The 72089-nt window shown below is 38.5% G+C and overlaps 1 non-coding gene and 2 pseudogenes across 1 annotated transcript; 1 reads left to right on the forward strand and 2 right to left on the reverse strand.

The window, feature by feature from the left end:
• Positions 20118-20945, forward strand: Gm11896 (predicted gene 11896; annotated as a pseudogene).
• Gm11893 lies at positions 22943-23827 on the reverse strand (annotated as a pseudogene).
• A 24112-nt stretch (positions 23828-47939) lies between these two features.
• Positions 47940-48102, reverse strand: Gm24977. Its single transcript, XR_003955529.1, has one exon. It is a non-coding gene; the product is annotated as a U1 spliceosomal RNA (small nuclear RNA).
• Positions 48103-72089: the final 23987 nt, after the last annotated feature.

The raw sequence follows: 72089 nt of genomic DNA on the forward strand, positions 1-72089 counted from the left end.
AAAGAACATGATTTAAATAAATTTCTGGTGCATATAACTCCTCCATCTTTATTTTATGAAGGTAGTTCCACAATACCTGTTTCTCAATACTTTGTCCCTGAGGATTATAAGGAATCCCAGTAATATGGGTAATATTAAATTGTCAACAAAACATCTCAAGTGCTTGACTGTAATAGCCAGTTCCATTATCCGTTTTAATCTGATTTGGAACACTAAGTATAGAGAAACAATATAGGCAATGACTAATTACAATTTTAGTTGCTTCTCCTGTTAAAGCAGTTGAAACTAGAAAGCCTAAAAAGGTGTCAATAGTCACATGTACATACTTTAATTTTCCAAAATAAAAATATGAGTAACATCAATTTGCCATAATTGATTAGGTAAAGGCCCTAAAGCATTAACTCCATTATGTGATACAGGTAGAAATTAAGGACATTCAGGACAAGTCTTTACAATTTGCCATGCACATTCTTTTGAAGATGTAAAGAATGAGATTGTTTGGCTAGTTATTCCTATGTAAGGCCTATAATCTTCCTGGTAAACAAATCTGCTGTGGCATTGCCCTAAGAGGTCTTGTCCAGGCAATCCAGAATGAACTCTTAAATGTCCAAGGTCAGTCCTTTAAAGGAACAGTATTTTCTCTTAACTTGAGTTGTATTTGCATAAATAATTGTGAAATTTGAGAATTAGAGTATCTTTAAAAAACAAGAGAGAGAGAGAACAATTTCAAGCAATTGTAAACCGTGAGCTATATATTGGCTATCAGTATACAAATTAAAAGCTTGATTTTTCAGAATTTTAAAAACAGCAGCTACAGCACATAGTTCAGTTATTTGTGCTGAAGCACGGGGAAACTCAAGAGAATGAACATGTGATCTAACCTCATATGCTGCCTTCCCATTAGATGAGCCATCTCTAAATATAGTAAGCACACTCTCTATGCGTAAATTTACAAGGAATACAAAAGCATGAATAGAGGCAAATTTAACAACTTGTCTTTTGGATAATGATTATCAAGTTTGTCTAAAAAATTTGCACATGCAATAGGCCAAATATGAGTATTTTGCAATTACCAATTTAATTGCTGTTTGGAATAAGGAACAAATATTTTATCAGGTTTTTACCCAAAATATTTCTGTGATTCTATCCTACAATTCTGTATTAACACAGCAGCAGCTTCATAATAAGGTGTTAAAACTTTCTTTGGAGATGAAGAAAGATGAATCCATATTAATGTCCCCTTTTGCCAAAGGACTGTTGTGGGTGCATGAGTTGTAGCAATGATGCAAGCAGCCAAAAATTGACCATAGTCTTTATAATGTATCTGTTGTTGGATAATAGCTTCCTCCACTTTCTGCAAAGCTATTCATCCCTTATTAGTTAATTGTCAAGGAGAATTAGCATTTGCATCCCTGCTGAGGGTATCAAACAGAAGTTTAAGTTCTCCTGTAGTAAGGTAGTAAGCTTAAGATGAGGTCTCAGCCAATTAAAATCTCCTAGCAACTTTTGAAAATCAGTTAGAGTAAACAAATTATCTTTTCTTATTTGAATTTTCTGTGCTATAATTTGTTTAGCCTATAACTGATGTCCCAAATATTGTAAAAGTTTTAAAGCTCATTGTATAAGAGCAAAGACTTGTAGTAAAACTCCTTCCGAGGAATCAGATAATAAAATATCCATATAATTAATAATATATACTGAAAGATTCAAAGTCCTAACCTCTTGTATTGAAGCAGCAACAATTTTTTTTTTTTTTTTTTTTTTTTTTTTTTTTTTTTTTTTTACATAATGTAGGGCTACTAGCCATTCCTTGAGGCAAAACTTTCCAAAGATATTGCTTCACGGGCTCTTTAAAATGACAAGGAAGCTCACTAATACCAATCCCTTTACATTCACCAGGATGCAAAGGCATAAAGAACAATCCTCCAAATACATTATAATTCTATATGGAGTAGGCAGGTCAGATTATAATGCCTCTAAAAGTTCCATAGCCTCATTAACCTTTCATAAATCTTAAGGTTGAACTTTGTTTTGAACAACACCTTGATAGATCTGTAATAATGCTGTTTTGGCCTAAGAGTAATTCCCAGGTCCTCAGAGGCAAGGCAAGGGCCCAAAAAACTTAGGCAGGGTTTGCAAAACAAAAGCAGTGCCACACAAACCGCACTGAGACTTCTCTGAGTTTTGCATTAACTCAAATGTAAATATTTCTTTTTTTAAAGATTTTTTTGTTAGATATTTTCTTTATTTACATTTCAAATGCTATCTGGAAATCAATATTTCTTAATCTGAACCTATTGCCTGAGGCCTGGCCCAATGACTACCCCTCCTGCAGTGAGGACAGATTCCAGGGGAGTGATTCGACTGTCTGTATATGCCTCTAATTTTGGACAGTCTTTCCTAAAATGACTTATACCCCCATACATAAAACATCCCTTATCACCTCAGCACTGTGAAAGCATTACTTGTACTGTAGTCCACTATAAGGCAGTAGTCCTAGCCAGACCCTGATTGTATGAGGGTCCAATTTCTGCACAAAGACAAATGTATCCAGATAAGTCTGTCTTTGCTTTGTATGGCCAGAGGGCCACATGGCAGATTAACATTCTCATTAAGACAATTGTGTAACAAAAGGAATTCCTGCTCATGGGTCTCCTTTTAGCATCCTATCCACAAATTCCTGAAACAGTTCATAAGGAGCTTGTTTGATATTAGATAAATTCCCACTGAGATCTCCTTTCCAATCTTGAGAGGGTTAAATTTGCTTCTATCATTATATCCAATAAAGCTTATGTAAAAAGGGGCAGCAGGCTTTTTCTGGCCACAGCTGTTTTTAACTTTTATTTCCCTAGCAATCATCTTAATTTCAAATATGTGTGAGTTAAAAATCCTGAGCCTGTGATCAAACTACAAACTGCAGCCAATGGAACACTGGCAGCTCAACTATAATTTTTAAGTTTCTCTTATAGGACCAGAGCACAACCACAACTTTGAAAAGCAAAACTCAACCTCCAACAAACAATCCAGTCTCTCAAAAAAAACCCCAGGTACCATGCTACAAAGTTTGGCTGCCAGTTCCTGCACATGAACACATGATGGATGGTGCAGCTTCTAATACCTTACCAAAGAGAAACTATTTTAAATCTTATCTCTTATAAGTCTAGTTTCTAGGATAAGAATTATGTAAAATATTATTCCAATTTAGAAGTATCTTTAGAGACCTGTTTCCCTGGGTTGGCTCATGCCACATAGTGTAGTTCTGAATTACTCCAACCCGGATTTAAGTCAACTTTCTGTTACCAATGTTACAACTTTTTAATCATACCCAATAACTTATAAGCCAATATCTTATAACCAAGACATGCAGGACATATTTATACTTTTTAAACCAATCAGAAACAAAAATGAAATAGCTGCATACATTTACTTATTTAAACCAGACAAAATTCTTAATTTTTCCAGCTGTAATTTCAAGAGAGGAGCTCCTTGTTACCTGCTGAACCCAATAATCACAGTCACAGAGGTTTTCATAGAAGAAACAGCCATCAGTTCCCTTACCATAGAACTTGAGAAGCTGCTGGTCCCTTTAAGAGTGGCTTTTACAGAAAAGCTCCTGGCAGGGCTTCTTCAACTGTGCTAGACTCCTAACTACAGGTGCAGGCCTCCAAAGGCCAACTGAGACTGTTTCTTTAATTTATTTTCTTTTCCTCTTTTTTTTTTAATGAGTTAAAACTAAATCAAGGACTGAACAACAGGCAGATAAAATTTTAACCGTTTATTCTTTTAAACATGAAACACAGAACAGCAATCAATCAAACTGCAAAAGGGAAAACACAGATTTATCATAAACAGGTCAGTTTTGACGGACATGGACAGATTGGAGCACCCAGGACAGACAACAGACAGAGAGGGAAGAATTAGATATCCCAAAGGGACCCAGATATTCTACGTAAGGAACTCAGAACCAAGCATTCCTCCAGTAGGAGCCAAAGAAGAGGCAGGACATCTCCCAACCTCCTCCTGTCCCTAGGGGAGCTCTGAAACAGCTTACGTTCATTTTACTTCTCTTTCGTCAAAGCATCCCCAGATCGTCGGAGATGACTTTCTTTTCTCAAACGCATTCTCTCATGTCTCCAGTGTAAACTATCTCTAGTCAGGGCCCAAAGACTAAATTTAAGCACCTATGAGAATTACCTTCCCTTCTCTAGATTTTAGCATAGCTCTAACATACACTAAACATATTTTACCATTGCCTTGTCCCTCTACAAGGTATATTCACCACTGGCCCAAATCATCTTTACTTTCCTTTGCACATGTTGCTACATGCCTGTGTTCTCCCACCCCCACCCTCACTTTCTGGAGTCTGATGTTGATGTGCCATTTGACCAAGCCTGCTCAGTCAGTCAACAGGTTCTCCAGTGCAGGAATGAGGATTAAAAAGAAAAAAGACAATTAGACAACACTGTAGCATGACCTCAGTGAATTCTGAGACTGAACTTGGGTTTAATTTTTCCCAATCTTCTTTTATGCCATTTTAATTACATGCAAGTATTACGGGTGAGCAATACAATAAGGAACTAGCAAGGCAATAAGCAAAGTCCTGTGATTACTCCCATGACAGCAGTTTCCAAGGGCTCCCCAGAATGGCTAAAATACCTGAGCCCACTTCCTTGTCCTAGCCCCAAATCTTGCCTGAAGCCTATTTCTTGTGTTCCACCCTAAGATCAAAATTCCTGCCTTAACTTACTTCCCTACTATAAGCCTAAAGTTAGGTTCTTCCCAAGTGGCACCCCAAAAGGTGCTCCACAGGAGGACGTGGTGTATCTGAAGGAGAGAGAAGGAACAGGGGAGTGGGGGAGACTGCGGGAGGGGAGGCATGGAAATTGTGGTTGAGATGTACTATATGAGAGAAGAATAAAAAAAAATTAAAAAGACCAAAGAATAGCAGAGACACACAAGAGTAAATGCATTGTTTATGACTAGATTGTATCTCCAGATATGATGCATACCACTGATGTAGCTAAAATGATTAAGTGAATTCTAAGGATTCCATTAATGTATCAGTATTATTGTGCTGGTTACTCTTTTTCATCTTGATATACCTTCGAGTCATCTGGGAAGAGGGAAACACAGTTGAGAACATGCTTCTATCAAACTGCCTGTAAGCAAGACTGTGGGTCATTTTCTTGTTTACTGAGTGATGAGACAGAATCTGTCATCTTATATTTTTTAGACCCTTGCCAAAGCACTCAGATACCTTCTCAGTAGAGTTCTGTGACAAATGTAATGCATGCTCTAATTTCTACCCTCAGGAACTCCTCCACTGGAATGTTTTAGTGGGTTTTCTCCATATCTTCTTAACCATATTAATATCTAAAATATGTGCTGTTTTCTTGGAAAGTTTAATATTTCTACTCTACAATGTCCTGAGTTTTTAATAATCATCCATTTCAGATCTATATAAATATTTTTATGTTGACATATTTACTAAAGTAGTTTTAAGGTATATAATATAAATACAAATATAGTATTCATGATGCAGTTATTCTTTTCATTAATAGTGTAATTCTCTCATTTTGTACTTCAATTCAGGCTACTAGACATCGATGTTTTGGTTACTAAAGTGACTTGTTCTTTAATTAAGCTTTAAATTTTAGTATTTATAAGTCATGATTATAAACAGAGTTAAAATGTAAGTCTCTGATTTTATAACACTTACAAATGGTTTATTCAGATGGTTAAGCTTTGTTCTTTTAGGTTATCACTAAACGTCCAATCTGTAATATGATGAACTCTGGTTGAGAAACAAGGCAAGAACAAAGTCGTTCCATGCTCTTTTAAATAAAGAATTTCTATGATCCTAGTAGCATGAGATGTTTCTTCATAATTAATCCTATATGCGGTTGAAGATAATCTGGTGTTGACAAAATCAAATTGGTCCTTTAAACACTGGACCTATTTCCTTTTTTTGGTTACATTGTTCTAAGGTCCAAGTTTTAAAAGAGTTCTTGACCTCCATTGTTAATGTCTTTAGAATGTTTCTAGGGTGTATCCTTCCAAGTCCCAAATTTGAAGAAGTCCATAGGAAGGAAGGAAAAGGAAAAAGGGTATAAACTCATGGTCCTGGAAAGCTGCTTATTGAAAAATTCTGCTTTCCAATGCAGTGGCACAGAATGGGATCTCACTAAGCACACCAAAGTCTGCTGAGAATGCACCTTCCTCTACCAAGTTCTTCAGACTCTCATAGCATTTCAAGTGTTGAGGTCTCACAGGCACAAGATGGGTAGAAAAATGCTGAATAGGTCTTAGCAAATTAGTCAGGATTGAAAAGAATTCCATGAGGACTGCAGGCCGACATATTTGGTAAGAATATATATGTAAGTGTATTTATAAGTATATACATGAGTAGCAAAGATAACACTGAATGATCTCAACTCAGAATTTCAGCTACTCAAAAACCTACTCAAAACAGTAGGAAATCAAATTTTCTTACATCAACATTATTTGAGATTTCTGAGTTCAAAGTCCTGGGCTTTGCTTTAAAGTACAGCCTCCATTTGTTTGTCATCTGCATTTTAGAACTGATATATAATTCATAACCATGCTAAACAGAATGCAGTAACAGTCTTCACAGTGTTAATGGAAAAATAGCATTCTTTTCTGATATATTGATTCCAAGATCTTGAAAATGCTGAGAGAGAGAGAGAGAGAGAGAGAGAGAGAGAGAGAGAGAGAGAGAGAGAGAGAGAGGGAGAGAGAGGGAGAGAGAGGGAGAGAGAGAGAGAGACTAATATCACCACCATCAAGCACACAGAAAAATGACTTCTAGTTTCTCCTAGAAACTTGGTAGCTAGTTTTTTCTGAATGGAAAATGTGGACCTTATTTTTATTTATTTTTTTGTTTTATTTCTACTTGAAATTAAATTGCATTTGTATGTTCAAAGAAGAAATGGTTTTAAACAGAGCTTACAGAGTTTAGCATTTGACTCATATTCTTGCTAAAATGACAATTAAGGAATGTTTAGCTCAATGTGGAAACAGAAAATTTATATAATAATTATCACAGTACTCCTCAGCATTCAAGATAATACTCATGTTAATCTCATTCAAAACAGAACTCATAGTTGATTTAAAATTCACTTGGATCAATACTGGGGGAGTTTAAGGAGCTAAGTGATTCATGAAGTAAGGAAGTCATCATTGTCATTAGCCATCACGTGAACTCAATTCATTACAGCAAACTTTAGGCTGATTTGAGTTAGAGTATTTTGTATATAAATTAATATTCATTATTATATACATTTCCAAACATTGTCTGTGTGTCATATTTACAGTATTAGAACCACAAGAGAAAAGTATGCTGATTAGCAGTTGTGGAAGTGAAGTCAGTATCTTCAAGCTGATAGCTAAAAATAACTGAGTGGCATAGAGCCACCAATCAAAGGAAAACAACAGTTAGTGCTGTTCTCATTTTCTCTTGGTAATTGCTTTTTTTCTCTTTATGCATTTGGAATTGAAGACTTGACAGTGGAAGAAAATAGGCACACAGAAATGAGTCCACAGGGGAGCCTCAGGATTAATGCTCTGACCTTTCCAGATCTGTTCATGAGAGATATGGTCACAATGCTCCAGACTCTGGGGAGTTGCCTTCCCTGGCCACCCACCTTTCCTCTTCCTTCTGTTGGCCCAGATCATGTATCTGTCTTGCTTTGCTCATTTGCATTTTCCTTCCCATGTTAGTGTGAAATATTGGTGTTGGATTGCAAATGATGAAATAAACATTGTTAATGTAGATACTGTCCTCCCATTAGATTAGCTTTTAAACGTGGTAAAACTGAAAATGAGGGTAGAATTGTGTCCTTAACATGAAGCTCGGCATGTTTTTCTCGTGTTTTCGTTCAGTCAAGAATGTCTTAATTGTCACAGGGGACATGCTCCTTATAAGACCCTCAGTGAATGAATTCATTGAGCCACAGATAGCACCTAACTCTACATATACTGTATTGGCTCACATTCATAATACTTTAAAAAATTTAACTTAAATATTATGTACAATAAAATATTAAAAACAATAACATTATAAAAAGAAAAATATAGCAATATAAACCAACATGAAGTTATGTGACTGTTGTCTTGCTTTTTTTAAAGAATTGGAAAACATTAACATTTTTCAGATGATGGTTAACTGGGTACTAAAACCACAGAAAACTATAAATAAGGTAAGGGTGCTTGTATTCTATAATAGAACCCAACAGACAAAGCTCCTAAAGGAAAATATTAGGCCTCAAGCATGTAAGTGAGGAATGTGTGCCTCACAGGTGTGGCTAAGATGCTTCAATTTAGTTTAAAGCTACCTTCTTCGTTGTTCCTAGATAACTGTCAACCCATCACCCATATATCCCACTAGAAATATGATAGTTCTTGAAAACTTTGTAATTGAGATTTATTGCATTTTATTCTAAAATTAAATATTTATTATTACTGTGTTATAACTATACTGGATTATCAAAGTAAATATTTTTTGGAGAACATATGTGTGTGTGTGTGTATGATATAACACAGGCAACAAGAAACTCTCTCTCTCTCTCTCTCTCTCTCTCTCTCTCTCTCTCTCTCTCTCATCCATATTTCCACTTGTGGAGATATATTATATCCATTTCTACACTGACAAACACTTAGTATATAAATATTAGCTATTGTGGAACTGAGAAATATATTTTGTTTACAATATCACTGGACAAGACAATTCATTGTGAAATTGCTTTTTAAACACAGCATATAATAGCTTCCATAGTGTGCCTGATTTTCTATTCTTATATGTTTTAATTTTATTATGAATACCATTACAGGAACTAGTATACTACAATTTGTGGATGTAACAAATTATTACCAGTTGAATTCTGTAAATGTACTTTAAGTTAAGAGCATGCCCCTGTGTTCTTTCTCATGCTGCAAAATGGGTTAACAAATATAAAGTAAGCAACTCATTCTTCCTAACAAGCAGCAAATATTATTTGCCTATTTTCTAAGCCAATAGCTTAAGTGCAAAATATTGCTGGTGTTCACACTATGATTTTAAACTATATTTTTTTACCAATATAACAGATAAAATTTAAATTTAATTTAAAAAATTTTAATATCATTGATGATAAGACTAAACATATTCATATTTAATACATACAAGCATTTCATCTGTTAGATGCTTTGGTACTGTGTTTTTCTCTGTTGCCATATTTGGAAAAATTTTTCCTTTTTCATAAATTCTTCATATCTATCTCATATTCATGTATTAATTTTCACTTACTTTACATATTGATTGTGTAAGTAGCATAATTATGACAAATATTCATTTATTATAGTTAGACTATCAGTATTTTTATTAGTTATTTATATATTTTACATCAAGGTTATACACATTCATATTGGGAACTGAGAATAAAATTAATTGTGAAATGTGTTATTTACTCAAGGTAGCAACTTATAAAACCTGGATGAAATGGACAAATTTCTAGATCGATACCAGGTATCAAAGATTAATGTTTAGATGAATGATCTAAACAGTCCCATATCCCCTAAACAAATAGAAGCAGTCATTAGCAGTCTCCCAACCATAAAAGCCGAGGACCAGATGGGTTTAGTGCAGAGTTCTATCAGAATTTCAAAGAAGACCTAATTCCAATTCTCAAGATATTCCACAAAATAGAAACAGAAGGTACTCTACCCAATTCATTCTATGATGCCACAATTACTCTGATACCTAAACCACATAAAGACCCAACAAAGAAAGAGAACTTCAGACCAATTTCCCTTATGAATATCGATGCAAAATTACTCAATAAAATTTTCGCTAACTGAATCCAAAAACACATCAAAATGATCATCCTGACCAAGTAGGTTTCATCCCAGGGATGCAGTGATGGTTCAATATATGGAAATCAATCAACGTAATACAGTACAGAAACTCAAAGACAAAAACCACATGATCATCTCATTAGATGCTGAGAAAGCATTTGACAAATCCAACACCCATTCATGATAAAAGACTTGGAAAGATCTGGAATTCAAGGCCCATACCTAAACATGATAAAAAGCAATCTACAGCAATCCAGTAGCCAACATCAAAGTAAATGGTGAGAACCTGGAAGCAATACCACTAAAATCAGGGACTACATAAGGGTGCCCACTCTCTCCCTACCTATTCAACATTGTACTTGAAGTCCTAGCCAGAGCAATTTGACAACAAAAGGAGATAAAGGGGATAAAAAATGGCAAGGAAGAAGACAAAATATCACTTTTTGCACATGATATGATAGTATATATAAGTGACCCAAAAAATTCCCCCAGAGAACTCCTAAACCCGATAAACAGGTTCAATGAAGTAGCTGGATATAAAATTAACTCAAATAAGTCAATGGCCTTTCTCTACACAAAGGATAAACAGGCTGAAAAAAAATTAGGGAAACAACACCCTTCTCAATAGTCACAAATAATATAAAATACCTTGGTGTGACTCTAACTAAGGAAGTGAAACTTCTGTATGATAAGAACTTCAAGTCTCTGAAGAAAGAAATTAAAGAAGATCTCAGAAGATGGAAAGATCTCCCATGCTCATGGATTGGCAGGATTGATAGAGTCAAAATAATAGCTATCTTGCCAAAGGCAATCTACAGATTAAATGCAATCCCCATCAAAATTCCAACTCAATTCTTCAATGCATTAGAAAGGGCAATCTCCAAATTCATCTGGAATAACAAAAAATCTAGGATTTAAAAAACTCTTCTCAAGGATGAAAGTACCTCTGGTGGAATCATCATGCCTGACCTAAAGCTGAACTACAGAGCAATTGTGATAAAAACTGCATGGTACTGGTATAGTGACAGACAAGTAGACCAATGGAATAGAATTGAAGACACAGAAATGAACCCACACACTTATGGTCACTTGATCTTCGACAAGGGAGCGAAAACCATCCAGTGGAAAAAAGACAGCATTTTCAACAAGTGGTGCTGGCACAACTGGTGGTTATCATGTAGAAGAATGTGAATCGATCCATTCCTATCTCCTTGTACTAAGGTCAAGTCTAAGTGGATCAAGGAACTCCACATAAAACCAGAGACACTCAAACTTATAGAGGAGAAAGTGGGGAAAAGCCTCGAAGATATGGGCACAGGGGAAAAATTCCTGAATAGAACAGCAATGGCTTGTGCTGTAAGATCAAGAATCGATAAATGGGACCTCATAAGACTGCAAAGCTTCTGTAAGGCAAAAGACACTGTCAATAAGACAAAAAGGCCACCAACAGATTGGGAAAGTATCTTTACCTATCCTAAATCAGATAGGGGACTAATATCCAATATATATATATATAAAGAACTCAAGAAGGTGGACTCCAGAAAATCAAATATCCCCAATAAAAACGGGGCTCAGAGCTAAACAAACAATTCTCATCTGAGGAATACCGAATGGCTAAGAAGCATCTGAAAAAATGTTCAGCGTCCTTAATCATCAGGGAAATGCAAATCAAAACAACTCTGAGATTCCATCTCATACCAGTCAGAATGGCTAAGATCAAAAATTCAGGTGACAGCAGATGCTGGCGAGGATGTGGAGGAAGAACAACACTCTTCCATTGGTGGGATTGTAACCTTGTACAACCACTCTGGAAATTAGTCTGGCGGTTCCTCAGAAAATTGGACATAGTACTACCGGAGGATCCTGCAATACCTCTCCTGGGCATATATCCAGAAGATGTTCCAACCAGGAAGAAGGACACATGTTCCACTATGTTCAAAGCAGCCTTATTTATAATATCCAGAAGCTGGAAATCACCCAGATGCCCCTCAACAGAGGAATGGATACAGAAAATGTGGTACATTTACACAATGGAGTACTACTCAGCTATGAAAAATAATGAATTTATGAAGTTCTTAGGCAAATGGATAGATCTGGAGGCTATCATCCTGAGTGAGATAACCCAATCACAAAAGAACACACATGATATGCACTCACTGATAAGTGGATATTAGACCAGAAACTTAGAATACCCAAGATACAATTTGCAAATCACATGAAACTGAAGAAGGAAGACCAACGTGTAGATACTTTCCTTCTTAGAATGGGGAACAAAATACCCATGGAAGGATTTACAAAGACAAAGTTTAGAGCTGAGATGGAACGAAGGACCATACAGAGACTGCCCCACTCGGGGATCCATCCCATATACAATCACCAAACCCAGACATTATGCCAAAAAGAGTTTTGTGACAGGACCCTCATATAGCTGTTCTTGTGAGGCTATGCAGTGCCTGGCAAATACAGAAGTGGATGCTCACAGTCATTTATTGGATGGAATACAGGCCCCTAATGAAGGAGATAGAGAAAATACCCAAGGAGCTAAAGGGGTCTGCAACCCTATAGGAGGAACAACAATATGAACTAACCAGTACTCCCCAGAGCTTGTGTCTCTAGTTGCATATATAACAGAGGATGGCCTAGTCGACTATCAAGGGGAAGAGAGACCCTTGGTCTTGCGAAGATCATATGCCCCAGTACAGGGGAATGCCAGGGCCAGGAAGCAGGAGTGGGTGGTTTGGGCAGCCAGGCTGGGGGAGGGTATAGTGGACTTTTGGGATAGCATTTGAAATGTAAATGAAGAAACTAATAAAAAAAGGGGAAAAAGAAAGTATTAATCATCTGTATTTGTTGATTATGACAATCTTCACAAAATTTCCATTGTAACTTGTTTGTCAAAATGCTCCAGTACTGCTTTTAGGACCATAATTCACTAATTTGTTTTGTTTTTTGTTTTTTTTGGCTGTTTGTTTGTTTGTTTGTTTGTTTTTCTAGACAGGTTTTCTCTGTGTAGCCTTGACTGTCTGGAACTCACTCTGTAGACGAGGCTGGCCTCGAACTCAGAAACCCACCTGCCTTTTCCTCCCAAGTGCTGGGATTAAAGGCGTGTGCCACCACACCTGGCTTAGTTCAATAATTTTGAGTCAGTTTATTTTCATTTATTTTGCTAAACTTTAGTAATTTCTTAATTGATTCCCAATATTATCTTTTCATTAAATATTATCTTTTCATTTGTTATATTTTCTATTTGCATGACTTAATTATATTGGCTTGCTAGCTTGCCAAATTATTCAAGCTTTTATTTCCTTAATTCACACGACTGTCTCCAATTTTTATGTTCTCTGGCTGGAATTGACATCTTGGATCGTGGAGTTTCAGAGAAACAGGGGATACTTTCCCTCACTCTTTATAATACTTCTCATTTCAGCTTCAACTCAGTACAAAACAGTTGATGCTTAAAGACATTTATTAACTGAGTTACTGAATGACTTTACTGAATAGAAATAGAAGTCACAATTCGGCAAGGAGGGTAACAGTACCGAATGATATTACAAGGAAGGATGCAAGGAAAATGAATGAGGGGAAATGTGAGACAATCATACATAACACCACACCCAGCACATCCACCTTAGTGATTGCAGGTTGTCTTTGTCTAAAGTGAAATGTAGGGTAGTGTTCTCAGCCTGTATGTGAGGAGCAAGATCCCAGCTTCTGCTGACACACAGGTTACTCTTATCCTATGCTATGGAGGTTAGAATGTGTTTGGGATTTTTTTATTAATTCTCTCACTTTAGGGAGCAATAGAATCTCAGGGGATGGTTTCAAGAAGTCAAATACAATCAACTTAAGGTAAAGAGGGACAGAACTCTTTAAACTGAGTTTTATAGAAGAAAATTTATAAATCTGTTAAAATCTCCCTTCTTTCTCTCCCTTTTACTCTTTTACCTTCCTTCTTTTTCTTCCTTCCTTGATCCCTCCCTCCCTTCCTTCCTTCCTTCCTTCCTTCCTTCCTTCCTTCCTTCCTTCCTTCCTTCCTTCCTTCCTCCCTCCCTCCCTCCCTCCCTCCCTCCCTCCCTCCCTCCCTCCCTCTCTCTCTCTCTCTCTCTCTCTCTCTCTCTCTCTCTCTTTCTTTCTTCTTCCTTTTTGTTTATTTTTGAGACAGGGTCTCTCTACATAGCCAACACTGTTCAAGAACTCACTATGTAGACCAAGTTGGCCTTAGGCTCACACCAAGGTCCTCCTGCCTCCGCATGCCAAGTGCTAGCTAGTATTAACAGCTGTATCACCATGCCTGGCTCTTAAAGTATTTCTTATGTGTTCTCAAGAGGTTAATCCCATTCTCCTTTCTTCTTTGAGTCATCATATTCCTGTACAGCACAGTAACTTCACCAGAGGAAGAGCTTGTGACCAGGGTTTTGTTTTGTTTGCTTTCCCTTTGCTTTAGGTCTTTTCTTAAGCTGCTTGCTTTATGTATTCAGTCAGAGAAGACTGCAGAGCATCCCATCAGTTTCTTATTCTGAAGCATCCATCTGCACTGCCTTAGAATATAGTTCTAAACTGGTGGTGACTTTTCTCAAGGTAAACTGATTTCTGAGATGCCGTAGACAGCACTCCTTGATGTCATGGTTGATTTACAAGAAAATTTCTTTTCAAACAAGGGCATGATTTTGAAACATGAAAGAAATACTATGAAATAAGTTTTCTTTACAAACTCTCTTAAGCCAATTTTTATTACAGTTTTAAGGCCAGGAACATTTAAATTTACATGGTTGCAAAACGTTACAATTTTGGAAAAAAGTTTGTGATTAATTTTCTTCCATTGTACTTTGCTTAATATAAATTCTAGATCACACAGTCTGTGCCAGATGCTAATGTTCCAAAATAAAGGACATGCACTTTATGTTAGAAGAGATAACAGTGTACTGGGGAGGTTAACAATAAGCCAGTTTTTAAAATGAGGTACACATGCATATTTCAATTAATAAAAAAATAAATACAAAGGGCTGTGAAAAGTCAAAGGCAGAAAAAGAACTTAAATTTGCTTATTTAAGTCAACATAACTTCTTTCTATTTTATTTGTTTATTTCTTTATTTTGAGTCAAGATCTTACTAGGTGGCCCTGGCTGGCCTGGAATTTACAAAGAGCAGGCTGGACTTGAACTCTACCCAGATTCTGGGCTTAAAAGAGTACACCACCGTGCCCATCCCTCAATCTCTATCATTTTAGATGTAACTTTTCTGGTCCATTTGATGTTTGTGGCCTTTAAAAGATTGCTGTCTTTGCACTGCACCTCTCCAAGATGCTGCTTGTTCAGAAGGCAACCTCCAGACTAGCAGAACATGCCTTCCTGCCTTGTCCTCCGCTTTGATGAGCGCTATTTTTTATTTCTTTTTGTTGGTTTTAAATCAGAAGACATTAGGTAAAAAAAATCCAATGTGGTTCATTATGGCATTTTCTTCCATGTGTGTAATAAATGGTGATCATGTTTCCCCCCATAACCACCTCTTGTTTTCTCCCACTGGTTACCTTTAGTGTACCATCTTGTCTCCCTTGATTTCCTCTCAACTTCATGAACTTGTCTTCTTTGTCACACACTCACACAGAGACACACACACACACACATACAAACACACACACACACACACACACACACACACACACCACTGTTTATGTTGCTCATATGTTTATGGATGAGCACTTGGAACTGGACAACCTATCATAAGCACATGCCTAAAGAAGAGAAGAAAGACTCTCTCTTTTTAAGAAGTAATTAATTACCTCTACCACTTCATGTAAGAGTGGACCCTTATGAGGCTTTCTATATCCATGCTGGGCTGCCAACTGGTGCTACTGTATATGTGTTGTTTAGGTATCCATATTGCTAATATTTCATGTATCACATATATAGTATACTATCTTATAGCAGACAATCTGGCTCTTAGGCTCTTGCAATCTCCTGTTCTGTAATTTCTCTGATCTCATCCTTAATAGATCTTGATTCCTCTATAATAGCACTTTTTTGAAAACAATTTTGTAGGCACAATTATGCATTTAGAAAACAATAGCTATAGCTTCCCTCTCTGTCCTATAATCTCTGCAGTTGCAACCATTTGCATAGATTTACTATATCAGACCTGATTTCCCTCATGTGAAGTAGGACTCATTTCCAACAGACTTGCCACTATTACACCAGTGGATACATCAGGTCTTACTACTTTGCAGCGTAGCACACAGTTCCTGATGACAACTGTCTTCCTGCAGTCTGGAAAACTTTCATCTCAGTTCCTGTTTGATTTCTGTATGTCCTGTTACCAGATCAATAGAGTTACTCTGCTGAGCAATCAAATACAGTGGCAGTTGCTGGTATTGCTTTGGGGCTTTGTGCATAGGAAGATAGTCTACTTTGAACACTGAGATTTTAATTTAATAATTTGTGGTTTCTAGATGCAATGTTATCCACTTATACAAGATACCTCAACTTAAACTCTTTTGACAATTTTACTTTTTATTTGGCTTACCAAGCATCAAGTTTTCTATCTTTCCACCCTAATCCCTTCTCAGTTCAATCTCTCTTTCCTTAACCTCCTTTGGCTTTTATACCCCTCACATTTACTCTTCTTCTCTCACATCATGTATATTCTAACCTCCAATGCACCTTAAATCATCTTTCAGGGGTTCCTCACCTGTTTCCAGGTCTCTGTACATACGTCTACATAAATGAACATATGTAAACCCAAATATAGTAGAGAACAGACCCTGTGCATGCTGCTTAAGTCTCTGTGAATTCATATAAGCTTTCTTCACACTGATTTAGAGGCCCTTGATTTATTGGTATCCTCCAACCTCTCTGGCTCTTGCACTCTTTCTGCATCCTCTTCCAAAAGGTTCCCTCAGCTATCAAGAGAGGAATTTGTTGAAGACATCCGGTGTCTTAGAATATTGGTTGCTGTGAAGCACCACAAACATGGCATCTTTTATAGAGGATAGAATTTAATTGAGTGCTGATTTACAATTCAGAGTTGTAGTTCATTATTATCATGGTGAAGAGCATGGCAGCATATAGGCAGACATAGGGAAAAGGTCTTTGTAGGCACCAGCTTGAGTTTGTCATAGTCAATGAGTTATGTAGACGTTGTATTCAGCTATAGGGCCTTGCTGACAGTTTGTGGAAAGCAACAAATAGTCTTAGCAACAGACTGGTTTATTTGAGAATTGCCATGGGACCCTTGTGGCCAATAATTCTATTAGACGTCACTCAGTCTTAGAACTGGATATTTCATTTGTGACAAGATATAGTCAACTGGAACTCTGTCTCCCTCATCATTTGGTGATTTTGTTTAGATTGCCTTCATATATACATATATATTTAGTATGATTCGACTGTATTAGGATTCCATAATATTCCTCAACTACAACTTAATTTTAGCTGTTTCTTCCCATATTTGCCCCCTTGTTTCCCTCTCCCCTTCCTTTCTACACTTAACCTTTCTCATTCCATTATAAGCATCCATGTATAACAACTACCCTTTTTCTATTTCCATGGGAAATTGATCTATCCTACCTAATAACTTACTGTATACATTGAATCTGAGGTTCTACAAATTATGGCTTGGTTATCACTGATTTAAAGTTAGTAACCTAATATGAGTAAACATAATACATAATTTGTCTTTCTGGGTTCGAGATCCCTTACTATAATGTGTTTCCAGTCAAGAAAGGAGATGAGAGGCAAGCATCAGGATAGCTAAAGAAGTCCTCATGGGCTTGAGAGGCTTGCATACTTTGTAAATGGAGGGAGGACAGTTCATTCAGAAAACAAAACAAAACAAAATGTCTGATATCTGGTCACGAATATTATCTAGTCATACACATAACATTCAGAAGAAGAACAAGTCATCACTTGTCAGAGTTAGAATTGGAATTAGGGGAAATGGTTTTAGAGAAGATTATTTTGGATGTGATTCTGTAACATGTAAACTATTTTGGTTGTTTCAGTGAGCTTTTTCTTCTGATTTGACCCAGTGTTACATTTTGCTGTCATGATGACTAACAAAGTCTAGTTTTATAATAGGTGGTTAGCATCTAATTATGCTCTACTCACCAATGTCAGCTGAACCCATTAGCTGAACTCTTCCTTTTTCCCAATTTTTTTAAAAAACCAACCATCTATATAACAGCCAAAGCAACTGCTTTAAAAGGTCAACCAGATCATGTATCCTTTTTTTATGTTCAAGTCTATGAATATTTTGCTCAGAAAAAATTACCCTTTTTGTGATAGCCTTCACTGAGTGCCCTTCTGATTTTCCCCCTATTTGTTTGTTGTTTCTAGTCTCTCTTACTTGGTTGCTAGGAAATTGGCTGCTCTGAGGGCTGGCACTCACACAAGTCACCATTCAAATGCAGTAAGAAGATAACTTTATTTTCAAAACAAAAATCGAAAGTCACTTATATCTCTAGTGTGCTCCCTCCTTTTTCTCAGGAATAGTCCAATTTATTTCTTCAATTTAATGAAGGCTTCTCTGTTCTCTACAGTGTGCAATTGGGTCTCTTAAATTATTTTTTATTAGATATTTTCTTCATTTCCATTTCAAATGCTATCTCAAATGTCCCCTATACCCTCCCCCTGCCCTGCTCCCCAACCCGCCCACTCCTGTTTCCTGGCCCTGGCATTCCCCTGTATTGGGGCATATAATCTTTGCAAGTCCAAGGGCCTCTCCTCCCATTGATGGCCGACTAAGCCATCCTCTGCTAAATATGCAACTAGAGACACAAGCTCTGGGGGGTACTAGTTAGTTCATATTGTTGTTCCTCCTATAGGGTTGCAGACTCCTTTTGCTCCCTGGGTAATTTCTCTAGCTCCTTCAATGGGAGTTCCGTGTTCCATCCAATACATGACTGTGAGCATCCACTTCTGTATTTCCAGGCATTGGCATAGCCTCACAAGAGAGAGCTATATCAGGTTCCTGTCAGCAAAATCTTTCTGGCATATGCAATAGTGTCTGGGTTTAGTGGTTGTTTATTGGATAGATCCCCAGGTGGGTCAGTCTCTGGATGGTCCTTCTTTCCATCTCAGCTCTGAATTTTGATGCTGTAGCTTCTTCCATGGGTATTTTGTTCCCCATTCTAAGAAGGAATGAAGTATCCACACCTTGGTCTTCCATCTTCTTGAGTTTCATGTGTTTTGCAAATTGTATCTTGGGTATTCTAAGTTTCCAGTCTAATATCCACTTATCAGTGAGTACACATCATATGTGTTCTTCTGTGATTAGGTTACATCACTCAGGATGATATCCTCCAGATACAACCATTTGCCTAAGAATTTCATAAATTCATTGTTTTTCATAGCTGAGTAGTATACAATTGTGTAAATGTATCACATTTTCTGTATCCATTCCTCTGTTAAGGGACATCTGGGTTCTTTCCAGCTTCTGGCTATTATAAATAAGGCTACTATGAACATAGTGGAGCATGTGTCCTTATTACCAGTTGGAACATCTTCTGGGTATATGCCCAAGAGAGGAATTGCTGGATCTTCCAGTAGTACTATGTCCAATTTTCTGAGGAACTGCCAAACTGATTTCCAGAGTGCTTGTACAAGCTTGCAATCCCACCAACAATGGGGGAGTGTTCCTCTTTCTCCACATCCTTGCCAGCATCTGCTGTCACCTGAATTTTTGATCTTAGCCATTCTGACTGGTGTGAGGTAGAATCTCAGGGTTGTTTTGATTTGCATTTCCCTGATGATTAAGGATGTTGAACATTTTTTTGAGGTGCTTCTCAGCCATTTTGTATTCCTTAGTTGAGAATTCTTTGTTTAGCTCTGTACCCCATTTTTAATGGGGTTATTTGATTTTCTGGAGTCCAGCTTCTTGAGTTCTGTGTATATATTAGATGTTACTTAGTCCCCTATCAGATTTAGGATTGGTAAAGATCATTTCCCAATCTGTTGATGTCCTTTTTGTCTTATTAACAGTGTCTTTTGCCTTGCAGAAGCTTTGCAATTTTATGAGGTCCCATTTGTTGATTCTCTATCTTACAGCACAAGCCATTGCTGTTCTATTCAGGAATTTTCCCCTGTGCCCATATCTTTGAGGCTTTTCCCCACTTTCTCCTCTATAAGTTTCAGTGTCTCTGGTTTTATGTGGAGTTCTTTGATCCACTTAGTCTTGAGCTTTGTATAAAAAGATAAGAATGGATCAATTGACATTCTTCTACATGTAAACTGCCAGTTGAACCAGCACCATTTGTTGAAAATGCTGTCTTGAGTTTTGTGATCGCAACTTTCATGGACACACCTGTCAAAGAAGCTTGAAAACATGACTCAGAACCAAGATGAGGCAGTGCTACTCACTGTTTCTGATGGTTGGAAGGAACCAGCTTTTTTCAAAGAGGACAATTCCAGAGGACTCTTGAAGGAAAGCAGCTTTACAACCTTGTTCCCGAAATACCAAAAGGCTTACCTGAAAGAGTACTGACCACGGGTGCAGAAAGTCATGGATGAACATCATGTTAAAGCAACACTGGACTTCATAAAGGGTAGCATGACTGTTTGTACAACAAATAAGACATTTGACCCTCAGATCATCATCAGGGCCTGAGACCTAATAAAGCATTTCCTTTGAATAGGCAGTATGGATACTTCAGGACGATGTTGCCTGTGACATCATTAAAATTGGCTCACTAGTGAGAAAGAGAGATTTGTGAAGAGAAGACAGCAGCTTATTGGTCCCAAAGGATCTATCTTGAAGGCACTGGAACTCCTGATAAACTGTTACGTTATAGTTTAGGGGAACATGGTCTCAGCAATCGGACCTTTCAGTGACCTCAAAGAGGTTCAAAAAGTAGTCCTTGATACCATGAAGATTATCCATCCAATTTATAACATTAAAACCTTGATGATTAAATGGAAGTTGGCAAAAGATTGTGAGTTATGATTACAAAGTTGGGAAAGGTTTTTGCCACAGTTCAAGCACAAAAAATGTGAATAAACACAAGGAACCAAAGAAGAAGAGTGTCAAGAAGAAGTACACGCCCTTCCCTCCCCTATAGCCAGAAAGTCAGATTGATAAAGAATTGGCCAGGGGTGGTTCCTCAAAAAATGGACATAGTACTACTGCTAGATCCAGCAATACCTCTCCTGGGCATATACCCAGAAGATGTTCCAACTGGTAATAATGACACATGCTCCACTATGTTCATAGCAGCCTTATTTATAATAGCCAGAAGCTGGAAAGAACCCAGATGCCCCTCAACAGAGGAATGGATACAGAAAATGTGTTACATTTACACAATGGAGTACTACTCAGCTATTAAAAACAATGAATTTATGAAATTCTTAGGCAAATGGATGTATCTGGAGGATATCATCCTGAGTAAGGTAACCCAATCACAAAAGAACTCAAATGATATGTACTCACTGATAAGTGGATATTAGCCCAGAAACTTAGAATATCCAAGATATAAGTTGCAATTTGCAAAACACATGAAACTCAAGAAGAATGAAGACCAAAGTGTGGACACTTGCTCCTTCCTAGAATTGGGAACAAAACACCCATGGAAGGAGTTACAGAGACAAAGTTTGGAGCTGAGACAAAAGGAAGGACCATCTAGAGATTGCTATATCCAGGGATCCATCCCATAATCAGCCTCCAAATGCTGACATCATTGCATACAGTAGCAAGATTTTGCTGAAAGGACCCTGATATAGCTGTCTCTTGTGAGACTACGCCCAGGCCTAGCAAACACATAAGTGGATGCTCACAGTCATCTATTGGATGGATCACAGGGCCCCCAGTGGAGGAGCTAGAGAAAATACCCAAGGAGCTGAAGGGATCTCCAACCTTATGGGTGGACCAACGTCATGAACTAACCAGTACCTCGGAGCTCTTGACTTTAGCTGCATATGTATCAAAAGATGGCCTAGTCGGCCGTCACTGGAAAGAGAGGCTCATTGGATTTGCAAACTTTATATGCCCCAGTACAGGGGATCACCAGGGCCAAAAAGTGGGAATTGGTGGGTAGGGGTGTGTGGGGGGGAGGGTATGGGGGACTTTTGGGATAGTATTGGAAATGTAAATGAGGAAAATACCTAATAAAAAAAGAAAATAAAAGGAAACAAAAAGAAAATTGCAAAGCTTCTGTAAGGCAAAGGACACTGTCAATAAGACAAAAAGTTCACAGCAGCCTTATTTATAATAGCCAGAAGCTGGAAAGAACCCAGATGCCCCTAAGCAGAGGAATGGATGCAAAAAATGTGGTACATTTACACAATGGAGTACTACCCAGCTATTATAAAGAATGAATTTATGAAATTCCTAGGCAAATGGATGGACCTGGAGGGCATCATCCTTAGTGAGGATATCAAACACAAAAGAACTCACATGATATGTACTCACTGATAAGTGGATATTAGCCCAGAAACTTAGAATACCCAAGATATAAGATACAATTTGCAAAACACATGAAGCTTGGAAGAACGAAGACCAAGGTGTGGATACTTTGTCCCTTCTTGTAATTGCTAAGAAATGTAAAAGCTTAAGGACCAAACAATATCAAATGTATAGGCTTCAAAAACCATCTAAGTTAGGGCATCCACTAGTTTTTGCTAAAATACACCTGAACACTGACAAGTGATCAATCACATACAATGATGTAAAGTACATTTCTTTTTGAAAAACAAACTTTAGTGGAATAATTCTGAAAGGTATCCTGGAAGAATGGCAGGGTATCAGTTTAAGGTATTAGCCAATTTGTTTCTGCCTCCTTTAAATCCATGGTCTAGGATCTAAAACTTTCATCTTTCCCTAAGCTGAGAGCTTTCCTAATGTGTAAGTAATTGTGTTATGATGAAAGACGTAGATGAAATGCAATTATTTGTCCAAGCTGCTGGAGCAGTTGCCTAGGATCAACTGCCTTATGGAATCCTGGGAAATGTTCATGCATAAGGATACTGCCTTAGCTGACTTAAATCGCCCCATACAATGGTACATAATCAACCCTTAGTGAAGCCTTTCCAAAAAAAAAAAAAAAAAGAAAGAAAGAAAGAAAGAAAGAAAGAAAGAAAGAAAGAAAGAAGAAAAAAAGAGGTTGACAACTGGGTTAGAGGAGGAAAGTACAGCATATCTGCCTTTAGAGCTATCAACTCAGGGGTTTTCTCAATTGTGAAATCTTGCAGAAGTTATTTTCCTTTCTCAAAATCCAGGAGATGACAGCAGCCCTTACTCCAGATCTGGCATCTTTTCATCATCACTGTCTTGTGAATCATCATCTGCTCCATCTACTTCTGGTAAATCTACATCCTCATCACCACCCATGTGATCCATCATCTCAGAGAAATGGTCAAAATTCGACATGTCTTCATCTGAGTCATCCTCCCAGTCTTTCCAATTATTGAAGTTCACACTGAGCCAATTAAGCTTTGCCCTTTCCTTTGTTAACCTACGCCATGACTGGCCGGATCCTTTTCGCAAAAAAATAAATAAATAAAATAAAATCGATCTGTCCGTTCTTTTATGCTTGGAATCATTTGGATTAATACAATGAATAAGATCAATTTAATTTAAATGCTTAAAATTATCGCTTCCTCCAAGACAACTGAAAGTAAGTTTGGATTTTTCAAAGTTTACATTAACATGTTTACTGTCTTCAACACAAAATTCAATGATTCATAGTCCCTTCGATCGTACCACTTTGCAGAAGCAGGCTGCATGGTGAATGGGGCAGAGGGCCAGACAAACGGGTGGGCGGGCCTCTCTGAAGGCAGCTGGTGAGTCGACTCCTCTCCAGCAGCGACTCCAGCTGTCTCTCAACAGTCGCGGCCTCTCCTCGATCCTCTTAGGAGATGGTGGAGGCAGGCTCGGCCTTGATGCCCAGAGTGCACCATGCAGAGAGTGGCTCCCTCAACCCAGGAGAGAAGGAAAGTGTAGGAAAAGGGACACTAGGACGGAGAAGGAGTGTGCTTCTCCGGGAGGGGTGGCGTGCCTGGATGTTTTAAGTTAGGATCTTTTTGCATTTTTTATTTTCTTTGATTGTTGTGCCAATGTTCTCTATGGAATCTTCTGCACCTGAGATTCTCTCTTCCATCTCTTGTATTGTTGCTGATACTCACATCGATGGTTCCAGAATTCTTTCCTAGGGTTTCTATCTCCAGCATTGCCTATATTTGGATTTTCTTTATTGTGTCTACTTCCCTTTTTAGGTCTTGGATGGTTTTATTCAATTCCATCACCTGTTTGGTCGTGTTTTCCTGAAATTCTTTAAGGGATTTTTGTGCTTCCTCTTTAAGGTCTTCTACCTGTTTAGCAGTGTTCTCCTGTATTTCTTTAAGTGAGTTATTAAAGTCCTTCTTGATGTCCTCTACTATCATCATGAGATATGCTTTTAAATCAGGGACTATTCTTTCAGGTGTGTTGGGGTGCCCAGGACTGGGTGGGGTGGGAGTGCTGCGTTCTGATGATGGTGAGTAGTCTTGGTTTCTGTTAGTAAGATTCTTACGTTTGCCTTTTGCCATCTGGTAATCTCTGGAGTTAGTTATTGTAGTTGTCTCTTGTTAGATCTTGTTCCTCAGGTATTTATGTTAGCCTCTATCAGCAGGCCTGGGAGACTAGCTCTCTCCTGAGTTTCAGTGTTCAGAGTACTCTCTGCAGACAAGCTCTCCTCTTGCAGGGAAGGTACCCAGATATCTGGTGTTCGAACCTGCCTCCTGGCAGAAGTTTTGATCCACTCACAGAGGTCTTAAGATCCCATGGCGGGTCCTGTGTATACCTTGCGAGTGTCCTCAGACTCCACACCCAAGGTACCCCGGTGCTGGTGGGGACCAGAAGGGACCTGTGCCCCTGATCAAGCCAGGTTTTCTGCTTCCCTAATTAATGCAGTCTCAGGTCCCACGTGATTGGATTGGAGCAGCAGCTGTATTCCAGTCAACAGAGGTCTTAATATCCCATGGCGGATCGTGTGGGTAGCTTGCGGGTGTCAATAGACTCTGCTCCCAAGCCATCCCGGTGCTGGCAGGGACTGGAACGGACTTGTGCCCCTAATCGGGCTGGGTTTTCTGCTTCCCTAATTAATGCAGTCTCACTTTGCAATTTTATGAGGTACCATTTGTTGATTCTCTATCTTACAGCACAAGCCATTGCTGTTCTATTCAGGAATTTTCCCCTGTGCCCATATCTTCGAGGCTTTTCCCCACTTTCTCCTCTATAAGTTTTAGTGTCTCTGGGTTTATATGGAGTTCCTTGATCCACTTAGACTTGACCTTAGTACAAGGAGATAGGAATGGATCGATTCGCATTCTTCTACATGATAACCACCAGTTGTGCCAGCACCACTTGTTGAAAATGCTGTCTTTTTCCCACTGGATGGTTTTAGCTCCCTTTTCAAAGATCAAGTGACCATAAGTGTGTGAGTTCATTTCTGGGTCTTCAATTCTATTCCATTGGTCTACTTGTCTTTCACTATACCAGTACCATGCAGTTTTTACCACAATTGCTCTGTAGTACAGCTTTAGATCAGGCATGGTGATTCTACCAGAGGTACTTTTATCCTTGAGAAGAGTTTTTTATATTCTAGATTTTTTGTTATTCCAGATGAATTTGGAGATTGCCCTTTCTAATGCGTTGAAGAATTGAGTTGGAGTTTTGTTGGGGGTTGCATTGAATCTGTAGATTGCTTTTGGCAAGATAGCTATTATTTTGACTATATCAATCCTGCCAATCCATGAGCATGGGAGATCTTTCCATCTTCTGAGATCTTCTTTAATTTCTTTCTTCAGAGACTTGAAGTTCTTATCATACAGAAGTTTCACTTCCTTAGTTAGAGTCACACCAAGGTATTTTATATTATTTGTGACTATTGAGAAGGGTGTTGTTTCCCTAATTTTTTTTCAGCCTGTTTATCCTTTGTGTAGAGAAAGGCCATTGACTTATTTGAGTTAATTTTATATCCAGCTACTTCATTGAACCTGTTTATCAGGTTTAGGAGTTCTCTGGGGGAATTTTTTGGGTCACTTATATATACTATCATATCATGTGCAAAAAGTGATATTTTGTCTTCTTCCTTGCCATTTTTTATCCCCTTTATCTCCTTTTGTTGTCAAATTGCTCTGGCTAGGACTTCAAGTACAATGTTGATTAGGTAGAGAGAGAGTGGGCACCCTTGTGTAGTCCCTGATTTTAGTGGTATTGCTTCCAGGTTCTCACCATTTACTTTGATGTTGGCTACTGGATTGCTGTAGATTGCTTTTATCATGTTTAGGTATGGGCCTTGAATTCCAGATCTTTCCAAGTCTTTTATCATGAATGGGTGTTGGATTTGGCAAATGCTTTCTCAGCATATAATGACATGATCATGTGGATTTTGTCTTTGAATTTGTTTATGTAATGGATTACGTTGATGGATTTTTGTATATTAAACCATCCCTGGAATGAAACTTATTTGGTCAGGATGGATGATTGTTTTGATGTGTTCTTGGATTCATTTATCGAAAATTTTATTGAAGATTTTTGCATCGATATTCATAAGGGAAATTGGTCTGAAGTTCTCTATCTTTGTTGGGTCTTTCTGTGGTTTAGGTATCATAGTAATTGTGACTTCATAGAATGAGGTGGGTAGAGTAACTTCTGCTTCCATTTTGTGGAATAGTTTGTGAAGAAATGGAATTAGATCTTCTTTGAACTCTGCACTCAACCCATCTGGTCCTGGGCTTGTTTTTGGTTGGGAGACTATTAATGACTGCTTCTATTTCTTTAGAGGATATAGGACTGTTTAAATCATTAACCTGATCTTGACTTAACTCTGGTACCTGCTATCTGTCTAGAAATTTGTCCACTTCATCCAGGTTCTCCAGTTTTACTGAGTATAGCCTTTTGTAGGGATCTGACGGTGTTTTGGATTTCTTCAGGATCTGTTGTTATGTCTCCCTTTTCATTTCTGATTTTGTTAATTAGGATGCTGTCCCTGTGCCCTTTAATGAATCTGGCTAAGGGTTTTTCTATCTTGTTGATTTTCTCAAAGAACCAGTTCCTCCTTTGGTTCATTCTTTGAATAGTTCTTCTGTTTTCCACTTGGTTGATTTTGCCCCTGAGTTTGATTATCTGCTGTCTACTCCTCTTTGGTGAGGTTGCTTCCCTTTGTTCTAGAGCTTTTAGGTATGTTGTAAAGCTGCTATTGTGTGCTCTCTCTAGTTTCTTTTTAGAGGCACTCAGAGCTATGAGTTTCCCTCTTAGAAATGCTTTCATAGTGTCCCATAAGTTTGGGTATTTTGTGGCTTCATTTTCATTAAACTCTAAAAAGTCCTTAATTTCTTTCTTTATTCTTTCCTTGACCAAGGTATCTTTGAGAAGAGTATTGTTCAGTTTCCACTTGAATGTTGGGTTTTTATTATTTATGGTGGTATTGAAGATCAGTCTTAGTCCATGATGATCTGATATAATGCATGGGACAATTTCAATATTTTTGTATCTGTTGAGGCCTGTTTTGTGACCAATTATATGGTCAATTTTGTAGAAGTTAACATCAGGTGCTGAGAAGAAGGTATATCCTTTTGTTTTAGGATAAAATGTTCTGTAGATATCTGTCAAATTCATTTGTTTCCTAACTTCTGTTAATTTCACTCTGTCTCTGTTTAGTTTCTGTTTCCAGCATCTGTCCATTGATGAAAGTGGTATGTTAAAGTCTCCCACTATTATTGTGTGAGGTGCAATGTGTGCTTTGAGCTTTACTAAAGTTTCTTTAATGAATGTGGCTGCCCATGCATTTGGAGCTTTTCAGGTGTGTTGGGGTACCCAGGACTGGCTGAGGTGGGAGTGCTGGGTTCTGATGATGGTGAGTGGTTCTGGTTTCTGTTAGTAAGATTCTTATGTCTGCCTTTTGCCATCTTGTAATCTCTGGGGTCAGTTGTTATAGTTGTCTCTGGCTAGAGCTTGTTCCTTTCATGATTCTGTTAGCCTCTACCAGCAGACCTGGGAGACTAGCTCTCTCCTGAGTTTCAGTGGTTAGAGCACTCTCTGCAGGCAAGCTCTCCTCTTGCAGAGAAGGTGCACAGATATCTGTTGTTTGGCCTTGCCTCCTGGCAGAAATTGAAGGCCTGAAACTCTTAGCTTCTGTTGTCCACACTCTCACCTGTGCAGACTAGTCTTGGCAGAATCCGGCAACCAAGATGGCTCCCGCAGATGCTCCAGCAAAGCCCTCCAAGGCAGGGTGGACACCTCTCCTCTGGCAGGGAAGGTGCCTGGATGTCTGGAGCCTGAAATGGGGCCTGCCTTAGAAGCTCTGTGGCTTCCACCTGTCCCAGAAGTTGTTAGCTTCTGTAGTCCACACTCTCACCTGTGCAGACTTCTTGGGGGGATCCGGGAACGAAGATGGCTTCCACAGCTGCTCTGGCAAAGCCCACCCGGGTGGGGTGAACACCTCTTCTCTGTCAGGGAAGGTGTCCGGATGTCTGGAGCCTGTGCAGACTAGTCTTCGCAGGATCTGGGAACCAAGATGTCTCAGGCAAATGCTCTGGCAACCTAAAGTTATAATTTTAACAGGAAAAAAATATTGAATTCTTTTTCAGAGTACTTTGTGCCACTATAAGAGACTCTTGAAAATATATAATTCAAAATGTTCTGATCTTCATGTGCTTTGATTGACAAAAGCAAATGCAGATATACCACCTCTACATGTATCTGCAAGTATACCTAATAATAACCATTACATTTTCTGAAATGAAGAAATACCTATGCTTCAGATGCATTATCTGTCTATCAAAAATATTTGAATTTAGATTTTAAATAGAACAAAATATTTTATTTTATAAGATCTGACTAACATTCAGAATGGCAAAATTTTACTCGCTCAATATTATAAGTATCTATATTGGTGGATTACACTGAAACAATATATCATGATTTAGTAGATGTTGTGAGATAATTTTTCTATTTGAATCATTCTTTCAGTTACAGTTGCTTATTTTAACACAAGCATTACTTAAAGTTTCACACTGTAACATATTTCATACCTCAGTAACAGAAGTGAGTAACAACATAAGAGGGTTATTAAGTAGTTATAACAAACGTGCTTTGTGTGACTTATTGTTTAGGACAAAATTAACAGTTATGGAAAGCCTCTAAATGATAAGAATCTCTAAGGTTTTTGTGGCACATTTTTCCAGCTATGCATGACATTCAATCAGGTATGAAAATAAAATGAAGGCATAAAGCAGACATTGGCATTAGTATACCCCAGTATGCCAGGGACCAGTCCCCATAGCATCAGGTACTGAGGTGGGACACAGTGTCAGATAAAGGCAAAGGCTGATAGACCTCTGGCCTTTAGCTATCTCTTACTGTTTTGGGGGCCAGAAACTTCTGGCATCTGGTAATTTAACTTACTGTTCTGGGACCAACACCTGATGACTTTTGTCAGTTTCACAAAGAAAAACAACACATACTCTGGCCAGTCCTGATCACCTGTTTCATCATCAATTTCACAAGTGTACATGCATATATTCCTACTTATGCATATATGCACATACATATATATATAGACATATACATATACACACATATACACACATTTTGTGGTAGGATGAGAGCCCAACAGGAATACTTTATTTCTTCTCTCTGGCAATTCATACCTCCTTAGACAAAAGTTCTTTACAAAATTACCTCATAGATAAAATGTTACAAAGAATAGGAATTACAGAAAGATGTTGATAGTAAGTTCAAAGTAGTGTTTCATTCTGTAAGCTCATTGTAAGTTCAAAGCATTGTCATTTAAAGATGTAAAGTACCACATGTTTGAGTATGATTATTTTCTGACATTTTCTTCTCAGAGTCATCAATTCCTCTTCATTTTCAGTTTTTTTGTCAGCTCACCCTTTGAACTAAGGGACATTCTCAGTTCTTTCATGGTTTCACTTAAAACAATAACAGCTCAAAACATAAAGAAATTTTTGTGTATACTCTATCAGCTAATTTGTATTATTTTTGTTTTTGAAACACCAGAAAATAAGGAGTCCTTTTTGTTGTTGTTTATTGTTTATTGTTTGTTTGTTTGTTTACCTTAAAGAATGCTTGATATACTCAGTGACACTCCACTGGAGAAAATTTGTTTCTCTTCTTTTCAATGGGTATCAATTGCAAATACCTTCTTGGTTAGGTGTAGAAATGTGTGTCCATTTCATCTTCTAAGTGCTGGGATTTTGACTGGTTTCAACCCATTCTGGTCTTATGTGTACTGTCAGTCTTGGAATTCATATGTGCACTAGTCCTTTTGTGTCTAGAAGCAGAGTGGGAAGTTTTAGAGCACTCAGCCCTGAATGATATCGCTTTATGAAACCTCTTTCCTCAAGGCTAGGGTATCTATGCAGAAGAGGAGTCATAACGGTCATATGTGCCAGAGGAGGTAGATGACTACAAAGACTTCTCTCCTCAGTCATTGTGCCTGTTAATTAAATACTCACTTCATTATCCTGTTCCTTATCTTTCTGCAGAAAATAAATTAAAATCTCTCTCTCTCTTTCATTTTATTTTATGAGATCATTAGGCTTCCCCAGCATTTCTCACTGCTCTTTTGGCATGTTTCCAAATTTCCAAGAATCTCTATTAACCCATATTTCTCCCAAAATTTATAGATGAACAGGATCTTTCTTTCATATAGATGTTTCATTTTGTCTCCCATTTTCCTTATACAATCACAAAGCTTAAAATAAGATACTTAAAACAGACTTAAAACCATGACACAGGTGTGGCCAAGTTAAAGTGCATAGTGTGTCACTGAAAGCATAGACGTTAAACATTACTAATCTGAAACTCAAAGTCTGAGTATTGCAAAAATGAACCTATTTAGCCCTCACCTTGTGATACATGTGGGAAATTTTCATATGACTTCATATGATATGCCACAGTCAATAGGCAGATGTTCTCGAAATGCTTATTATATTAGCTTCAGGTCAAATGTATAACCTTACATGAAACATAATTTGAAAGCTGAACATAGTTGTATACACTGGTAACTCTAACACTTAAAAGGATCAAGATTTGAGGTTAGAGTACACCATATAGTAAGATAATGCCTTAAGTCTCAAATGTGCATATACATATACAGATATATATATGTACGTATATGTAAAATTGGGGGCCTTATCCTTTAGATAATGTATATGTACATTATATATGTGTCATTTATATGTATATGTGTGTATGTGTCCTAGTATATGTGCCTATTCTCCAAAAGAATTCTTATTGCCTTTTGAAACATATGGTGATCAGCCACTATCCATGTTTTTAACCAGCAAACTTCCTAGCTCCCATAGAATGACCCATTAATCTCTGTTTACAGTATTTTAGGGCTTTTGTAACCCAGGGTCCCACACTCTTAAGTTTCTCCTACAAACCAGTTCCAAAGGCTAGAAACCACATGGTCAGGTTTACAGCATCAAAGGCCATACCTCTCAGCATCTTGTTTTTATATTGCTTTTCTTATTACATGGACAGAATACCAGACGGGCAACTTAACAAATGAAGAAAAGGAGTGCTTTATTCAGATCACAATTCAAGAGTACAGCCCATCACGCATAGCAGACACTTCGGCAGCTCTCAAGCATACTACATGTACAGTCAGTAAGCACAGAGAGGTGCTCAACCAGAGAGATGTTCAGCTAGGTTTTCCCTTCTGTGTAATCTTAGACCTGAATTCAACAATGATGCCTCCACATCAGGGTAAATATTTTCACACAATATTAAAAATAATTCCTAGACATATTTTTTTCTGAAGCAATTCAAAATCTCATCAGGCAGACAATCGAGATCACCCATCACAGCCATCATGACAGAGAACATTTTAAACATGCTATAGCACTTTATTCTGTTTTACAGTCAGCATTAAGGACAACAGATTGGCTTTCCTTTTATCTCTTTGCAAGCTTATTTTCCATCATAGGCATTTCACATGTTTACTTCAGTCACAAGAAGGTAGGGAGGTTTGCACTTAGCTCTGAGATACACAGTAACCCTTGCAATGGTCAATATGTACCTAGATGGATATCACAGCTGAGGGTCACATCTGATGAGAGAAATTTGTTCAAATATCGTGACACTAGTATAAAGAATGTCTATTTTCTTTGATAAAATGTTAGTGACATAGAAGAGTGGTTTATGTCGTCTTTTACAAAAAACAGTGTTGATCTTTCCTTCCCACTCATACTCTTCTTTGACGAATATGGTCCAGAGTTTGAATTGTAAAGACAATGTATCACACAAGCTTCTTGGGTATTTTGCTTAATTCAAAGACCTGAATTGTGTAATCTTTCAAAGAAAGAGATGCTAAAACCATATAAATGCTGCCTTGTTTTGGCAGTTCAGTCAGCAAAACTATTTCTATTATTGCACATGAAATACAAGTCATTCTCTGTGGCTCTCTATGTAGCTTTGCTTTAATTTATCAACATTCTCTGTAAGCAGGAGAGGGTATTGGAGATGACTCTGTGTGGATTGCTTTATCTTCCAGTGTTAGAGACAACAAATCCTTTCTGTTGGAGTATGTAGAGCAAGCTAAGCCATCTCCATGACAAAATATTCATCTCAGTCAAAGTAAATGCTTAAATATACTAATATGGTAATATCCATTTCCCTGTCATTAGCTGTGTATACTGCTTGCCAATTCCACACTGAAAATTATGGAAAATAATGGAAGATTTTTTGGTATCTTCTCTCTAAAAAACAAAACAAACAGACAATAAAATGGGAAGAAACCAATTAAGAGCAGCATTTAAAAAATTTAAATTGAAATATAATTGCTTTATATTTTGATATTAAAAAGATGTGCCCATTTTCTTTAAACAAAATTCCACTTTGGCCAGGCAGTGGTGGCACATGATTTTAATCCCAGCTCTTGGGAGGCAGACTTCTGAGTTCAAGGCCAGCCTGGTGTACAGAGTGAGTTTCAGGACAGCCAGGGCTATACAGAGAAACCCTGTCTTGAAAAACAAAACAAAACAAAACAAACAAAACAACAACAACAACAACAAAACCCCCAAAACCCCAAAACCAAAATCCAAAATCCAAATCCAAAAACCAAAAACTAAAACCCAAAACCCAAAAACCAAAAACAACCAAAAACCCAAAACCCAAAACCCAAAACCAAAAAAAAAAAAAAAAAAAAAAAAAAAAAAAAAAAAAAAAAACCAACAACAACAAAAAAGGAAAAAAATTCCACTTTGTTTTAGAAGCACTTTCTAGATTTTAAATACTAGCTTAAAATAAATTTCACCTGATTTGGTACTGGAGATAGTTGTATGGTTAAGTTTGCTTTATATATTTGCTTAAAACCTGAGTTCAGTTCATAAATGCCTACTATTCTGGTTCCTCTAGTACATTTCTTAGCCTTTACAATCACACATGCAGACACACACACACACCAACACACATGGACACACTCAGACATACATACATACATACATACATACAGTCAGACATGAACACATACAGAATGGACATAGACATACACATAAACAAATACATACACACACACAAATAAGTCTTTAAATATCTCCCTAACTTATGTTTGAATCATTAGAACAATGATGTTGTTGTGAACAACATTTTAGTAGAGTTCTTTTCATGATCCTTAAATCCCCTCTATCTGACTCACTGAATTATGCTCTTTTTTTAATTCAAAGTAAGAAGGGGCAGTAGATTCCTGGGATGTACCTAGTAAGTAATAATCTCATTGTCATGTGTAACTATTCTGTATATTGTGATGAACCAAATATTCAGAATACCTTTTAGATTTATTATTTTTTGTTTTTAATTATGTCCATGTGTGTCCATGTGCGCCTGTGTGTGTGTGCATGTGTGCATATAAGTGTGTGAATATGAGATATGAGTGTGAAAGCCAAAAGCATCAAAAGATCTGAAAATACAAGTGCTAAAGAATGAGCTCTGGTCCTCTTGAAGAGAAGTAGGTGTTCCTAGGTGCTAAGTCATCAATTCAGCCCCCTAAAATAAGTTTTGAGGTAGGCTGGTATCAAACTCTTGAAGGCACATGCCATCATGCTTGGTCCTCAAAATAATTTTTAAAATGAAGCAAAACTCATTTTTTTTCTGTAGATTAATATAGAGCTCATGTCAGAATTGCTTCACACACAGATTTGGAACTTTAGGCTATGGCGTACTTGATTCATTTCTTTTATGCATATTGTTTTGGAAACACTTTTGGTACAAGGGCTCATAATTTACAAGCAGAAATTTCATCCTTTTCGACTGTACTTTCAAGTTATTGTTTTATGAAGATTGTTTTCAAAAGTATTTCATCTATATCATAAAGGACTTAGTGATGCTACTGAGAAAGCTAGGACCTTTTTCAGCGGTAGCAGGTAAGAGAACTTATTTCATGATTCTAATTCCTCTCAGTAGAGATGATGAAAGTGGACAGGTTGTAAGATGTGCCTGTGCCCATTTCTTTTCATGGACAGTCAAGCCACAGTTCTAGAGCAGGGCAGAGATTCACTCTTTATCCCAATGCCCTGCCAAGGTGTGAGCACCAATGGCTACAATGAACTTTCTCCTTCCACTCTATGTATTTTGAAGTAAGTAACCCTCTTCCTGTGACAGTTTCTCAGTGAGACCAAGAAACATGTGACAATCTGCAATTATAATAACTTTCACCTAAATGGAGAAAACCAAGAAAGAGCATTTCCTCTCAAATGGAAAAAAACAAGGGTGCCTAAATATAGTATTCAGAATTTTAGAGAAATAACACAGGCAAAAAGAAGCAACAAGGTTGCAGATAATGAAGAAAAGTGCTACATGTTCAATTTGCAGATGATATGATCCCATACCTTAAAAACCCTCTGGACTCTACTAGAAAATTCTTAAAAGCTGATACATTCATCAAAGTTGTAAGATACAAAACAAAATCAATATAAAAACTGAGCAGCTTTTCTATTTATCAGTAACAAATTTACTAAGCAAGAAATGAATGGAAACATCCCATTCATATTAACTTCTAAAAAATATCCTTGAGGATAAATTGAACAAGCAGAAGAAATGCATTTTACAATAAATATGCTGAAGATACAAACTGAAGAAGGTATTAATATTTGGAAAGATATTCTATAACCATGGATTGGCAGAATTAATCTATAGACCAATATGGTCTAAAGATTCAATGAAACCCTTATGTTCTTTGCAAAACTAAAACCACAACCATAACATTAATTTGGAATAGGAAAAGATATCTAATAGACAAAACAATCATAACCAGAAAAAACAGTCTCATAATTCCTATCTCAAAGTACACTACCAAAGTATAGAGCTGCAGAGTTAGAGCTACAGAGATCATGTAACTAACCATAGGGGGAAAAAAACATGTAAACCAAGAAAAATATAGTATAGCACCCAGGAACAAACTCATTTTCCCCCACAAAATGTCAAGAACATACATTAGAAACAAGATAGCCTATCCAATTCAGGATATTGGAAAACCTGGGCATCCACATTCAAATAAATTGGATTCATTGCTCTTACCTGAACAATAACCAGTTTAATATATAGCAAAGAGATTTGAGCCAAGGCACAGAGGCACACTACTTTAACCCCAGTGCTAGGGAGTCAGAGGAAAATGGATCTCTGAGTTTGAGGTCAGCCTGGTATACAGAACAAGTTTTGAGACTGGAAAGAACCTTCTGAACTCAATTCTAACAACACAGTAAATAATAAAATTAGACAAATGCAATTCCAACAAATTAAAATTTATACAGAAAAATAACCTATCAGCAGAATACAGAGAAAGCATACAGAACAGGAGTAAGTCTTTGGCAAATTTACTTTATACAAGCTAGTGTCTAGGATGTACAAAGAACTGAAGTTAGATGCCCTCCCTCCCCTGCAAAAGACCAGAAATGTAGAAATGTTCTGATCGATAACATGGTCAAGGGGCTTAATAACTAGTTATAAAGCAAAACCATAAATGGCAATCAAGCATTCTAAAAGGTGTTCAGCATCCTAAGATATTATGGAAATAGAAACTAAAACAACTTTAAAGTTCCCTTTCATAGACTTATCAACACCAGGAAAAAAAAGTACAAGTTCTGGCAAGGATATGTATACACACACACACACACACACACACACACACACACACACACACACACACACGTATATCCATACCAGCTCTGCTTATAGTAATATCCAAGAGACAATTTTTTCTTTTATTTAATTTTAATTTTATTTTACATCTGAACCACAGTTTCCCCTCCCTCCTCACCTCCAAGTCCCTCTCCCCCTTTTCAGAAAAGGGCCAACCTAGAGGGATAACATTCAAGGCACATCAAGTTGCAGTAAGAGTAAGCACCTCCTCTTCTATTAAGGCTAGACAAGGCAGCCCAGTAGGGGCAAGGGTCTCAACAGCAGTCAAGAGAGTCAGAGACAGCTCCCCTTTCCACTGTTAGTACTCCTACAAGAAGATCTAGCTACAGAACTATAACATGTGTGGAGGGCCTAAGTCAGACCCATGCAGGCTTCCTGGTCGGTGGTCCCATCTCTGCAAGATCCCATGAGCTCAAGTTAGATGACTCTGGGTTTTCTTGTGGTGTCTATGGACCGTCAGGCTCCTACAATCCTCCTGCCCCTCTTCCACAGGATTCTCCAAGCTCTGTCACATGTTTGACTTTGGGTTTCTGCATTTGTTTTCATCCATTGCAGGCTGAAGCCTCTCTGATGACAATTGAGTTAGAGAGGAATATTTTCTTAATTGCAAATTGATGTGGGAAGGCTCTGTCTGCTGTGGGTGGTACCAGTCCCTGGTAGGTAGATCTGGGCTATACAGAAACAAATAGCTTCATGAGAGCACCAGAGTAGCCAGTAATCAGTGGTCCTGTGTGGTTTATGCTCCAGGCTCCTGGTTTGAATTCTTGCCTCACTCTCCTGCCTTGGCTTTCCTCACTGATAAACTGTAACCTGTAGGCTGAAATAACCTTTCTTCTTAAGCTGATTTGGGGCATGGTTTTATTACAGCAAGAGAAAGCAAACTAGAATTGCAGGTTTGGGCGGATAAGTTTTCATGGAAATCATGAAAGGATGATAACTATTTTGTACAGACTACAAGCAATAACTCGATTACTTTTCTCATTGTTGAAACAAGATTTTTGACAAGAAGTATTTTATTTTTATTTTTTCATTTCATTTTAGTTTTTTAATTTAATTTTTTAAATTAATCATTCATTAGTTTACATCTCAAATAATATCCCACTTCTCAGTTATCCTTCCACAAACCCCACATCCAACCTCTCTTCCCACACTTTGTCTCTATGAGGGTGTTTCCCCCTCCTGCCCCACCATTCCAGCATCCCCCTATACTGGGGCATCAAACCTCCACAGGACCAAGGGCTTCTCATTCCATTGATGTCAGGCAAGGTCATCCTTTGCTACATATATATCTGGAGCCATGGATCCCTCCTTGTATACTCCTTGGTTGGTGGCCTCATCCCTGGGAGCACTGGGTGGTCCAGCCAGCCAATGTTGTCCTTCCTATGGGGTTGCAGTTCCCCTCTGATCCTCCAGTCCTTCTGCCAACTCCCCCACTAGGGTCCCTAAGTTCAATCTGATGGATGGCTCCAAGTATCCACATCTGAATTGGTCAGTAGCTGGCCAGACTTCCTAAGGAACAGCCACACAAGGCTCCTGTCAGAAAGTGCTGACCAGAAGTAATTTAACAAAATAAAATGTTTTACCCTATCTTATAGTTTAAGAGGACACAGTCATCACAGTGGGGAAGGCATGGCAGCAGGATTTGGAGGCCATCTATTACCTAGTGTACACAGGAAGAAAAAAAATATAATAGGGTGTAGAGGCTATAAGAATTTAAAGGCCTGTCACCAATAATCTACATCTTATAATCACACTCATCTACTAAAGAGTCCAAGACCTTCCCAAATAGTACCAAATTTGTGTTTCTATTAATGGATCAAATGGATGAGCCAGGTAGGACATTTCATATTAAACCACAATATCCAAAATTTCTCCAGCTCCTCTAGTCCCAGAACATTTCATAAAGTGAAATACATTCAATTCAATGTCAAAATTCCTCAGGGTTTTGTTTTTTTTTTTTTTTTGCGTGTGGGTATTTACTTTATTTGAATTTCAAATGTTATCCCCTTTCCTGGTCTCCTACCCCCCACAAACCCCTTATTCCATCCCCTCCCCTGCTTCTATGAGGGTGCTCCCCCACTCACCTTCCCATTCCCATCTCCCCACCCTGTCATTCCCCTAAACTGGGGCTTTGAGCATTCACAGTACCAAGGGCCTCTCCTCCCATTGATGCCCTACAAGACCATCCTCTGCTACATATGCAGCTAGAGCCATGGGTTGCTCCTTGTGAAATCTTTGGTTGGTGGTTTAGACCCTGGGAGCTCTGGGGGGGGGGGGTCTGGTTGGTTGATCTTATTGTTCTTCCTATGACGTTGCAAACCCCTTCAGATCCTTCAGTACTTTCTCTAACTCCTCTATTTGGGACCCAGTGCTCAGTCTAATGGTTGGCTGTGAGCATCTGCCTCTGTATTTGACAGGTTCTGGCAGAGTCTCTTAGGAGACAGCTGTATTAGGATTCTGTCAGCAAGCACTTTTTCACATACACAACAGTCTCTAGGTTTGGTGTCTGTATATGTGATGGATCCCCAGTCTCTGTTCCACACTTGTCTCTGTATTTCCTCTCTTGAGAGTTTTGTTCTCCCTTCTAAGAAGGACTGAAGCATCCACATGTTAATCTTCCTTCTTCTTGAGCTCCATGTGGTCTGTGAATTGTATTGTGGATATTCCGAGCTTTTGGGCTAATATCCACTTATCAGTGAGTGCATGTAATGTGAGTTCTTTTGTGACTATGTTACCTCACTCAGGATGATATTTTCTAGTTCCATTCATTTGCCTAAGATTTTCATGATGTCACTGTTTTTAATAGCTGAGTACATTGTGTAAATGTACCATATTTTCTGTATCCATTCCTCCGTTTAAGGACATATTCACAGTTGAAGGACATATTCACAGTTGAATGACATCTTCTCAGTTTTTAACAGTTCAAACATAACTTGAAAGTACTGTGTTTAGTTCCTAGTGAGACCCAAAGCAATTTCTTTACTGGGAAATCCCATAACAACAACAAACATATACAATTCCAACACTATAATGGTACAGAGTAAACATCCACATTCCAAACAAGGGGAATCAACTTGTAGTAACGAAAGAACATACTAAAACCGGGGAAAACAGAAAAACCTGCAGTATCATGTTGGGCATCTGGAGCTCTTGATATAATCATCAAGGTCTCAGAAGCTTGGGTAGCCCAATTGCTCCAGCTTTGTGGTAGTCAACAAAAAGGACATCTCTCTTATGCTGGCTTCATTCTATTCCAATTGCGTTACTTGATAACATTCTAAGATCCTGATCACTCCAACACTCAGCTGTCTCTCTTTGCAACTCTGGCTTCAATTTCAAAGCTTCGTGTGATGGTGTTTGAGGATACTCTTGTAGAGCAAGTCTTCATAGCTCATCAAACTTACATCTTTCATGGCTTAAAAACTAGTGCATGTAGATGATGCCATTTAGTGCAGTTGCCAGATTGGCTTGGATTCTGGCCACTTCAGATGATCGTATCTGTGGCATTTGTGTTCAGGGTTCCTGGGAAATTGCTTTCTAGGAACAGGGTTTAGTATAGCACTTTGAGTATAGGATCCCTCATTTAAAAATGGTTAACATTACATTTCAAAAGTTTTTATAAATAGCAATTTACCTTCAGTCCCATTTTCTAATGCTCGAGGGGAGAACAGTGAGTTTCTCTTTAGTATCTAGAGGTTTTGTTGCCCATCTTTTACTTCCAATTTTTAAAAATTAAAAAATATTACATAATTTCCCTTTATGATTTCCTCTTTCCAACCTCTCCCTCATCTCTCCTCAGTCAGTCTCAAATTAATGGTCTTTTGTAAAATTATTATTGTTACACATACATACATACATACATACATGCATACATATGTATTTATAAAAACATAAATACAATCTACTAAGTCCATTTAGTGGTATGATTTTTGGACTGACCATCTGCCATTGGATAGCCAATTAGAAGGTTCATTGCTGGGGAAGACAAAGTTTCTCTCTCTCTCTCTCTCTCTCTCTCTTTGTTTTTTTTTTTTTTTTTTTTTTTTTTTTTGTTTTAGGTTTTTTGAGACAGGGTTTCTCTGTGTAGCCCTGGCTGTCCTGGAACTCACTCAGTAGATCAGGCTGGCCTCGAACACAGAAATTCGCCTGCCTCTGCCTCCCAAGTGCTGGGATTAAAGGCTTGCGCCACCACGCCTGGCCAAAGTTTCTCTCTTAACAGTTGTTAGCTACTTGTAGTTCTCAGTCAAATTCAAGGGCCCTATGAGATTTCTCCCTTCCATGTTAACATGTTTACTGGTGTTGCCTTTTTTTTTTCCACATCTTGTTTGGAAAGTAATATTGTGAAAGTAATCATTGGTATAGTATCCCTGTCATTTCCAGGAGACACAGTCTTGTCTTGATGCTAATTTCCTGGACCACTGGTTCTTACAATCCTTCTGCTCCCTCTTTCATGATATTCCCTGAAAAAAATGATTTCCAAGCACATACATTGGCTACAATTTTAAACTTGCTTAAGCTCTTTTCAAAAACTGATCATGTGTGTATCCCAGTTGTTGTTTCAATAGATTAATGCTTATCACGATGCACAAAACTCAACTTTAAATTTATAAAGACCTTAACATAAAACCACATACACCAAACTTGATAGAAGAGAAAGTGGAGCGGGGGGGGGGGGAGGGGGCGGGGGGTCAGGGGGGCAGATAACCGGAAACTTGTAGGCTCAGGAAAAAATTTCCTGAACAGAACTCAATAACACAAACACTACAATTGATTATTAATAAACTCGAATTTGTGAAGCTGAAAAAAAGGCTTCTGAAAGGCAAAGAACTCTATCATTTGAGCAAAGGAGCAGCATACAGAATATGAAAGTTTTTTTTTTTATCATCTCCACATCTGACAGAGAAATAATATTCAAAATATATAAAGAACTAAAGAAACTAGATAGTAAAAACTAAATAATCCAATTAAAAATGGTGTACAGATCTAAAAAGAACACTTTCAATACAAGAAATGCAATAGTGTGAGAAATACTTAAAGAAAATTTGAACATCCTTAGCCATCAGAGAAATGCAAATCAAAGCTACCTTGTGGTTCCATCTTACAAACATTAGAATGGCTAAGATCAATAACAAAAGGGACAGTTCATGCTGCTGTGGAGGTCAGATAAGGGGAACACTCATTCATTGATAGTGAAATGTAAATTTGTACAGCTACTGTGGAAGTCAGTGTAGTTTTCTTTCAGGAAGGTGGAAACTAATCTACCTCAAGATCCAGTTATACCAATTTTTTTTTTGCCATATAACCAAAGGATGCTTCATACTATTGTAAGGACTCTTACTCAAACATGTTCATTTTTACTTTTTATATAGTAGCCAGAAAGTAGAAACAATATTTATGACCCTCAACAGAAAAATGGATAAAGAAATGAAATATGGGAGCCTTCTTGGCTCCGGGACTCCGCGGAGGGCAGGCTGCACGAGTGACCGTGTGGAATACAGAGTGCCAGCCGTTTCTGGGACGGGCGAGAGTCGCAGAGCTTCTGGGCGGCGCCATCTTCAGCTCCAGACAGCCGGCCACCTTCCTGGTGAGAGCACGGGGGTCTGCCCGGCCTGAGAGGTTTGTGGCACAGGCGCCGGCGGGAGCCTTCTTGGCTCCGGGACTCCGCGGAGGGCAGGCTGCACAGGTGACCGTGTGGAATACAGAGTGCCAGCCGTTTCTGGGACGGGCGAGAGTCGCAGAGCTTCTGGGTGGCGCCATCTTCAGCTCCAGACAACCAGCCACCTTCCCGGCAAGAGCCACAGAGCTTCTGAGGCAGCGCGATCCTCAGCTCCAGACGGCCGGCCTCCTTCCGGACAAGAGCCACAGAGCTTCTCAGGCGGCGACATCTTCGACTCCAGACAACTGGCCACCTTCCTGGCCAAAGCAACACAGCTTATGGGAAAGATCCTGTTTTGGGCCTTCACCTTCAGCCAGGAGGAGGTCCAAACACCAGATAACTGTACACCTTCCCTGAAAGAGGAGAGCTTGCCTACAGAGACTGCTCTGACCACTGAAACTCAGAGAAGAGAGCTTGTCTCCCACGCCTGCTGATAGAGGGTAACAAAATCAACAGAGGAACAATCTCTTAACAAAGACAACTATAACAACTAACTCCAGAGATTGCCAGATGGCGAAAGGTAAACGTAAGAATCCTACTAACAGAAGCCAGGACCACTCACCATCATCAGAACCCAGAACGCCCACTTCGCCCAATCCAGGACACCCTAACACACCTGAAAAGGTAGACCTGGATTTAAAAGCATATCTCATGATGATGGTAGAGGACATAAAGAAGGAATTCAATAACTCACTTAAAGAAATACAGGAGAACACTGCTAAAGAGTTAAAAGTCCTTAAAGAAAAACAGGAAAACACTGCTAAAGAGTTACAAGTCCTTAAAGAAAAACAGGAAAACACAACCAAACAGGTAGAAGTCCTTATAGAAAAACAGGAAAACACATCCAAACAGGTGATGGAAATGAACAAAACCATACTAGACCTAAAAAGGGAAGTAGACACAATAAAGAAAACCCAAAGTGAGGCGACGCTGGAGATAGAAACACTAGGAAAGAAATCTGGAACCATAGATGCCAGCATCAGCAACAGAATACAAGAGATGGAAGAGAGAATCTCAGGTGCAGAAGACTCCATAGAGAACATCGGCACAACAATCAAAGAAAATGGAAAATGCAAAAAGATCCTAACTCAAAACATCCAGGAAATCCAGGACACAATGAGAAGACCAAACCTACGGATAATAGGAGTGGATGAGAATGAAGATTTTCAACTCAAAGGACCAGCAAACATCTTCAACAAAATTATTGAAGAAAACTTCCCAAATCTAAAGAAAGAGATGCCCATGAACATACAAGAAGCCTACAGAACTCCAAATACACTGGACCAGAAAAGAAATTCCTCCCGACACATAATAATCAGAACACCAAATGCACTAAATAAAGATAGAATACTAAAAGCAGTAAGGGAAAAAGGTCAAGTAACATATAAAGGCAAGCCTATCAGAATTACACCAGATTTTTCACCAGAGACTATGAAAGCCAGAAGAGCCTGGACAGATGTTATACAGACACTAAGAGAACACAAATGCCAGCCCAGGCTACTATACCCAGCCAAACTCTCAATTACCATAGATGGAGAAACCAAAGTATTCCACGACAAAACTAAATTCACCCATTATCTCTCCACGAATCCAGCCCTTCAAAGGATAATAACAGAAAAAAACCAATACAAGGACGGGAACCACGCCCTAGAAAAAACAAGAAGATAATCCCTCAACAAACCTAAAAGAAGACAGCCACAAGAACAGAATGCCAACTTTAACAACAAAAATAACAGGAAGCAACAATTACCTTTCCTTAATATCTCTTAATATCAATGGACTCAATTCCCCAATAAAAAGACATAGACTAACAGACTGGCTACACAAACAGGACCCAACATTCTGCTGCTTACAGGAAACCCATCTCAGGGAAAAAGACAGACACTACCTCAGAGTGAAAGGCTGGAAAACAATTTTCCAAGCAAATGGTCTGAAGAAACAGGCTGGAGTAGCCATTCTAATATCGGATAAAATCGACTTCCAACCCAAAGTTATCAAAAAAGACAAGGAGGGACACTTCATACTCATCAAAGGTAAAATCCTCCAAGAGGAACTCTCAATTCTGAATATCTACGCTCCAAATGCAAGGGCAGCCACATTCATTAAAGACACTTTAGTAAAGCTCAAAGCACACATTGCACCTCACACAATAATAGTGGGAGACCTCAACACACCACTTTCATCAATGGACAGATCGTGGAAACAGAAACTAAACAGGGACACAGTGAAACTAACAGAAGTTATGAAACAAATGGACCTGACAGATATCTACAGAATATTTAATCCTAAAACAAAAGGATATACCTTCTTCTCAGCACCTCACGGGACCTTCTCCAAAATTGACCATATAATTGGTCACAAAATAGGCCTCAACAGATACAAAAATATTGAAATTGTCCCATGTATCCTATCAGACCACCATGGCCTAAGACTGATCTTCAATAACAACATTAAGAATGGAAAGCCAACATTCACGTGGAAACTGAACAACACTCTTCTCAATGATACCTTGGTCAAGGAAGGAATAAAGAAAGAAATTAAAGACTTTTTAGAGTTTAATGAAAATGAAGCCACAACGTACCCAAACCTTTGGGACACAATGAAAGCATTTCTAAGAGGGAAACTCATAGCTCTGAGTACCTCCAAGAAGAAACGGGAGAGAGCACATACTAGCAGCTTGACAACACATCTAAAAGCTCTAGAAAAAAAGGAAGCAAATTCACCCAAGAGGAGTAGACGGCAGGAAATAATCAAACTCAGGGGTGAAATTAACCAAGTGGAAACAAGAAGAACTATTCAAAGAATTAACCAAACGAGGAGTTGGTTCTTTGAGAAAATCAACAAGATAGATAAGCCCTTAGCTAGACTCACTAGAGGGCAAAGGGACAAAATCCTAATCAACAAAATCAGAAATGAAAAGGGAGACATAACAACAGATCCTGAAGAAATCCAAAACACCATCAGATCCTTCTACAAAAGCTTATACTCAACAAAACTGGAAAACCTGGACGAAATGGACAAATTTCTGGACAGATACCAGGTACCAAAGTTGAATCAGGATCAAGTTGACCTTCTAAACAGTCCCATATCCCCTAAAGAAATAGAAGCAGTTATTAATAGTCTCCCAGCCAAAAAAAGCCCAGGACCAGATGGGTTTAGTGCAGAGTTCTATCAGACCTTCAAAGAAGATCTAATTCCAGTTCTGCACAAACTATTTCACAAGATAGAAGTAGAAGGTACTCTACCCAACTCATTTTATGAAGCCACTATTACTCTGATACCTAAACCACAGAAAGATCCAACAAAGATAGAGAACTTCAGACCAATTTCTCTTATGAATATCGATGCAAAAATCCTTAATAAAATTCTCGCTAACCGAATCCAAGAACACATTAAAGAAATCATCCATCCTGACCAAGTAGGTTTTATTCCAGGGATGCAGGGATGGTTTAATATACGAAAATCCATCAATGTAATCCATTATATAAACAAACTCAAAGACAAAAACCACATGATCATCTCGTTAGATGCAGAAAAAGCATTTGACAAGATCCAACACCCATTCATGATAAAAGTTTTGGAAAGATCAGGAATTCAAGGCCCATACCTAAACATAATAAAAGCAATCTACAGCAAACCAGTAGCCAACATCAAAGTAAATGGAGAGAAGCTGGAAGCAATCCCACTAAAATCAGGGACTAGACAAGGTTGCCCACTTTCTCCCTACCTTTTCAACATAGTACTTGAAGTATTAGCCAGAGCAATTCGACAACAAAAGGAGATCAAGGGGATACAAATTGGAAAAGAGGAAGTCAAAATATCACTTTTTGCAGATGATATGATAGTATATATAAGTGACCCTAAAAATTCCACCAGAGAACTCCTAAACCTGATAAACAGCTTTGGTGAAGTAGCTGGATATAAAATTAACTGAAACAAGTCAATGGCCTTTCTCTACACAAAGAATAAACAGGCTGAGAAAGAAATTAGGGAAACAACACCCTTCTCAATAGTCACAAATAATATAAAATATCTCGGCGTGACTCTAACTAAGGAAGTAAAAGATCTGTATGATAAAAACTTCAAGTCTCTGAAGAAAGAAATTAAAGAAGATCTCAGAAGATGGAAAGATCTCCCATGCTCATGGATTGGCAGGATCAACATTGTAAAAATGGCTATCTTGCCAAAAGCAATCTACAGATTCAATGCAATCCCCATCAAAATTCCAACTCAATTCTTCAACGAATTAGAAGGAGCAATTTGCAAATTCATCTGGAATAACAAAACACCTAGGATAGCAAAAACTCTTCTCAAGGATAAAAAAACCTCTGGTGGAATCACCATGCCTGACCTAAAGCTTTACTACAGGGCAATTGTGATAAAAACTGCATGGTACTGGTATAGAGACAGACAAGTAGACCAATGGAATAGAATTGAAGACCCAGAAATGAACCCACACACCTATGGTCACTTGATCTTCGACAAGGGAGCTAAAACCATCCAGTGGAGGAAAGACAGCATTTTCAACAATTGGTGCTGGCACAACTGGTTGTTATCATGTAGAAGAATGCGAATCGATCCATACTTACCTCCTTGTACTAAGGTCAAATCTAAGTGGATCAAGGAACTTCACATAAAACCAGAGACACTGAAACTTATAGAGGAGAAAGTGGGGAAAAGCCTTGAAGATATGGGTACAGGGGAAAAATTCCTGAACAGAACAGCAATGGCTTGCTCTGTAAGATCGAGAATTGACAAATGGGACCTAATGAAACTCCAAAGTTTCTGCAAGGCAAAAGACACCGTCAATAAGACAAAAAGACCACCAACAGATTGGGAAAGGATCTTTACCTATCCTAAATCAGATAGGGGACTAATATCCAACATATATAAAGAACTCAAGAAGGTGGACTTCAGAAAATCAAATAACCCCATTAAAAAATGGGGCTCAGAACTGAACAAAGAATTCTCACCTGAGGAATATCGAATGGCAGAGAAGCACCTGAAAAAATGCTCAACATCCTTAATCATCAGGGAAATGCAAATCAAAACAACCCTGAGATTCCACCTCACACCAGTCAGAATGGCTAAGATCAAAAATTCAGGTGACAGCAGATGCTGGCGTGGATGTGGAGAAAGAGGAACACTCCTCCATTGTTGGTGGGATTGCAGGCTTGTACAACCACTATGGAAATCAGTCTGGCGGTTCCTCAGAAAACTGGATATAGTACTACCGGAGGATCCAGCAATACCTCTCCTGGGCATATATCCAGAAGATGCCCCAACTGGTAAGAAGGACACATGCTCCACTATGTTCATAGCAGCCTTATTTATAATAGCCAGAAGCTGGAAGGAACCCAGATGCCCCTCAACAGAGGAATGGATACAGAAAATGTGGTACATCTACACAATGGAGTACTACTCAGCTATTAAAAAGAATGAATTTATGAAATTCCTAGCCAAATGGATGGACCTGGAGGGCATCATCCTGAGTGAGGTAACACATTCACAAAGGAACTCACACAATATGTACTCACTGATAAGTGGATATTAGCCCAAAACCTAAGATACCCAAGATATAAGATACAATTTCCTAAACACATGAAACTCAAGAAAAATGAAGACTGAAGTGTGAACACTATGCCCCTCCTTAGAAGTGGGAACAAAACACCCTTGGAAGGAGTTACAGAGACAAAGTTTGGAGCTGAGATAAAAGGATGGACCATGTAGACACTAGCATATCCGGGGATCCATCCCATAATCAGCTTCCAAATGCTGACACCATTGCATACACTAGCAAGATTATGCTGAAAGGACCCTGATATAGCTGTCTCTTGTCAGAGTATGCCTGGGCCTAGCAAACATAGAAGTGGATGCTCACAGTCGGCTATTGGATGGATCACATGGCCCCCAATGAAGGAGCTAGAGAAAGTACCAAAGAAGCTAAAGGGATCTGCAACCCTATAGGTGGAACAACATTATGAACTAACCAGTACCCCGGAGCTCTTGACTCTAGCTGCATATGCATCAAAAGATGGCCTAGTCGGCCATCACTGGAAAGAGAGGCCCATTGGACACGCAAACTTTATATGCCCCAGTACAGGGGAACGCCAGGGCCATAAAAGGGGAGTGGGTGGGTAGGGGAGAGGGGGTGGGTGGCTATGGGGGACTTTTGGTATAGCATTGCAAATGTAAATGAGCGAAATACCTAATAAAAAATGGAAAAAAAAAGTTAGACATGTTCTTTAACTGTTTAATGATAAATTTAACATAACAATATAATTTTTGGTTTCTGTTAATAAAGGGAACAGCATAAACACAGTCTCTCATTACCACACATTATGTAGTCTAGCTTCCCATTTGGGGAAAATCACAGGGCTTCTTACATCAAGAGTGAAATGGGTAAGTCTAACCCTGGGAAAACCAGCTTTTTGACCATGATATCTTTTCTGTCAAGTAAGTTTCTTACTGAAAATGTTTTACACTAAAATAAAATATTTTTATCTTAAAGTTATTCAAAAAAAAAAAAGAAATGAAATATTACATCATGAAATTCACAGGCAAATGGATGGAATTAGAAAAAAATAACCTGGATGCTGTAATCAAGACCAAGAAATATAAATATAGTATACATTCACTTATATGTGGATATTATCTGTTAAGTAAATAATAATCAATCTACAAACTACAGACCCAGCGAGGTTAAGAATAGCATAAGGGACTAGAGGGGTGCATGAATCTCTCTGGGAGGGGGAAATAGAATAGATTTAATAGTCACAGTAAGGGTGGGAGAATGGGAACAAGAGGATCAGGTAAGAAGGGAAAGAAAGATAAAGTTGATGGAGGGAATGTGAAGAGAGACAGCTAGAATTAAGGAACATTTGAGGGGCGTTATGAAAACTCAGTAGAGTGAAAACATCATAAAATATATGAAGGTCATCCTAACGAAGTCCTCAATAATAGAGTAGATGGAATTCCAACTGGCTTTCTCTTCTCACCAAGCAATGCTTCCAGAACAGGGGATTGGGTTATATCTAATTGAGTTGTTGGCCAAAGGGGTCTCATGGAAATCTCCAAACAATCCATATTGTTGCCAAGACAATAGGTTGCACTCCACAAACTAACATCAAGGTCCTATTGATAAAAACAACTCCTATACAAATCATTAAACATGCAGAGACCAAGCTGGTGTCTACATAGAACCTTCATCTTTACATTCTTGTGTCTTTGATATGGGAAGGCACTCACCAGGCTGCCAAGAGACATATATATTGTCTAGCCACAAAACTTTTCATCTTCAATTCTGTCTTGCCTACAAACTATGTTAGGGCAATGATGGTACAATGCTCATGGGAGTAACCAAAAAATTTCTGACTTGACTCAAGGCCAACCTCATGAAATGGAACCTGTACACAACACTGCTTGTGTGACTAAAAGCCAGAGACTAGATACCACATAGACTCATCTACTTGTCTTTTAAAAGGTACTGATAAAATGACTCTTAATGATACTCTGCTATACTCATAGATAAACACAGATCAGTACCTTATTCAGCCATCATTAGAGAAACTTTCTCCTGCAGCAAATGGGAACACAGAGACCTTTATCCAGTCACTATTCAGTGAGATAGACATTTTAGAACATGCAGCTATAAATGAGATTTCTCTATAAAATCTCTCAACTCAGAGCTCAGAGATCCCCATGGAAGAGAAGTTGTTACGTGTTTAAGAGCTAGGGGATGGAGGATACCAGGAAAACAAATCTCTCTCTCCCCTCCTCTCTCTCTTAAAAAGTATTATTTAGTTATTATGTACACAGTGCTTTACATATATATATCTGAATGTCAGAGCCACTATGTGGTTGCTGGGAATTGAACTCAGGATCTCAGGAAGAACAGTCAGTGCTCTCAACCGCAGAGCCATCTCTTCACCCCACAAATCTCTCTTAAAGCACTGAGAAAAGCTCATATGAACCTACAGAGACTGATTAAAAACAGGGTCTGGGGGCACAAGACCCTTCCGCCCCACTAGAGCACCAGGGTACCTTGCCAGCGGAGTCGCCCAACACCCACAAGGGCCCACACAGGATTCCCCACGGGATCCTAAGACCTCTAGTGAGTGGAACACAACTTCTGCCAGGAGGCAGGTTCGAACACCAGATATCTGGGTACCTTCCCTGCAAGAAGAGAGCTTGCCTGCAGAGAATGCTCTGCCCACTGAAACTAAGGAGAGAGCTAGTCTCCCAGGTCTGCTTATAGAGGCTAACAGAGTCACCTGAAGAACAAGCTCTTACCAGAGACAACTATAACAGCTAGCTTCAGAGATTACCAGATGGCGAAAGGCAAAAGTAAGAATCCTACTAACAGAAATCAAGACCACTCACCATCATCAGAAAGCAGCACTCCCACCCCACCTAGTCCTGGGCACCCCAACACAACCGAAAACCTAGACCCAGATTTAAAAACATTTCTCATGATGATGATAGAGGACAACAAGAAGGACTTTCATAAGTCACTTAAAGAATTACAGGAGAGCACTGCTAAAGAGTTACAGGCCCTTAAAGAAAAGCAGGAAAACACAACCAAACAGGTAGAAGTCCTTAAAGAAAAACAGGAAAACACATCCAAACAGGTGATGGAAATGAACAAAACCATACTAGAACTAAAAAGGGAAGTAGACACAATAAAGAAAACCCAAAGCGAGGCAACACTGGAGATAGAAACCCTAGGAAAGAGATCTGGAACCATAGATGCGAGCATCAGCAACAGAATACAAGAAATGGAAGAGAGAATCTCAATGCAGAAGATTCTATAGAGAACATCAACACAACAGTCAAAGAAAATACAAAATGCAAAAGGATCCTAACTCAAAACATCCAGGAAATCCACGACACAATGAGAAGACCAAACCTATGGATAATAGGAGTTGATGAGAATGAAGATTTTCAACTTAAAGAGCCAGCTAATATCTTCAACAAAATAATAGAAGAAAACTTCCCAAACATAAAGAAAGAGATGCCCATGATCATACAAGAAGCCTACAGAACTCTAAATAGACTTGACCAGAAAAGAAATTCCTCCTGACACATAATAATCACAACAACAAATGCACTAAATAAAGATAGAATATTAAAAGCAGTAAGGGAGAAAGGTTAAGTAACATATAAAGGAAGGCCTATCAGAATTACACCAGACTTTTCACCAGAGACTATGAAAGCCAGAAGAGCCTGGACAGATGTTATACAGACACTAAGAGAACACAAATGCCAGCCCAGGCTACTATACCTGGCCAAACTCTCAATTACCATAGATGGAGAAACCAATGTATTCCACGACAAAACCAAATTCACACAATATCTTTCCACGAATCCAGCCCTTCAAAGGATAATAACAGAAAAGAAGCAATACAAGGACGGAAATCACGCCCTAGAACAAGCAAGAAAGTAATCCCTCAACAAACCAAAAAGAAGACAGCCACAAGAACAGAATGCCAACTCTAACAACAAAAATAAAAAGAAGCAACAATTACTTTTCCTTAATATCTCTTAATATCAATGGACTCAATTCCCCAATAAAAAGACATAGACTAACAGACTGGCTACACAAACAGGACCCAACATTCTGCTGCTTACAGGAAACCCATCTCAGGGAAAAAGACAGACACTACCTCAGAGTGAAAGGCTGGAAAACAATTTTCCAAGCAAATGGTCTGAAGAAACAAGCTGGAGTAGCCATTCTAATATCGGATAAAATCGACTTCCAACCCAAAGTTATCAAAAAAGACAAGGAGGGACACTTCATACTCATCAAAGGTAAAATCCTCCAAGAGGAACTCTCAATTCTGAATATCTACGCTCCAAATGCAAGGGCAGCCACATTCATTAAAGACACTTTAGTAAAGCTCAAAGCACACATTGCACCTCACACAATAATAGTGGGAGACTTCAACACACCACGTTCATCAATGGACAGATTGTGGCAACAGAAACTAAACAGGGAAACAGTGAAACTAACAGAAGTTATGAAACAAATGGACCTGACAGATATCTACAGAACATTTTATCCTAAAACAAAAGGATATACCTTCTTCTCAGCACCTCACAGGACCTTCTCCAAAATTGACCATATAATTGGTCACAAAACAGGCCTCAACAGATACAAAAATATTTAAATTGTCCCATGGATTCTATCAGACCACCATGGCCTAAGGCTGATCTTCAATAACAACATAAATAATGGAAAGCCAACATTCACGTGGAAACTGAACAACACTCTTCTCAATGATACCTTGGTCAAGGAAGGAATAAAGAAAGAAATTAAAGACTTTTTAGAGTTTAATGAAAATGAAGCCACAACATACCCAAACCTATGAGACACAATGAAAGCATTTCTAAGAGGGAAACTCATAGCTCTGAGTGCCTCCAAGAAGAAATGGGAGAGAGCACATACTAGCAGCTTGACAACATATCTAAACGCTCTAGAAAAAAAAGGAAGCAAATTCACCCAAGAGGAGTAGACAGCAGGAAATAATCAAACTCAGGGGTGAAATCAACCAAGTGGAAACAAGAACTATTCAAAGAATTAACCAAATGAGGAGTTGGTTCTTTGAGAAAATCAACAAGATAGATAAACCCTTAGCTAGACTCACTAGAGGGCACAGGGACAAAATCCTAATTAACAAAATCAGAAATGAAAAGGGATCATAACAACAGATCCTGAAGAAATCCAAAACACCATCAGATCCTTCTACAAAAGGCTATACTCAACAAAACTGGAAAACCTGGACGAAGTGGATCTTCTGTGACTTCATAATTTTCTATCACCTCTTATTTGTCCAGCTCAGTTTACAAGAAGATCCTGATATAGCAGTCTCTAGTGAGACTACGCCGGGGCCTAGCAAACACAGAAGTGGATGCTCACAGTCAGCTAATGGATGGATCACAGGGCTCCCAATGGAGGAGCTAGAGAAAGTAGCCAAGGAGCTAAAGGGATCTGCAACCCTATAGGTGGAACAACATTATGAACTAACCAGTACCCCGGAGCTCTTGACTCTAGCTGCATATGCATCAAAAGATGGCCTAGTCGGCCATCACTGGAAAGAGAGGCCCATTGGACTTGCAAACTTTATATGCCCCAGTACAGGGGAACGCCAGGGCCAAAAAGGGGGAGTGGGTGGGTAGGGGATTGGGGGTGGGTGGGCATGGGGACTTTTGGTATAGCACTGGAAATGTAAATGAGCTAAATACTTAATAAAAAATGGAAAAAAAAAAGAACAGGGTCTGCATAAGTCTGCACCACCAGGTCATCCGTGTATATAGTATTGTTTTTAGTTTAGTATGTTTCTAAGACTCTTGAGTCTGCTGCTGAGTGTGTATCTCATTCTTGTAATGTCTCTTGGGCTCTTTTTCTTTTGTTGGTTTGCTTTATCCAACTTTGATGTGATAGTTTTTGTTTTGTTTCATAATATTTTATTGTGTTATGTTTTGCTCTTATCTCTTAGAAGCCTGTTGGTTTTTTCTAATGAGAGACAGAAAGGTGGTGGTGGATCTAGATAGGAGGGAATTACTGGGAGAAGTAGAGGGAGATGAAAATGTAGAGAGAATAGATTGCATGAGAAAGGAATCTTTTTCAATGAGAGTGGAGATGTGTATGAGAAAGGAATCTTTCAGTAAGAGTGAAAATGTCTATCTTAATACTTACCACAGTCTTTCATTTTTTTACATTTCATATGTTTTAATACTATGTTATTAATTTGGAGGATGTAAAAATTTCACCAGTGGATCAGTGACATGGCTCAGTGGGTAAAGGCTTTTGCCACCAAGACTGATTACCTGAGTTCAATACCCAAGATCGATGTGGTGAAAATAGGGAACCAGCTCTTGAAAGTTGCCCTCTGACCTTCTCCTATATACTGTGGCACTTAGAACCACCCACATGTGCTCTAACACAAAATAAAACAAAAGAATGGGAAAGTAAAGTCAGATTTGCCTACTTTCTTGGATCACACTGGGCTGATATCCTTCTCTACTGCTCCTCCTTTCATTTCCAGGCTTCTACTTTATCTCACCTCACCTCGCCATGTGTTAGAGAGTAATAATACATGAAAGTTTGAAGCTTTAGAAAAGATTGTTAACCAGGCTTGAGTCTAGACAGTCTGTTGAGAACACATTTTACAAGATTTAAACTTCATCTTCTTCAGTATTTTCTGTTTTTTGACTTTCTATATACCTTAAAATAAATAAAATGTCTATTGCAATTTACTTGGACTTCCACTTATTCTGTATAAGAGCATGCAAAGCCTACTCTTTACATATAATTTTCTGTGCAATTTACTGTATGTTGTTTTTTCCTGGTTGCTACTACATACATTTTCTTCTTTGTATCCCTTCTTTTTAATGGGGAAAAATTGCTATTGCCACCAAAAGAGAAGGGCAATCAACAGCCTGTTTCTTTTCTATTTCCAATGATTTTGTGAGAAAGGAGTTAAATCCCCCTGGGATGATAATGCTATATAAAATGTGTGACAGCTATTGTGGACCAGGAAAATAAAGTGCTTTCTTGGTGAGAAAGTGAAGGAAATTTAAAGGGGAGATTAAGAAGTAGCTGAGGTTTGGAAAAAAACAAAACAAAACAAAACAAAACAAAACAAAACAAAACAAAAAAACAAAACAAAATGCAGAAGCAATTAACGACTGAAAAAGATAACATGGCTCATATCTGCAGAGATAGTTGAGAATATGTAAGTTTTAACTTTTATTTATGGGTTTATGTAGTGCATTGCATACATCAGAAATTTAATGCTACAAAGCTTTGTTCAGGAATTCCTTACATTGCATGTTGTAATACCTTTAATTGATACCTTACTTGTGTTTGAAAAGTGTGAAGAAAGCTTATGTTATGAAGCGAAGGTCTGTCAAACCATGCTCTATGAATCTGTGAATTTCAGGCTTCTCTTCTGCACATATTCCATCCTTGCCAAGAAATGGAACATGGTAAAATCCAGCTGATTGTCAGAACATCAGCCAGCCTTCTGCAGACAATTCTCATGCCTTCTTCGGAAAGAATTACTTCTTTTAAATTTTAATGCATTATAGTATAAAGCAGTAATTTATTTTCCCTGTCATTAGTTCTGTGACATATTGATAATTTTCTGTGTAATGTGGTATTTAGACAATGTAGAAATGACAATATAATGTGCCCACTTTGTATAACTGAATACCTTAAAGTTAATATTTGACCTGGAATAAAATTCATGCAAGTTGTTGGGCTTTATGAAAGTAGGCAATGTGGCTTAGCCACGCTAACAGTGGGCAAATAATGCTGAAAAAGAAAGACACATTTATTAAAGGTAACAATGTCTTTGTTAGACAGGCAAGCCCAAACAAAGGTGCAGATGGAGAACATGAGGCAAATCAAATAGATAAGGCATTTTTCTATAGCTATGCCACTCTACCAGCTAGGCTACATTACTCTCATATAATCTCTCTCCCACTTCCTCATCTGAAAGCTATGTCTGACCTATGTACTGCTCAATATTATTATAATCATGGTCTAGGAAACTACATATATGAATTTTTGTGACCTTCCATGTTTATGATTTAAAGATGATACCAGTTGGTGCTCACTGAATCCTTACAGTAACAGAAAGTATGGTGCATGAGTTGCGTTTTGTTGTTGTTTGTTTTGTCTGTTTTATTTAGTTTAGTTGGAAATAGAGTTCAGAAAGTCTATGACTTGCCCAGCATCAAACCTTGATGTATTTATTTCCTTTTAGCATGTTTGCTACAGCCTTTATTTAAAAATAGCACATAAGAATAGGGAAAGTTTGTTGATTATGTTATTGTTGTAGCTGTTAATTAGCTGATTGCTAAGAGTTTTGATTGGTAATTAAATATAGGATGATTGGTACATACTAGATTAGACAGTATTTTGGGTGCCAGTAGTAAAAAATAATATTCAAGTGATTTAAGAGAAATATTTAAAAGTTATATATTTGTATTCATCTACTTGTAGTTAACCTAGAGAGGGTCTCAATGGAATCCACCTCTTAGTAAAGTTTTATTTTTATTTTTTTTTTCCATTTTTTATTAGGTATTTAACTCATTTACATTTCCAATGCTATACCAAAAGTCCCCCATATCCACCCACCCCCACTCCCCTGCCCACCCACTCCCCCTTTTTGGCCCTGGTATTCCCCTGTACTGGGGCATATAAAGTTTGCAAGTCCAATGGGCCTCTCTTTCCAGTGATGGCCGACTAGGCCATCTTTTGATATATATGCAGCTAGAGTCAAGAGCTCCGGGGTACTGGTTAGCTCATAATGTTGTTCCACCTATAGGGTTGCAGATCCCTTTAGCTCCTTGGCTACTTTCTCTAGCTCCTCCATTGGGAGCCCTATGATCCATCCATTAGCTGACTGTGAGCATCCACTTCTGTGTTTGCTGGGCCCCGGCATAGTCTCACAAGAGACAGCTACATCTGCGTCCTTTCAATAAAATCTTGCTAGTGTATGCAATGGTGTCAGCATTTGGATGCTGATTATGGGGTGGATCCCTGGCTATGGCAGTCTCTACATGGTCCATCTTTTCATCTCAGCTCCAAACTCCGTCTCTGTAACTCCTTCCATGGGTGTTTTGTTCCCAAATCTAAGGAGGGGCATAGTGTCCACACTTCAGTCTTCATTCTCCTTGAGTTTCATGTGTTTAGCAAATTATATCTTATATCTTGGGTATCCTAGGTTTGGGGCTAATATCCACTTATCAGTGAATACATATTGTGTGAGTTTCTTTGTGAATGTGTTACCTCACTCAGGATGATGCCCTCCAGGTCCATCCATTTGGCTAGGAATTTCATAAATTCATTCTTTTTAATAGCTGAGTAGTACTCCATTGTGTAGATGTACCACATTTTCTGTATCCATTCCTCTGTTGAGGGGCATCTAGGTTCTTTCCAGCTTCTGGCTATTATAAATAAGGCTGCTATGAACATAGTGGAGCATGTGTCCTTCTTACCTGTTGGGGCATCTTCTGGATATATGCCCAGGAGAGGTATTGCTGGATCCTCCGGTAGTACTATGTCCAGTTTTCTGAGGAACCGCCAGACTGATTTCCAGAGTGGTTGTACAAGCCTGCACTCCCACCAACAATGGAGGAGTGTTTCTCTTTCTCCACATCCTCGCCAGCATCTGCTGTCACCTGAATTTTTGATCTTAGCCATTCTGACTGGTGTGAGGTAGAATCTCAGGGTTGTTTTGATTTGCATTTCCCTGATGATTAAAGATGTTGAACATTTTTTCAAGTGCTTCTCTGCCATTCGGTATTCCTCAGGTGAGAATTCTTTGTTCAGTTCTGAGCCCCATTTTTTAATGGGGTTATTTGATTTTCTGAAGTCCACCTTCTTGAGTTCTTTATATATGTTGGATATTAGTCTCCTATCTGATTTAGGATAGGTAAAGATCCTTTCCCAATCTGTTGGTGGTCTTTTTGTCTTATTGACGGTGTCTTTTGCCTTGCAGAAACTTTGGAGTTTCATTAGGTCCCATTTGTCGATTCTCGATCTTACAGCACAAGCCATTGCTGTTCTGTTCAGGAATTTTTCCCCTGTGCCCATATCTTCAAGGCCTTTCCCCACTTTCTCCTCTATAAGTTTCAGTGTCTCTGGTTTTATGTGAAGTTCCTTGATCCACTTAGATTTGACCTTAGTACAAGGAGATAAGTATGGATCGATTCGCATTCTTCTACATGATAACAACCAGTTGTGCCAGTACCAATTGTTGAAAATGCTGTCTTTCTTCCACTGGATGGTTTTAGCTCCCTTGTCGAAGATCAAGTGACCATAGGTGTGTGGGTTCATTTCTGGATCTTCAATTCTATTCCATTGGTCTACTTGTCTGTCTCTATACCAGTACCATGCAGTTTTTATCACAATTGCTCTGTAGTAAAGCTTTAGGTCTGGCATGGTGATTCCGCCAGAAGTTCTTTTATCCTTGAGAAGACTTTTTGCTATCCTAGGTTTTTTGTTATTCCAGACAAATTTGCAAATTGCTCCTTCCAATTCGTTGAAGAATTGAGTTGGAATTTTGATGGGGATTGCATTGAATCTGTAGATTGCTTTTGGCAAGATAGCCATTTTTACAATGTTGACCCTGCCAATCCATGAGCATGGGAGATCTTTCCATCTTCTGAGATCTTCTTTAATTTCTTTCTTCAGAGATTTGAAGTTTTTATCATACAGATCTTTCACCTCCTTAGTTAGAGTCACGCCAAGATATTTTATATTATTTGTGACTATTGAGAAGGGTGTTGTTTCCCTAATTTCTTTCTCAGCCTGTTTATTCTTTGTATAGAGAAAGGCCATTGACTTGTTTGAGTTTATTTTATATCCAGCTACTTCACCGAAGCTGTTTATCAGGTTTAGGAGTTCTCTGGTAGAATTTTTAGGGTCACTTATATATACTATCATATCATCTGCAAAAAGTGATATTTTGACTTCCTCTTTTCCAATTTGTATCCCCTTGATCTCCTTTTGTTGTCGAATTGCTCTGGCTAATACTTCAAGTACTATGTTGAAAAGGTAGGGAGAAAGTGGGCAGCCTTGTCTAGTCCCTGATTTTAGTGGGATTGCTTCCAGCCTCTCTCCATTTACTTTGATGTTGGCTACTGGTTTGCTGTAGATTGCTTTTATCATGTTTAGGTATGGGCCTTGAATTCCTGATCTTTCCAAAACTTTTATCATGAATGGGTGTTGGATCTTGTCAAATGCTTTTTCTGCATCTAACGAGATGATCATGTGGTTTTTGTCTTTGAGTTTGTTTATATAATGGATTACATTGATAGATTTTCGTATATTAAACCATCCCTGCATCCCTGGAATAAAACCTACTTGGTCAGGATGGATGATTGCTTTAATGTGTTCTTGGATTCGGTTAGCAAGAATTTTATTGAGGATTTTTGCATCGATATTCATAAGAGAAATTGGTCTGAAGTTCTCTATCTTTGTTGGATCTTTCTGTGGTTTAGGTATCAGAGTAATAGTGGCTTCATAAAATGAGTTGGGTAGAGTACCTTCTACTTCTATTTTGTGAAATAGTTTGTGCAGAATTGGAATTAGATCTTCTTTGAAGGTCTGATAGAACTCTGCACTAAACCCATCTGGTCCTGGGCTTTTTTTGGTTGGGAGACTATTAATAACTGCTTCTATTTCTTTAGGTGATATGGGACTGTTTAGATGGTCAACTTGATCCTGATTCAACTTTGGTACCTGGTATCTGTCCAGAAATTTGTCCATTTCGTCCAGGTTTTCCAGTTTTGTTGAGTATAGCCTTTTGTAGAAGGATCTGATGGTGTTTTGGATTTCTTCAGGATCTGTTGTTATGTCTCCCTTTTCATTTCTGATTTTGTTAATTAGGATTTTGTCCCTGTGCCCTTTAGTGAGTCTAGCTAAGGGTTTATCTATCTTGTTGATTTTCTCAAAGAACCAACTCCTCGTTTGGTTAATTCTTTGAATAGTTCTTCTTGTTTCCACTTGGTTGATTTCACCCCTGAGTTTGATTATTTCCTGCCGTCTACTCCTCTTGGGTGAATTTGCTTCCTTTTTTTCTAGGGCTTTTAGATGTGTTGTCAAGCTGCTAGTATGTGCTGTCTCCCGTTTCTTCTTGGAGGCACTCAGCGCTATGAGTTTCCCTCTTAGAAATGCTTTCATTGTGTCCCATAGGTTTGGGTACGTTGTGGCTTCATTTTCATTAAACTCTAAAAAGTCTTTAATTTCTTTCTTTATTCCTTCCTTGACCAAGGTATCATTGAGAAGAGTGTTATTCAGTTTCCACGTGAATGTTGGCTTTCCATTATTTATGTTGTTATTGAAGATCAGTCTTAGGCCATGGTGGTCTGATAGGATACATGGGACAATTTCAATATTTTTGTATCTATTGAGGCCTGTTTTGTGACCAATTATATGGTCAATTTTGGAGAAGGTCCCGTGAGGTGCTGAGAAGAAGGTATATCCTTTTGTTTTAGGATAAAATGTTCTGTAGATATCTGTCAGGTCCATTTGTTTCATAACTTCTGTTAGTTTCACTGTGTCCCTGTTTAGTTTCTGTTTCCACGATCTGTCCTTTGAAGAAAGTGGTGTGTTGAAGTCTCCCACTATTATTGTGTGAGGTGCAATGTATGCTTTGAGCTTTACTAAAGTGTCTCTAATGAATGTGGCTGCCCTTGCATTTGGTGCGTAGATGTTCAGAATTGAGAGTTCCTCTTGGAGGATTTTACCTTTGATGAGTATGAAGTGTCCCTCCTTGTCTTTTTTGATAACTTTGGGTTGGAAGTCGATTTTATCCGATATTAAAATGGCTACTCCAGCTTGTTTCTTCAGTCCATTTGCTTGGAAAATTGTTTTCCAGCCTTACACTCTGAGGTAGTGTCTGTCTTTTTCCCTGAGATGGGTTTCCTGTAAGCAGCAGAATGTTGGGTCCTGTTTGTGTAGCCAGTCTGTTAGTCTATGTCTTTTTATTGGGGAATTGAGTCCATTGATATTAAGAGATATTAAGGAAAAGTAATTGTTGCTCCCTTTTATTTTTGTTGTTAGAGTTGGCATTCTGTTCTTGTGGCTGTCTTCTTTTTGGTTTGTTGAATGATTACTTTCTTGGTTGTTCTAGGGCATGATTTCCGTCCTTGTATTGCTTCTTTTCTGTTATTATCCTTTGAAGGGCTGGATTCGTGGAAAGATATTGTGTGAACTTGGTTTTGTCGTGGAATACTTTGGTTTCTCCATCTATGGTAATTGAGAGTTTGGCCGGGTATAGTAGCCTGGGCTGGCATTTGTGTTCTCTTAGTGTCTGTATAACATCTGTCCAGGCTCTTCTGGCTTTCATAGTCTCTGGTGAAAAGTCTGGTGTAATTCTGATAGGCCTTCCTTTATATGTTACTTGACCTTTCTCCCTTACTGCTTTTAATATTCTATCTTTATTTAGTGCATTTGTTGTTCTGATTATTATGTGTCGGGAGGAATTTCTTTTCTGGTCCAGTCTATTTGGAGTTCTGTATGCTTCTTGTATGATCATGGGCATCTCTTTTTTTATGTTTGGGAAGTTTTCTTCTATTATTTTGTTGAAGATATTAGCTGGCCCTTTAAGTTGAAAATCTTCATTCTCATCAATTCCTATTATCCGTAGGTTTGGTCTTCTCATTGTGTCCTGGATTACCTGGATGTTTTGAGTTAGGATCCTTTTGCATTTTGTATTTTCTTTGACTGTTGTGTCGATGTTCTCTATGGAATCTTCTGCACCTGAGATTCTCTCTTCCATTTCTTGTATTCTGTTGCTGATGCTCGCATCTATGGTTCCAGATCTCTTTCCTAGGGTTTCTATCTCCAGCGTTGCCTCGCTTTGGGTTTTCTTTATTGTGTCTACTTCCCCTTTTAGTTCTAGTATGGTTTTGTTCATTTCCATCACCTGTTTGGCTGTGTTTTCCTGCTTTTCTTTAAGAGCCTGTAACTCTTTAGCAGTGCTCTCCTGTAAATCTTTAAGTGACTTATGAACGTCCTTCTTGATGTCCTCTATCATCATCATGAGAAATGTTTTTAAATCTGGGTCTAGATTTTCGGTTGTGTTGGGGTGCCCAGGACTAGGTGGGGTGGGAGTGCTGCGTTCTGATGATGGTGAGTGGTCTTGATTTCTGTTAGTAGGATTCGTACGTTTGCCTTTCGCCATCTGGTAATCTCTGAAGCTAGCTGTTTTAGTTGTCACTGTTAAGAGCTTGTTCTTCAGGTGACTCTGTTAGCCTCTATGAGCAGACCTGGAGGGTAGCACTCTCCTTAGTTTCAGTGGGCAGAGTATTCTCTGCAGGCAAGCTCTCTTCTTGCAAGGCAGGTACCCAGATATCTGGTGTTCGAACCAGACTCCTGGCAGAAGTTGTGTTCCACTCACTAGAGGTCTTAGGATCACGTGTGGAATCCTGTGTGGGCCCTTGCGGGTGTCAGGCGACTCAGCTGGCAAGGTAGCCGGGGCTTGAGTGGAGTGGAAGGGGTTTGTGTCCCTGATCAAGCCCGGGTAGCCTGCTTCCCTATGTACCGCAGTCTCAAGTTCCACGCGATTGGATTGGGGTAGGCGCTGTGTTCCACTCACCAGAGGTCTTAGGGTCCCGTGGGGAGCCCCGTGTGGGCCCTTGCGGGTGTTGGGCAAGACTCTGCTGTCAAGGTAGCCCGGGGCTCGAGTCTCGAGTTGAGCGGAAGGGACTTGTGCCCCAGATCAGGCCCGGGTAGCCTGCTTCCCTATGTACAGCAGTCTCAAGTTCCAAGCGATTGGATTGGGGCAGGCACTGTGATCCACTCACCAGAGGTCTTAGGGTCCCGTGGGGAGTCCCGTGTGGACCCTTGCGGGTGTTGGGCAAGACTCTGCTGGCAAGGTAGCCCGGGGCTCGAGTCTCGAGTCGAGCGGAAGGCCTTAGTAAAGTTTTATAACTTTCCCTACCACATTATGCTATGGCGGGTCTGTGTGACCAACAAAACATCCTAAACGTGATAGTATATGACTTTTGGGGACAAATTACAAAGGGTTTTGTAGCTTCTTGTATCCTCTCGGAGATTGCACAACAGTGAGAGATCTCTCTGATGTGTCATGAAGGCTCTCAAGCAGCACACTGTAGAGTTTGTGTTGTGAAGATCCAAGCCCTCCTATATGTTAGTAAAGAGCTGAGACTTCTGGGTAGAAATTATGTGACATCTTTTCTTCATTATGAGAGATCCCAGAAAAGACTGCTATTTAATCCACTTCTACATTATTAACTCTCAAAGCTAAGGTGAAATAACACTTTGTTGTTGTTGTTATTTTAAATTGCAATACTCAGGGAAATTTTGTCATATAGAAATATGTACCCAATAGAACAATTGAGAATGGTAGAACTTGCTAAAGTCTATTTTGATTCAAGTATTCAAGACTTTGGTCAGAACCTAATATTCTTCCATCTCTTGATTCTGATGTATTCGTCTCTCTTCTATTCTTAGAATTCCCCATGCAATAGAAATAAAGAATCCTGGATAATTCTGGCACACATTAACTAAAAAATGTTAATGTTAGATGAAAAATAAGATCTATTTCTTGCTACATTGATACATGACACAGTTTATACAGTACATGCATTTTTATTTTTGTAGCAACCTGAAGCCTCATGTATGCCAGCCAGCCACTCTACCAAGAATTATTATAATGGTAAGCCCTACCAGTTTTTCCAAAGTAAACATATTTTCATGGCTAAATTGAGAATCATCCTCTTGGCCTTATTAGGTATCTCAAATATCTACAATAAAGATGTGTACTAATCTCATTCGCCTCATACTTTATTTTCCAATTGTGTATATTTATGAAGTAAAATGAGACTTTACAGGAAATGCACATACTCTATAATAATCATATCAGATTTAATATTACTTCAAACAGTTCCTATTTCTCTATGCTAGGCCTGTTAAACTGTTTCTTCTCTTGTGTAAATGTACCACATTTCCTTTATCCACTCTTGCATTAGTGGACCATGAGGTAGATTTCATACTTTGGCCATTTCAAATAATGTTGAAATAAACATAGACACTGATATTTTCAGTAAAGATACATTTTGTTTTCATTGTGTATCAGATACAAGAATTACTGGATAATAAGAATCTTATTTCTAGGTTTTGGACAACATCTACACGGTTATCTCTAATGGATGCATATCATTACATTTCAGACAGTGTGAGAGTGTATTTAGCTGCATTCCTATAAATGCTGTCCGATAGGTTCTTGGCATCTTTAGCAATACTGTTTATTTTTTTCTATAGGTAATAATTATGTACCTGCAGCATGCTAACATCTCACTAGGATTTTACGGTGACTTTCACTGTGAGAATCAACATTTTCTCAGACACTAGCTGGATATTTGTGTCTACTATGCATTTTTGGAAAATGTCTATTCAGATCATGGACTATTTTCTAATCAGATTATTAATTTTAGTATTTGTTGTTGAGTCATTTGAATTTCTGATAAAGACTGGCTATTAACTCTTTGTCAAATATACAAAGAGCAATTATTTTCTCCCATTTTGTAGTGTATTTACTATGTGTATGTATATTTTTTGTGTGTGTGTATACTCATCTATATCACCTTTTATATGCACATATAACTTACATCAATATAATAAATGTGTTTTTGTTTTATTATCCACGCTTTTGGAGTAATATGACCCTATTGTTGGCTTAGACTAACACCCTGAATAATTTTTCCTATTTCTTTAACGACCTCATTGCTTGAAAATTTGCATTTAAGTGTTTGTTCTGCTTTGAGTTGATTTTTAAAAATATAGTGTGAAATACGAGTTTGACTTCATTAATCTCCATGTGAAGATCTAGTTTCCTAAGCAATTTTTATTCAAAGGAGAGGTCTTTCTTCAATCTATGCTCTTGATTCCTTTGTGGTCAGTCAGATAGATGCAAATGTAAGATATATTTTGGGTTCTATGTTCTGTTTAATTGATCTACCATGCCCTTTTGGTTAGTTTAGGGTTTAGTATGTATTGATATCTAAGTTTCCAAGTTAGACTCATATAAGACCCTGAATACTGCTCTTTGGGACATATGCCATGTTTTTGGAATACAAATTCACTCCAGATTACTCTTTGTGGTCTAATTTTACTAAGTAACAAATTACATTTGCATTATAAAAATATGTCATGGGCAGAGAGTCTCATACAATCATACTGAATAAAGTTGAGACTATTTGCAGTCGAAGGGCCAATTGGATAAACAAATAACTATATATCACAGGAAAGGTGTCATGCCACAACTAAAAGAATAATTTTAAATCATTTATATTTTCATTGAAAGAAGAGGATTTCCAAATGGGCTACCTATAGGTGAGTTTGCAGAGACTGAGGAATAATGTTATTGTAAATGTTGACTCAGTGATTGCTACCAGGAAAAAGAGCAACATGATTTTCAATTTTTTGGATAAATCAATCTGAACTTTTTTTTTTTGTTAATCATTTTATTTTTTTTCCAATTTTTTATTTGTTATTTTATTCATTTAAATTTCAAATGCTATCCCCAAAGTCCCCTATAGCTTGCCCGCCATCCCCTGCTCCCCTACCCACCCACTCCCACTTCTTGGGCCTGGTGTTCCCCTGTACTGGGGCACATAAAGTTGGCAAGACCAATGGCTCTCTCGTCCCAATGATGGCCAACTAGGCCATCTTCTGCTACATATGAAGCTAGAGACACAAGCTCTGGGGGGGGGGGGGTAACTGGTTAGTTCATATTGTTGTTCCACCTAAAGGGTTGCAGACCCCTTCAGCTCCTTGGGTACTTTCTCTAGCTCCTCCATTTGGGGGGGGGGTGTTAATCAAATATCTGACTGTGAGCATCCACTTCTGTGTTTGCCAGGCACCGGCATAGCCTGACAAGAGATAGCTATATCAGGGTCCTTTCAGAAAATCTTGCTGGCATATGTAATAGGGTCTGTGTTTGGTGGATGATTAAGGGATGGATCACCGGGTGTGGCAGTCTCTGTATGGTCCATCCTTTCGTCTCAGCTATAAACTTTGTCTTTGTTCCCAATTCTAAGAAGGGGCAAAGTGACCACACTTTAGTCTTCGTTCTTCTTGAGTTTCATGTGTTTTGCAACTTGTAACTTGGGTATTTTAAGTTTCTGGGCTAATATCCACTTATCAGTGAGTACATAACATGTGAGTTATTTTGTGATTGTGTTACCTCACTCAGGATGATACTCTCCAGGTCCATCCATTTGCCTAGGATTTCATAAATTCATTGTTTTTAATAGCTGAAAAGTACTCCATTGTGTAAATGTACCATATTTTCTGTATCCATTCCTCTGTTGAGGGACATCTGGGTTCTTTCCAGCTTCTGGCTATTATAAATAAGGTTGCTATGAACATAGTGGACCATGTGTTCTTCTTACCAGTTGGAACATCGTCTGGATATGTGCCCAGGAGAGGTATTGCGGGATCCTCTGGTAGTACTATGTCCAATTTCCTGAGGAATTGCCAGACTGATTTCCAGAGTGGTTGTACAAGCTTGCAAACCCACCAACAATAGAGGAGTGTTCCTCTTTCTCCACATCCTCGCCAGCATCTGCTGTGACATGCATTTTTGATCTTAGCCATTCTAACTGGTGTGAGGTGGAATCACAGGGCTGTTTTGATTTGCATTTCCCTGATGATTAAGGATGCTGAATATTTTTTCAGGTGCTTCTCAGCCATTCCATACTCTTCAGGTGAGAATTCTTTGTTTAGCTCTGAGTCCCATTTTTAATGGGGTTATACGATTTTTTGGAGTTCACCTTCTTGAGTTCTTTATATATATTGGATATTAATCCCCTATGTGATTTGGGATTGGTAAAGATCCTTTCCCAATCTCTTGGTGGCCTTTTTGTCTTATTGAGAGTGTCTTTTGACTTACAGAAGCTTTGCAATTTTATGAGGTCCCAGTTTTCAATTCTCGATCCTATAGCACAAGCCATTGCTGTTCTATTCAGGAATTTTCCCCCTGTGCCCATATCTTTGAGGCTTTTCCCCACTTTCTCCTCTATAAGCTTCACTGTCTCTGGTTTTATGTGGAGTTCCTTGATCCACTTAGATTTGACCTTAGTACAAGGAGATAGGAATGGATCGATTCACATTCTTCCACATGATAACCACCAGTTGTGCCAGCACCATTTTTTTGAAAATGCTGTCTTTTTCCACTGGATGGTTTTAGCTCCCTTGTCAAAGATCAAGTGACCATAGGTGTTTGGGTTCATTTCTGGGTCTTTAATTCTATTCCATTAGTCTACTTGTCTGTCGCTATACCAGTACCATGCCATTTTTTATCATAATTGCTTTGTAGTACAGCTTTGGTCAGGCATGATGATTCCACCAGAGGTTCTTTTATCCTTGAGAAGAGTTTTTGCTATCCTAGGTTTTTTGTTATTCCAGATGAATTTGCAGATTGTACTTTCTAATTCATTGAAGAATTGAGTTGGAATTTTGATGGGGATTGCATTGAATCTGTAGATTGCTTTTGGCAAGATACCCATTGTTACTATATTGATCCTGCCAATCCATGAGCCTGGGAGATCTTTCCATCTTCTGAGATCTTCTTTAATTTCTTTCTTCAGAGACTTGAAGTTCTTATCATACAGATCTTTCACTTCCTTAGTTAGAGTTACACCAATGTATTTTATATTTTTTGTGACTATTGAGAAGGGTGTTGTTTCCCTAATTTCTTTCTCAGCCTGTTTATCCTTTGTATAGAGAAAGGACATTGACTTGTTTGAGTTAGTTTTATATTCACCTACTTCACTAAAGCTGTTTATCAGGTTTAGGAGTTCCCTGGTGAAATTTTTAGGGTCACTTATACATACTATCATATCATCTGCAACTAGTGATATTTTGACTTCATCTTTTACAACTTGTATCCCCTTGATCTCCTTTTGTGTCAAATTGCTCTGGCTAGGACTTCAAGTTCTATGTTGTCTAGGTAGGGAGAAAGTGGGCAGCCTTGTCTAGTCCCTGATTTTAGTAGGATTGCTTCCAGCTTCTCTCCATTTACTTTGATGTTGGCTACTGGTTTGCTGTAGATTGCTTTTATCATGTTTAGCTATGGGCCTTGAATTCCTGATCTTTCCAAGACTTTTATCATGAATGGGTGTTGGATCTTGTCAAATTCTTTTTCAGGATCTAATGAGATGATCATGTGGTTTTTGTCCTTGAGATTGTTTATATACTGGATTACATTGATGGATTTCCTTATATTAAATCATCCCTGCATCCCTGGAATGAAACGTACTTGTTCAGGATGGATGATTGTTTTGATGTGTTCTTGGATTCAGTTAGCAAGAATTTCATTTAGTATTTTTGCATTGATATTCATAAGGGAAATTGGTCTGAAGTTCTCTATATTTCTGTGGTTTAGGTACCAGATTAAATGTGGCTTCATAGAATGAATTGGATAGAGTACCTTCTGTTTTTATTTTGTGGAATAGTTTGAGAAGAACTGGAATTAGATCTTCTCTGTTGGTCTGATAGAACTCTGCACTAAACCCATCAGGTCCTGGGCTTTTTTTGGTTGGGAGACTATTAATGACTGCTTCTATTTCTTTAGGGGATATGGGACAGTTTAGGTCTTTAATCTGATCCTGATTTAACTATGGTAGCTGGTATCTGTCCAGAAATTTGTCCATTTCATCCAGGTTTTCCAGTTTTGTTGAGTATAGCCTTTTGTAGAAGGATCTGATGGTGTTTTGGATTTCTTCAGGATCTGTTGTTATGTCTCCCTTTTCATTTCTGATTTTGTTAATTAGGATGCTGTCCCTGTGCCCTCTAGTGAGTCTGGCTAAGGGTTCAATCTATCTTGTTGATTTTCTCAAAGATCCAGCTCCTCATTTGGTTGATTCTTTGAATAGTTCTTGTTTTTACTTGGTTGATTTCCCCTGAGTTTGATTGTTTCCTGCCATCTACTCCTCATGGGTGAATTAGCTTCCTTTTGTTCTAGAGCTTTTAGGTGTGTTGTCAAAGTGCTAGTGTGTGCTCTCTCTAGTTTCTTTTTGGAGACACTCAGAGCTTTGAGTTTTCCTCTTAGAAATGCTTTCATTGTGTTCCATAAGTCTGGGTATGTTGTGGCTTCATTTTCATTAAACTCTAAAAAGTCTTTAATTTCTTTCTTTTTTCCCTCCTTGATCAAGGTATCATTGAGTAGAGTATTGTTCAGTTTCCATGTGAAAGTTGGCTTTCTATTATTTATGTTGTTATTGAAGATCAGCCTTAGTCTGTGGTGATCAGATAGGATGCATAGGATAATTTCAATAATTTTGTACTGTTGAGGCCTGTTTTGTGACCAATTATTTGGTCAGTTTTCAAGAAGTTACCATGAGGTGCTGAGAAGAAGGTATATCCTTTTGTTTTAGGATAAAATGTTCTGTATATACCTGTTAAATCCATTTGTTTCATAACTTCTGTTAGTTTCACTGTGTCCCTGTTTAGTTTCTGTTTCCAAGGTCAGCCCATTGATAAAAGTGAGGTTTTGATGTCTGCCACTATTATTGTGTTAGGTGCAATGTGTGCTTTGAGGTTTACTAAAGTTTCATTAATGAATGTGGCTGCCCTTGCATTTGGAGCATAGATAATCAGAATTGAGAGTTCCTCTTGGAAGATTTTACCTTTGATGAGTATGAAGTGTCCCTCCTTGTCTTTTTTGATAACTTTGGGTTGGAAGTCAATTTTATTTGATATTAGAATGGCTACTCCAGCTTGTTTTTTCAGACTGTTTGCTTGGAAAATTGTTTTCCAGCCTTTCACTCAGAGGTAGTGTCTGTCTTTTTCCCTGAAATGGGTTTCCTGCAAGCAGCAAAATGTTGGGTCCTATTTGTGTAGCCATTCTGTTAGTCTATGTCTTTTTACTGGGAAATTGAGTCCATTGATATTAAGAGATATTAAGGAAAAGTAATTGTTGCTTCCTAATATTTTTGTTTTTAGAGTGGGCATTCGTTTCTTGTGGCTGTTTTCTTTGAGGTTTGTTGAAGGATTATTTTTTGCTCCTTCTAGGGTGTAGTTTCTGTCCTTGTATTGTTTTTTGTTTGTTTTTGTTTTTGTTTTTGTTTTTATTTCTGTTATTATCCTTTGAAGGGCTAGATTCATGGAAAGATAATGTGTGAATTTGGGTTTGTCATGGAATACTATGGTTTCTCCATTTATGGTAATTGAAAGTTTGGCTGAGTATAGTAGCCTGGGCTGGCATTTGTGTTTTCTTAGTGTTTATATAACATCTGTCCAGGATCTTCTGGCTTTCATAGTCTCTGGTGAAAAGTCTTGTGTAATTCCAATAGGCCTGCCTTTATTTGTTACTTGACCTTTTCCCCTTACTGCTTTTATTATTCTATCTTTATTTAGTGCATTTGTTGTTCTGATTACTATGTGTCGGGAGGAATTTCTTTTCTGGCCCAGTCTATTTGGATTTCTGTAGGATTTTTGTATGTTCATGGGCATCTCTTGTTTAGGTTTGGGAAGTTTTCTTCTATAATTTTGTTGAAGATATTTGCTGGCCCTTTAATTTGAAAATCTTCATTTTCATCTACTTCTATTATCCGTAGGTTTGGTCTTCTCATTGTGTCCTGGATTTCCTGGATGTTTTGAGTTAGGATCTTTTTGCATTTTCTTTGATTGTTGTGCCCATATTCTCTATGGAATCTTCTGCATCTGAGATTCTCTCTTCTATCTCTTGCATTCGTTTGCTGATGATCCCATGGTTCAAGATTTCTTTCCTAAGTTTTCTATTTCCAGCGTTCTCTCACTTTGGGTTTTCTTAATTGTGTCTACTTCCCGTTTTAGGTCTTGTATGGTTCTGTTCAATTCCATCACCTGTTTCGCTGTTTTTTCCTGTTTTTCTTTCAGAACTTCTACCTGTTTGGTTGTGTTTTCCTGTTTTTCTTTAAGGACTTCTACCTCTTTAGCAGTGTTCTCCTGTATTTCTTTAAGTGAGTTATTAAAGTCCTTCTTGATGTCCTCTACCATCATCATGAGATATGCTTTTAAATCCGGGTCTACCTTTTTGGGTGTGTTGGGGTGTCCAGGACTGGGCGAGGTGGGAGTGTTGGGTTCTGAAGATAGTGAGTGGTCTTGGTTTCTGTTAGTAAGATTCTTAATTTTGCCGTTTGCCATCTTGTATCTCTGGAGTTAGTTTTTATAATTGTCTCTGGTTGGAGTTTGCTCTTCCTGTGAGTCTGTTAGCCTCTATCAGCAGACCATGGATACTAGCTTTCTCCTGAGTCCCAGTAGTTAGAGCACTCTCTGCAGGCAAGCTCCCCTCCTCCACCGAAGGTGCACAGATATCTGTTGTTCGTACCTGCCTCCTGGCAGAAGATGAAGGCCTGAAACAGGGTCTGTCCCAGAAGCTGTGTCAATTCAGCCTGTCCCAGAAACTGTGTAGCTTCTGTAGTCACTCTCACCTGTGCAGATTAGTCTCTGAGAGATCCAGGACCAGAGATGGCTCCCCCAGGTGCTCTGGCAAAGGCCTCCCAGGCAGGGCAGACACCTCTCCTCTTGCAGGGAAGGTGCCTGGATGTCTGGAGCCCGAAACAGGATCTGCCCCAGAAGCTGTGTAGCTTCTGCCTGTCCCAGAAGCTGTGTAGCCTCTTTAGTCCACCCTCTCACCTGTTCAGACTAGTCTCCGAGGGATCCAGGAACCAAGATCTGAACTATTTTGTTAATCATCTTAAATTAATTTGTAAGTTTCATGCTTGAAGGTGTTGGACACTTTTGTCATAGGTTTGGCATAATGCTAATGTCAATGATCCATAGGTGTTCTTTCCAACCACTTGCTACTACATTTACTCAGTAATTTACTCTCTCTAGGCAGCTGAATTCCCCCCATGAATTGCAGCAAAATATTTATTCTATAACCTGCAACTTATTGCGTAGGCTAAAATATGGTTTCCAGCATGTAAACCAAAGCACAAAAAAATTCCTCATCAAAATCCTTTTCTATTTTTACCAGAATAGAATTTCAAAGCCCTTCCCATGGCTGTTCAAATGGCATATGTTCTGCCTAAAAAATCATCTGCAGTTGTACCTGTGACAACTCCCCACTTATTCTACACTTCCTTTTTCTGTTGGGATAATGAAGTGATTGGTGTTTCTCAAATTTGTTGTTGAATTCTCATTCTCTGCCCCTTTTCACTTGCTGCTTTGCTTTTCAAGTGTCCATCCTTACACTTATACATGTTTCAATGCCCTGCTCAGGTTTCTGCTCAAACATCTCCTCATGTAGTGATCACCTGGTTTACTAAATAAATAAGGAATACTTAATCACCATACAGCTTATTATTCAAGGTGATATAAGGCCTTTAATTAACAAAATATATTAAAAGCAGTGGTTATTTGTATCATTTTATAACAAAGTTTACACAAACAATTAAAAGTTTTGTTTTGTTTGTTTTAAGATCTATTTTCTCTATGTTTTCATTAATAAATTTATTCATCTACTTTACATCCTGATCAGGATACCACAAGAAACCATAGAGAATCAACTATCCTGGGCCCATGGGGGCTCCCAGAGACTGAATCACCAACCAGAGAGCATGCATAGGACAGAACTAGTTCCCCTACTCATATTTAAGAGATGTACAGCTTGTTCTTATGTTGTCCACTAACAGCAGGAGCAGGGTCTGTCTCTGACTCTGTTGCCTGCTTTTGGATCCCTTTCTCCTGACTGGATGGCCTTGGTCTCACCTCAACAGAGTGCCCAGTGCTACTGCAACTTGACAAATAAAAAAATTTAAATTAAAACACAATTAAATTATTTCCCCCTTCTCATTCCTTTCTCCAATTTGTCAACTGTACCTTCTCATTTTTCTATCTCAAAATCAAGGTCTCTTTTTTCTTACATATCTTTACACAGATAAGGTAAAATTACATCCTTAAGACAAAAAGAATCAACAG

This window comes from Mus musculus, chromosome 4 (genome assembly GCF_000001635.26).
Source record: "Mus musculus strain C57BL/6J chromosome 4, GRCm38.p6 C57BL/6J".
Taxonomy (NCBI): Eukaryota; Metazoa; Chordata; class Mammalia; order Rodentia; family Muridae; genus Mus; species Mus musculus.